General features: G+C 45.5%; 2 protein-coding genes across 2 annotated transcripts; both read right to left on the minus strand.

Moving 5' to 3' along the window:
* Positions 1–6,526: 6,526 nt before the first annotated feature.
* On the minus strand, positions 6,527–17,318 carry LOC144762436 (uncharacterized). Its single transcript, XM_078647617.1, has 4 exons — positions 17,297–17,318; positions 9,156–9,245; positions 8,535–8,669; positions 6,527–6,907 (listed from the first exon to the last, which is right to left on the minus strand). Exons 1-4 carry the CDS (start codon positions 17,316–17,318, stop codon positions 6,828–6,830), a joined length of 327 nt encoding a protein of 108 aa, XP_078503743.1. The 3' UTR covers positions 6,527–6,827.
* Positions 17,319–20,476: 3,158 nt separating this feature from the next.
* Positions 20,477–41,545, minus strand: LOC144762837 (nuclear receptor subfamily 0 group B member 2-like). Its single transcript, XM_078648120.1, has 2 exons — positions 40,700–41,545; positions 20,477–22,107 (listed from the first exon to the last, which is right to left on the minus strand). Exons 1-2 carry the CDS (start codon positions 41,283–41,285, stop codon positions 21,866–21,868), a joined length of 828 nt encoding a protein of 275 aa, XP_078504246.1. The 5' UTR covers positions 41,286–41,545; the 3' UTR covers positions 20,477–21,865.
* Positions 41,546–60,948: the final 19,403 nt, after the last annotated feature.

Genomic DNA, 60,948 nt, shown 5'->3' on the forward strand with positions numbered 1-60,948 from the left:
AAACATTGGCTAGCTGTGTCAGCCACTCAGTTCGAAAAAGAGCGGCAGAAAATTCAAGGAGCCGGCAGAAGTACAACTGAATCAGCAGGCCATTCGGCGTCAAGTTCCACTTCTGAATCTGTGGCCGAAGGGAGTCATTTTCCCTCACAGCCGTTAACGATGCCAGCAACCATATCATCATCCTCACCTGCACCAGGCCCAGCCATAATATTGTCGGAAGCGGATTGGCTAACTCATCAAGGGTTTGCTCGTTCCAGTGCTGCAAAGGCCACAGATGGTATGCAAAGTGGAGCAACCCTGGAGAACCTTGAGTGGATGGTGCAGGCCTATCTGGATGACCCAACAGAGGTCTTTGTTAATCAGAACCCATTGCTGTATTGGTATAGGAAAAGGCCTCTATGGCCACTGATCACCAACCTGGCTCTAAATTATTTGTCTTGCTCACTCGCAAGCGTGTCTTCTGAATGTGTTTTCAGTGCTGCTGGTGCCATTGTAACTTCAAAAGGACCCGCCTCTTGCCCATAAATGTGGAGAGGTTAACACTGATCAAGATGAATCAGCACTTCATACCACCAGATTACAAAATACGTGAATGCACGCAGGAAGAAGAGGACACCGACTTAGGTGACGGAAGTTCTTCTCTGTTAGCTGACCTACTCCCGTCTCAATTCATAGAGTTCGAGGATGAGCTCTACTTCCCTGACACCGAGGCCTGAAAATGACTTCCTTTTTTTCGTCCTTATTCATTTTAATTCCTGTGTGTCTTTCTTTGTTTTGCAACTTTTACCACAACAAAACTCTAATCACCTAATCACAACAAGTCCATCAGCAGCACTGTCTTCATTTTATTTTCCTTATTGATTTGAAGGTGCCGCAGTCTGCATTCCTGAGGTTCACAAGTTCACAACTCAATCATGCTCCTCTATCCTCCTCCTCCAGACTCCCCCTATCCATTTCGCTCAAGGCAGATGGATGGATTACGAAGAATAAATAAACTTTGTCTTCGTAGACGAGTCCCCTCAAGTGGGACTGAAATTACTGACTGACTACATGCTTGCTGATTGCTGACAGAGTTACTTCTGAAAATGACAGGAGAGGCTGCACTGTAGGCCCTCACTTTCCGAAGAAGATGCGGACAAAAAGTAAAACAGGTAATGAACAATGGGAAGAAGATGGCATGCAGTGGACAGCAATGGCTGTCTGGCTCTGATGAAACCAATTGCTGTTTGTTTTTTGTGCATGAAATGAATCATATGTCTTGTCTTAGTTATTATTTAAGCTTTTAAACAGTAATTGTAACTCATGTCTACTACTCTGTTTTTTTTACCTTGTTTAATTCAAATTGTGCTTCAACTTCAGGGGCCACTATGTTGCATTTTCCAATATGCAAAATGTCCTTGGAGTAGACTCACTTGCCAATATACCATGATGATTGATTAAATAATATATCTTTTTTCTTTACAGTCACTCACTGGGATGGATGGATCATCAGCGTGGGTTTACGGAAGAACTATGGCCAATTTGTGAGTGGCAAACAGGTAAACCAGTCTACAACAACTACTACAGCAGAACTACATGTCTGTCTATTCGTGATATGTAGTGGTCGAGGGCGAGGCAGTGTACTGTTTTTGTTATGCCAGGCACAGTCCACTCCACTCCAGACAGCAGTTCATGTAAAATTGGGGCTATGTGGCTTGCTGCATACAATTAGATATGCTTTGTCTGTCTGACAAAGAGCCTAGGTATGCTACATCAGGTTGCTTCACTCAGTGGTGCCTGCCTTGACCGTCTGCATGGCCCTGCCTCAAGCTTGGGCCAAACATCCGTTATGTTTGCGAAATTTGCTGTTTTCCGGTTTTTCGCGAATCTCGCGAAATTACCAAAAATTCGCAAATTCTTGAGCAGAACGGGTTTTTGGGCCGTGCTTGCGGCAGGGCCATGCAGACGGTCAAGGCAGGCACCACTGAGTGAAGCATCCTGATGTAGCATACCTAGGCTCTTTGACACAGACAGACAAAGCATATCTAGGGTTTAGGGTTCAGTGTGATTTACTAGGGTTTTTGGTTTAAGTTGGTAGGGTTCCAGCTGAGTCTAGGGGTCAGGGCCCAATGCAGGCTTGTTCTTAATGATGTTGGCAAGGTTTTAGGGGGGTTTTGGCATTCTTTGGTCCAGAATTGGCAGAATTTTGGCCTTTTTTGGTGTTTTGCGGGCACGTGTGTTTGGGTGAAAAGTGAAAACTAGTCGTAGACCTTCTTCTTCTTCTTCTTCTTCTTCTTTTTCTTCTTCAAAGAGCGCAGTGGTTTGATTTTGTTCTGCCTTGCTGAGGTTCTTGGGAATCGCTGGAACAAGTGTCCAGGTAAGTTTCAAGAGGATCGAAGTAGTGGAAGTGCTCAAAACAGCAATTTTTTGTGAACAGCGCAATTTGCCATGTTTTAGATATACCAGTATTGCATGTTTTTGGGGGGCTGTTTGGGGGTGTTATAGATTTGTGGGGGTGGGGCGGGGGTCTCGGAGCACTGCTGGGAAGGTCTAATATTGGATGCAAGTGGTTTGGAGAAAATCCATGGTGAATAAGTTTTTATTTTTTAGCTCACTTGCGTGTTTTGGGGGGCTGTTTGGGGGGGTTCTAGGTTTTTGGGGGTGGGTTGCGGGGTTTAGGAGCACTGCTGGGAAGGTCTAATTTTGATTACAAGTGGTTTGAAGAAAATCCATGATGGAAAAGGGGGGTTTAGGCCTAGTTGCAGACAGCGTTTTGGCCCAATTTAAACTGAGGCCTAGCAGTATTGCATGTTTTTGGGGGGCTGTTTGGGGGGTACTACATTTTTGGGGCTGTGTCGAGGGGTCTGGGAGCACTGCTGGAAAGGTCTCATTTTGATTGCAAGTGGTTTGAAGAAAATCCATGGTGGAAAAGGGGAGTTAGGGCCTAGCTGCAGAGCGTGTTTGGAGTGATTTTGAGGTAGGCCTCAAATTTTCTGTGACATTTTCCATTTTTGCTTTTGGCCTGTTTGGGGTTGTTCTACTTTTTTGCGGGTGGGTTGAGGGGTCTGGGGGCAATGCTGGGAAGGTCTAATATTGGATGCAAGTGGTTTGGAGAAAATCCATGGTGAAAAAGTTTTTCCTTTTTAGCTCACTTGCGTGTTTTTGAGGGGCTGTTTGGGGGGTTCTAGGTTGTCGGGGATGGGTTGGGGGGTCTGGGAGCACTGCTGGGAAGGTCTAATTTTGATTGCAAGTGGTTTGAAGAAAATCCATGGTGGAAAAGGGGAGTTAAGGCCTAGCTGCAGAGCGCGTTTTGAGTGATTTTGAGGTAGGCCTCAAATTTTCTGTGTGTGACATTTCACATTTTTGCTTTTGGCCTGTTTGGGGGTGTTCTACTTTTTTGCGGTGGGTTGAGGGGTCTGGGGTCATTGCCGGGAAGGTCTAATATCGGATGCAAGTGGTTTGGAGAAAATCCATGGTGAATTATTTTTTTTTTTTAGCTCACTTGAGTGTTTTTGAGGGGCTGTTTAGGGGGGTTCTAGGTTTTTGGGGATGGGTTGGGGGGTCTGGGAGCACTGCTGGGAAGGTCTACTTTTGATTGCAAGTGGTTTGAAGAAAATCCACAGTGGAAAAGGGGAGTTAGGGCCTAGCTGCAGAGCGCGTTTTGTGTGATTTTGAGGTAGGCCTCAAATTTTCTAAGTGTGACATTTTCCATTTTTGCTTTTAGCCTGTTTGGGGGTGTTCTACTTTTTGCGGGTGGGTTGAGGGGTCTGGGGGCAATGCTGGGAAGGTCTAATATCGGATGCAAGTGGTTTGGAGAAAATCCATGGTGAAAAAGTTTTTTCTTTTTAGCTCACTTGCGTGTTTTTGGGGGGCTGTTTGGGGGGTTCTAGGTTTTTGGGACGGGTTGGGGGGACTGGGAGCACTGCTGGGAAGGTCTAATTTTGATTGCAAGTGGTTTGAAGAAAATCCATGTTGGAAAACGGGAGTTAGGGCCTAGCTGCAGAGCGCGTTTGGAGTGATTTTGAGGTAGGCCTCAAATTTTCTGTGTGACATTTTCCATTTTTGCTTTTGGCCTGTTTGGGGGTGTTCTACTTTTTTGCGGGTGGGTTGAGGGGTCTGGGGGCAATGCTGGGAAGGTCTAATATCGGATGCAAGTGGTTTGGAGTAAATCCATGGTGAAAACGTTTTTCCTTTTTAGATCACTTGTGTGTTTTTGGGGGGATGTTTGGGGGGTTCTAGGTTTTTGGGGGTGGGTTGAGGGGTCTGGGAGCACTGCTGGCAAGGTCTAATTTTGATTGCAAGTGGTTTGAAGAAAATCCATGGTGGAAAAGAGGGGTTTGGGCCTAGTTGCATACAGCATTTTGGCCCAATTTAAACTGAGGCCTAGCAGTATTGCATGTTTTTGGGGGGCTGTTTGGGGGGGGTTCTACATTTTTGGGGCTGGGTCGAGGGGTCTGGGAGCACTGCTGGGAAGGTCTAATTTTGATTGCAAGTGGTTTGAAGAAAATCCATAGTGGAAAATGGGGGTTAGGGCCTAGCTGCAGAGCGCGTTTGGAGTGATTTTGAGGTAGGCCTCAAATTTTCTGTGACATTTTCCATTTTTGCTTTTGGCCTGTTTGGGGGTGTTCTACTTTTTTGCGGGCGGGTTGAGGGGTCTGGGGGCACTGCTGAGAATGTCTAATTTTGTTCTAAAATCGCAGTTTACACTTTACACCTAGCTTGAGGGGAAAGATCCGCAAATTTCGCCCACACTTATTTATCCTTGAAAAGGAGACTCAGAGTACGCACTTTCGAAATGATGCTTGTATGTATTGTAATACTGTCGACTCTGAAACTGAAAGTGTTATTTTTGCACTACACAGCGTACCTTATATTTTTTTCTCCGTGGTGTTTTAATATCACTTCCTGCTTGTCCATCAACAATTACAGGCCAGAATTTACCCTGTGCAATGGGGAAAAAAAGGAACTCAGGCTTACCATTAGTGAGCCTCAATTCAGCATCCGCCAGGCAGACAGTGGACAAGGTGTCTTATGGTCCCCAACATTGATTGACGGAGCGTCAGATGGAATGGAGGAGTACCGCGAAAAAGAGGAATGGCTGGATGCCTGCATCTTCCCAAATTCAACAGGACAACTACAACAACATACAGTTACAGTATCCATCTTAATTTCTACTTATCTTTTAAGTAATGTTATTGCTGTGAACTTCTATGAGTGTGACTCTGTGCATTTGTTTGCTCTTTGCTTCAATTCATCCCTCCAGCCATTGTATACTTTTTTCTTTGCTATTTTTTAAACTAATTTAATGTACTAAGTGGTTCTTCTCTCTGAGGGCAGATAGGCAAGTGAAATTGCATAATTACTGCAGCCCTGTACTGTCACATTGTTTCTTCATAGTACATTGTAGAAAGTACTACTTACTTTTCAGTAACCTATCCATTTAGCAAACAACTTTATGCATGCAGTAGTGCATGCACTTCCTTTATGTCCCTTAAAAGATTTATGGATAGCTTCGTATCCAAAGATTTGTTTATCTTCATTTGTTGTTTGTCCATGCTGTGTTTTTTTTTCCTCTCTCCGCAAAACTTTCCCCACAAACCCCATTCCCATCCAAGTTTCAAACCCTAACCCTCTTCCCCCGGGCTGTGTGGTTTTCATTGAGGTGTGAGTAAATTACAACAATAATTCCACACACTTGCTGGGGAGGATAAGGTGCAAGCAACCTCCTCAAATCAATTTTAAGGCAGCTAGATGAATCCTAGGATATTTTAATTCTGGTTAAAAAAACAACAATGAGTATTTTAAAGTAAATTCTGAATTTCAGGCCCACCATCGATTGGATCCATAGTCAACATCAACCTCCTACATGTCAAAAAGACTTGTTGTTACGCTGCTGTGTCACTGTTCTTGTTGTAGCCATAATCATCCATGCAATTCTTTTTTCCCCATACTTATCTTCAGCATTGCTTAGGCTACTGTTCCTTCTAATACTCCTCTCAGGCCACTCAATGTCTCATTTTTTACTTTGTTTTTCATATGCTGCTACTGCTAGTGTGGTACCACTTCTACTAACACCACAACAACGGAATTTTGGTCTGGGTTGGCGTAATCGCCATTTGCCATGCAGCCAGCGCTGTGCCTAGCTCTATTCTCAAACACAGGTAAGATAAGCATTTTGGGGAGGTAGAATAAAGGTTAGGACTCGGAGGAGAGACTGACTGTAGTACTAGTAAAGTACTAGTAGGCCAATTGAATTCACTAACTCTGTTAGTGGCACTTTTGACATTTTTTGGACGTTTTAGATAGTTCATGCTGGTAAGTTTGAGGAAACCAAACGTGCCGTAACCCCCGCCCACCACCCCACAAAATAAGATCAACGCGTACACTATGTTGAAGTATGTAAAATGATATATTTTCCCTAACAAAAATAAACTAATCCCACCCCTCCCTAACCCAAACAATTGTCTATTTCAAATAGTCCACTAGTCCCAAATAGTCCCCAACTCCCAATTCCCACCCCCCCAACAGTCTTTAAAAAAGGGGCAAGGGACACAGTCACTTCTGGCGGTGTCTGGACAGGCGGTCCCGCCGCTCCTTGCGGAGGTCCCGGAGCTGTTTTTCAAGGTCGTCCACCTTTCGCTCCAGGTAGTCCACTCTTAGGCTTAGGCGGCGCATGTGTGCCTTCCAGGCTCTGGGGGGGCCAGCTGCTGGTGTTCTTGCAGCTGAGCGGCGGCGGGGGACTGTCCGAGCACGGCGCCGTGCTGGAGGCTGCTGGCTGGTGGACACAGGGCAGTGCTGGAGGAGGTTGTTGACGCGCCCTCCTCCTGTTCCCGAGCCTACAGCCGGCATTATTCCACCCGAATGGCCTCCAGCTTCCGGGCCCTGGCCCGGACAGCCATCTCCCTTCTGGTGAGCTTTTTGGGAGCATCTATATGAAGAAAGAAAGAAAAATAATGTAACCAATACTCTTTAACAATAACACAAAATAATTCAACAGAAGGTTGTCTCACAGTAACACTATCAATTTGCAAGCACAGTATAACATGTTGGCATGTATCTTTCTGCCGTCTTTGTAGGCCTGTAACAGTGGGAGTTTCAGGAATTCTACTACCAGGCAGCACTATGGACTCAATACATAGTCAGAGAGTCAGAGAGTACACGAGTATTCTTCTTTTTTTCTCTAGTTTTGTGAAAGAAATTACTTGTACATGAACTTGTGGTAGCCGGCATAATGCCAGCTCAGTCAGCTTGCACCCAAGAAAAAGAGACACAAGCCATGATGACGCAGACTTGGATGCATTACTTTAAGCAGTACATGCAGGTGGGGATAGGGAAGCTCTTACTTTTGTATAGGGGTGGCACTGGCCATACTCAGTTACATCAAGGGCTACTGCTCAATGTAATTTATATTTCGCACTGCCCTCCCCGGGCCATCAGTACTACAAAAGGAAAATTAAGATTATTCATTTCTGATCATGTATCCAGCCGATCACATGATCTCTTTGCTTATATGATGGATGACTTTAGGCGCTTTGTTGTGATAGATTGAGTGAACAACAGCAATAGTCCACCCATGATTAACACAGCAGAAAGAAAATTATGAACATAGGGAGTGAGTGTGGTAACCATAATTGCCGGAGGAAGGGACTTGACTTGATATAATTGTCAACTATACAATACATACACAATATATGCTGTGCTTGCAAAGTAAACTACTGTACTGTTACTTTAGGCAAGGGAGAGTTTCTGAACAATCACAACTTGTAGTATTTGGATTTCCTCTGCTTTGCTACTCTGGCACGGACATGCTGTTCGAACAAAGTAACACTCTTCATGCACTGAGCGTCTGCTCTACAGACACCTCTGCTATGTATGAGGAAGAAGAAACCATCCAGGCTTCCAAAGTAAACGTCCATCATTCTTCTTAATGTCTCAACTGTAACAACTTTACTTTTTCTCAACAACCAAATAACACCCTTTTCATTTTATTTGGTAAACCACCGTCTTGACTTGCATTTGAGTTTCACCCAAATGATATATTGCAATGCACACCACACATGAATTTTCTGATTGACCCACACAGGCAGTCATTTTTTCTTTCTCCTCCAACCATGCTTGCTTCAAGCAGCCATGCATCTGATTCCTTCCTATCAGCCACCTCTGCCTGCATTCAAAAACACGTATCATTCTTTAGTCATAAATGTTACGACTCGCTCGTCCTTCCATTGACCCTAAGTTCTTTCCCTTTTCGTTCATCACATCCCTCAAATTCATCTGATATGACTTGGCTTCACGATAAAAGTTTCCCAGCTGATTTGAAATCAAATAGAGGGGGCCATTGCTTACTCGAGAACTACCACCGCTAATGCTATTGCTAAGTCAAGGGTGACTGTCTTCTCCGTGATTGGCTAAAAAAAATTAGTTCTAAATCAGTAACTGTTCTTAACAGTACAGTGTACTTGTAGTAGTGTACTGTCTACTATACTGTACATCATACACTCCTTTGCGAGCCTACTCTAAAATGTCAATAAGTAAGGAGTATAATAATAACTTACCACCGTCCGCCGCTGCTGAGCCATACCCCTCAGCTCCTCTTGGTGGCGCCGCCGCATCCGTCGCTTGAGTGGACCCCTCCGCGCTGCTGGCCCCGGCACTGGTGGTGGCAAGTGCTGTATCTGATGTTGTGACGCCTAGAAAAAACATGTCATATTTTTAGATGCCATACACCACCCCCTACTTCGTCTCGTAATGGAAGAGAAAATGTTAAACAATTTTTAATTATTGGGGCTGAAAAGAAGTCACGGTTTTGGGGAGGGTGTTAACTTATATGCTTAGCCCTAATATGCAACTCTTTTTGGCACAACTGATGAATGCTTGCTCTTTAACGTGCAACATTTTTATAATTACCGACAGAACCAACTACTCCTCATCACCACCAGGAGGACTTGAAGTTCCAACAATGTGAGGGCTACCGAGTCCAGCACAGTTACTTCTGACTGAGGTATGTGGAAAGTAGCACAGAGAGTATTGGTAGAGAAGCAGGATAAGAAAGTAGAAACAGTCTACAAGAAGATCAAAGACTATTTTGTAAAAAATAGAATTAGGAAACAGTTTGGAATGAATAGGAGCTGTAAAAGTTAGGGAAGTATAATTATATTAACAACAGAACAACTTACTGGGGCCAGCAGAAGAGCCTGCAGAGGACCGTTCCTGCCCACTATGTTCCACCGGAGTCTGGGATGTTGCTGCCTTGCCCCTGGGAGGTGCTGATGATCATGAAATAAACACAAACATGGATGATTGTTTTTTGGAAATATTTGATTTCTTTGACCACAATATTAAATGATCTCAGGGAAACAAATTAGCAACAATTGCACTACATGTATTGACCTATCTGATCTGGTCAACTAGGAGGATACTAGTACAGTATTGCTGGATTCGCAGACCGTCTACTTGGAAAGTTATGTAAATCACTAACTAAACCAACAACAAAAAGGTTCTACAACGACTGGCAGCACTCAGCAGCACGCGACTTGACAGACACAGTCCGTCATCATGATTGCAGAGCACTAAAAAATGTCCTACTACTAATAACAAGTCATAATATACTCAACCTATCAATTCATCACTATCTCTTCTTCTTAGTGGCAGCAGGAGTACAAAGGAAGGACTACACTTGAGTCTCTAGTCTCTCTAGCATTACGCAGTTCTGTAAAGTACTACACTCATACATATCCAGGCCAAATGAGCACAAAGTTGCAAACAAGTAAGCATAGTAGCAACGCCACTGAGGAGGCGAGCCCCTGCAATCACAGTAGCTATTTAAACACTATTTTACCTGCAATGTAATCGAATAGGCAGCATTTTTGCTCTTCGGGAAAAACATATATTAGCAATATAACACAGAGCAGAAGAATACAAAGTAGTTATTAAATAGCTACTCACCAAGGCCAGTGATCTCCACACCTAGCAGGTGGTGCAGGTCCTGCTCCGGGTCGAGGGTGTCGGCCCACCGGTGCGTCGCTTGGTCATAGGTGCGCCGGACCCCCGACTCCCTCCGCATGGCCCGGCACACCTTATCCCACTGCTGGCGACGCTCCCGGAGGCCATACCCTTGACCGGGCCTGCCCCCAGCTGCCACGGTCTTAGGGAGGTGGCGCAGAACAAAAAATATAAGAGAGGCCACCTCCACCGCGGTAAAAATCTCCCTGGCCACTACATCCTCCCCCATCAATCGCCCGCATGGGAGCCGGGTACGGGGTGCGGGACCCTTCCCCTTGCTTTTCCTGGCTCCCTTTGCCATGGTTCTGGGCGAAAGAAGAAAAGAATAGGGGAAAAAAAGAAATAGAATAAAAGAGAGAGCTAAACAAAAAAAGTAGTTATTAAAGTAACAAAAAGTTGAAAAAAACACAAAATATAGATCTAGACAAATAGAGAGATAGATAATGAGCAAAAAAGAGCAAAAAAAAGTTCAAAGAAACAAAGGATTGCAAAGATTGAAAGAGGATAGAAAAACCATGCCCAGAACCATAGCAATGAATACAAAACAAGATGGCTGCGCCCATTGAGGACCGCGTGGGTAAGTTTGCGCGATATTTCCCCCACGAGCACGCAAAAACACACGGGAACTCGTAATAGCACGCCGCACACAATACGAGCTTGCCAATAGCGCCCGGAAACGGAAATACACAACGCGCACATGATGGCCGCGCCCATGTACGACCGCATGGATAACTTCGCGGTCGGTGCGCTGCAAGCGGCCCACGAATACGCAAAAAGCCCCGCGAACACGCAAAACAAATCCGCAAATTCGCACGAATTGGTGGATTATGCGGATCGCGAATTCAATTTCGCAAATTTCACCCATACTTAGTTGAAGTCTGATCTCCCTGAGACTTCAGCAGGAGGCAAGCTCTTTTCCAATCCCTTGGAGATCCTTCACAAGTTGAAAGCAATGTACACAAAGTTCCTTTCTCCTTCCTTTGGCAGTAAGGCAACCACTGCAGGCCAATCCCCCAAGCAGCACTTCAGCTTGTGAATAGTCTCTCCTCAGTTTCTTCAGGTTCCTCTCCTCAGTAAAGGTTTCTTCTTGTAGTCCAAAGTGATCTAATTTCATGGGATCAGGGTCCCAATATTTATACCCCAAAATCCTTTGTTCTCTGAGGGGAGAGGGGCCTTTGCCCAGTCCAAACCAGTTGTGAAGCACTCTGTTTACCAGACTTCTCCTTTCCTTTCACAGTGCAGGGCAGGCACATCAGACGCCCCACAGGAGTTGGAGCCAGCATTGTGGGAGGCAAGTACAGCCCTGGAGCACTTCGTTTACAGGACTCCTTCTCTTCTTTCAGTGTGCAGGGCAGAGACATCAGCCGCTCCTCAGGGGGTGGAGCCAGCATTGTGGAAGGCAGGCACAGCCCTATTTCAAGGTTCAGGTGCAACTCCTCCCACCTATCTAGATGCAGATCTCTCTATTGACCACAGGGTGACTCAACCTGTCTCTTGGAATCCCCCAGCCCTGTCACTCACAAAACCAGACAAAGAAATACACAACCTAGCAGAGGCAGGTTTGAATGGTTAGACAAGCAAATACCTACTTTCTAAAATTGGTCCAGGCATACTAAACTTGAAATTCTACCATGTTCTCTGAGACAGTTAGGATTATAAAATGTAATAACTCTAACAGCCCATTCTGGCCTATGGAGAACAGGTAGCCTTGCAATAGTGAAAAACGAAAATAGCTGTAATTCACTATTTGGACATGCCACACACACCAGGGCTTGTCCTACCTTATACTTACAATGCACCCTGCCCTTGGGCCTACCATAGGGGTGACTGATATGAAGAAGAGGGAAGGTTTAGGGACTGGCAAGTGGGTGCACTTGCCCAGTCAGCATGACAGTACCAGACTGCATGCAGGCTCTGCAATGGCAGACCTTAGACACATTTTACAAGGCTGCTTCTGTGGGTGGCACAACCAGTGCTGCAGGCCCACCAGCAGCATTTGGATTTACACGCCCTGGGCACACTCAGTGCACTAGACTAGGGCTGACAAGTAAACCAAATAGCCAAACATGGAACCACTGATAATTTACAATAGGGAACACTTGCACTGTGGCACTGGATAGCAGTGGCACAGTGTCCAAAGCATCTAACACGAGCAAAAACACATGAGGCAACAGCAAAAATGGAAGGGAGACCCACGCCAATGGTGCCAGGTCTAACAATGCTGCTGGCAGGAAGGAAAGTAAATTAAAAAGATGCAGTGCCGATTCTGCATACTTAACGAGCAGGGGGAGGAGGGACGGTTGGGGGTGATGAGGGCGGAGAAGGACATACAGGGAGCAGGGGGAAAAACAAGGCTCAACCTAAATAAGCCCGGGAGTGGTGCGTGTGTGTGCGCAAGGCCTGCTCATTTTCAAGCACTGCACTTGTGCTTGTGGCATGCTCCTGCTCACTACTGCAAGTTGGATCCTGCCACACACACGAGTGTGTGCTTAAAAATTAGCAGAGCGACAGCTAAAGGCCCTCTTGAGCAGCGCATGCGCGCTGCGTAGGCGAGGCCTATAAAAGACCCACACATCCAAGAGTTTCTCATCAATATGCATTTAGATGCCTTCACCCCTATCTGTTATCCTCTTCCTAAATTCATGAGTTTCCCATTGACTCTTGATATGGTCCTTGAAATGACAAGGACCATGTCATGAAAAAAACACAATGAACATGATTCCAGCTTACATTATGAAAGAAATAACATCAGGTTCTTTCTTCCCCATGTACTTCCAGTCCATGATTCCACTCCTCGTCTTATTGTGGAGTTGATCTATAATTTGGGCTTCCTGGCCTATTAGCTATGTTTTGCATAGTGATACCATACATTATAATCTTATTAAAGGTTTTTGTGAGGAGTTTTTTGCAGATTTGTTTCATATGTATATATAATTATCACACATATTTATTGGCAAAACTCTTCTCAGTGGCCTCCCAGGCTTCTAACTGACATCAGTCAAAGCCACTTTTACACGTGGTGGTTCAAGTAATCTATCACCAAAAAATGTTTAGCATATCTCCCTAACCTTCAAAGAACTGGAATGGCTTCTCCCCATTTATCCGAATCCACATGAAATTCTGAATGTATCCTCCATAAAGTCTTCTACTTGAGTAAACCTGATAAGCTTTCTTCTAAACCTATTGGGTTGGGTGGTGCCCCCACTACTAGAAACCCATATCAGCCAAGGTGTAAATCCAAAAGTCTCACAAAGAAAGCACTCCCCAGCAAACTTGCTTTCAATATGGACCAGTGATCTGTTGGAAATATATTTACATTCTAAGGGTTTCATTTGCTTTCATTTGTGTGAGGGGTTTCACTGAATTGCATATGTAGTTCTTTTAATAAGTTGTGATTGGTTTGAGTTAAAAACAAGAAAAATTGTTTGGAGGTATCTAAATTGTGCAGCAATTTGCATATTATGTAGTAAATCTCAAAATGCAAAAATTATGCAAAAACTACTACAAAATAGTCTATTTTCAGTGGTTCTGCTTGCAATGTAGAGCTGCACTTTCTTTCTGATTCTAAACACAATTCAAAAATAGTGCTAGGGGAAAGCGAACAGTGAATCAATTTTTCTTACCAATGTATGTTTCACATTCAGCTACATTGTGCTTTGCATACAGATGGGATATTAAATCCAGCAATCACTCCACATAAAAATAACAAGCAGTTAAACAGCATCAGAGAGAAGGATGGTGTAGACGGGAACACCAGCACCAAAATTAGAATCGCAAATGGGAGCATCAGTATGGGTTAAAAAACATGGCAATCTATATTTTTATGAAAAAAAACAAGGCAATGCACTAGATTCCTTGATATGTAAAAACACATTTTTACAACGCCACCTATTGGTCCAGTATCTTGGTCGATTAGTCATGGGGTTGTCAATACATACTGCACTTTGTAGTGAGAAAAAAGCTAGTAACTTAGATACCAAGAATACCACAAGTCCCCGTGAGGTACAGAGAAGCCGTTATTGCTTCTGTTGAGGTAAAAAATTCTGGGTAGGCATATCTGTACAACTGAAAAACTTAACAAGGCTAATATTAAGGAGGAAACTTATGGAGTCCACTTAATGTTAGAGAGATTTTTTAGGTCTCAGCTACAGACACCTTTTGCTGTCTGCTGCACAGACATATTGTTTCCAACATATATCAAGTGGGCTTTCAGTCAGCCCCTTGCTAATGATTTAATTGCTTTGTTGGCTAGCTTAGTTGTCTTCTCTTGATTTGCTGCCTTTCCTCCCCATTCTTCTATTTGTCCGATCCAGGATGTTAGAAATGGGGTCTCAAGTTGGCAGAGGTAGGTACCTTTGTCAAAAAAGGGACCCTTGCTTCTGGTCAGAGTAAGGGGAATACACTTCTAATATAACCCCAGCTCACCCCCTTGGTAGCTTGGCATGAGCAGACAGGCTTATCTCAGAGATAAGTGTGTAAATCATTTGTGAACACATACAGTAATACAGTGAAAACACTACAAATGGACACCACACCAGTTTAGAACAATACGTAATCTTTATCTAAACCAAAACAAGACCAAACGACAAAACTCCACAATACAGTAATAAAAATATGACTTTCAGATGGTAGAAATAGTTCAGTTCTAACCAAATTGCAGATGCGACACCTTTCACACAAAGTACCTGGGATGCGCCAGGCAGCCAAACAAAACGGGTCGCAGGGAAGGTGATGCGTCGGTTCTTTACACTCAGGGAAGTTGATGAATCGGTCCCTTGCTCAGGGGGAGGTGATGCGTCCGTACCTTACTGTTGTACATGGGGAGGTGATGTGTCGGTTCCTTATCGGAGAGGAGGTGATGTGTCGGTTTCTCACTGCGAGGGGAGGTGATGCATCAGTTTCTTACTGCGTGGGGATGTGATGCGTTGGTTTCTTACTGCGTCCCCCAACGATGTGACAAACTTGGCTCCTCAATGCGATGCGACGATCCGGGACGATGCGTGGATTCTTCCAGCTCCAAGCAGAGAAGAGTCTCTAGAGGTCCAAAACAACAGCAGGCACCTCTTTGCAGGTCAGAACTCCCTGCAAGGAAGTTCAGAGGAGCTGGTGGTGAAAACATTGAGTCCCTGAGACTTCAGAACAGGAGGCAAGCTCAGTTTCAAGCCCTTGGAGATCTTCTCAAGCAGGGGAATACAGCAAACAGAAAAGTTCTTTTCTCCTTTCCTTGGCAGCAAACAGCACAGAGGTGTTATTCCTCTTCAGCTTCTCCGGCTCTTCTCCTTGGCAAAGGTTCCTCTTGATTTCCCAGAAGTGATCTAAAAGTCTGGGGGCTGGGCCCCTCTTTTTATATCCCAAAATCCTTTGTTCTCTGAAGGCAGAGAGTGTCTGTACCCAGCCAAAACCAGTTCTGTGGGGCACTTTGTAAGTGCACAACAACCTCCATTGTCAGTGTGAGCCCTGGCTCCAGACACACCACAGGGGAGCGGAGCCATCATTGTGAAAGGCTCACACAGCCCTATTCAGGTGCAGGTGCTATTCCTCCTACCACTCCAAATGCAGACCAGGCCTATTCAGCCGAGCCCTGACTCATCAGGCTCTCAGGAGCCACTGCTCCTCCCCAGCCCCTGACACTCCAAAGCCAGACATGCAATACACAAACCTAGCAGAGGCATACTGGATGGCTAAGCAAGAAAATACGTACTTTCTAAAAGTTGCATTTTCAAACAGAATGTAAACATCACCCTCACTAAAAGATGCATTTCAACATTCAGAGTTCAGGCATATCAAACTTTATTTTTTCTACCTTGTTCCCAGAGGCAGATATGTTTATAAGCTATTATAAACAAATGCCCCATTCTACCCTATGGGAGCAGGTAGCCTTGCAATGGCGAAAAACGAAATTGGCAGTAATTCACTATCAGGACATGCCACCAGGGCATGTCCTCCCTTTCACATACAATACACCCTGCCCACAGGGGTACCTTGGGCCTACCTTAGGTGCGACTAACATGTAAGAAAAGGGAAGGTTAGGGACTGGCAAGTGGGTGCACTTGCCAAGTTGACATGGCAGTACCAGACTGCACACAGGCTCTGAAATGGCAGGCCAGAGTTACATTTTACAGGCTGATTCTGTGGGTGGCACAATCAGTGCTGCAGGCCACTAGCAGCATTTGATTTACAGGCCCTGGGCACACACTGTGCACGATACTAGGGTCTGACTAGTAAATCAAATATGCCAATCATGGAATCACCAATCCATAAACACAAATTACACAGAGAGCATATGCACTTTAACACTGATCAGTAGTGGCAAAGTTCCCAGAGTAATAAAACCAACAAAAACAGTTTAGAAACAATACAGGAGGAAGGCAAAACAATCTGGGATGACCCCGCATAAAGGACCAAGTCCAACACAGGAGTACTATGGTCTGACAGTGTTCTGTTTGGTTGACGTGCATTCTTCCTCTACTGACTTTGCCTGCATTCAAGGAAGTACTTTTTCATTTTTTTTATGCACTGCATGGGAGTGGCATTTTCCTTCTTTCTCTTCCCTGTTTGCTTCATCCCATTGCACTTCCCCTCTCTGTCAGTATTGATTTCCATCCTGCCCTACCCTGTTCGGCCATTGCTTCTCCTGCAATGCTTTTTTTTAAATTTGATATTTCCATCTTCTCCGTTGCCACCCTTGCTTTTGTCTTTCAGTGGCATAAATACCTCCCCCCATGGAAGTCCACTTTTCTATTGGTCCCCCGCCCCTCTCCTTTGAGTTTGTTTCTAATATTTATTTTTGTGGCGGGCCTGGAAGCTGCAATTTTCTGTCCGGCTTCTCCTTTCTTAAAATGTGCTTTCAGGTAAAAAAATGTCAATTTACTGCTTCTAGGTTGGAACTATGAATGTAAAAACAAAAATGGTTAAATAAGTTTTATTTGAAAGGAAACCCATTCCAAGATTTCCAGGCCTTTGTGCACATCCATTGTTAAGAATGCGTTTGCATGCGGTCCAAACCAATACTGGCAATGCCAAAAGCTTGGCTATTTAAAGCTTGTATTTTATACGTTTGTATATAGAGGAATCTAGAGCCTGAGCTGGGTGGCATTGTGCTTTACAGAGATACTGATCAGCAGTGAAGTGTGACACAGATAAAGAGGTTGAGTAGAATACACACAAGGGATATAAAAGCCAGGTGCAAAACACAGGCCCCTACAGCACAGGGGTCCCCAATCATTCAGGGGCTCGCCACCCCATCAGAGGGCCCAATTCCGCCCAGGACCAAAGAATATATGTGTGAAATAGAAGACTGAGGGGCCCTATTTACATTCTGCAGGAGGCGACGCCATTTTACGCTACACCACTGAGAAAATAATTTGTTTTAGGCGTACTTTTTCTAGTCTAAGAACGTGGCAGTACAAAACAAAAAGATTTACAATTAAACTAACAGCATACAAGTAAGTGATCAAGTGTGGTGATAAGAAAGAATGTGGCCATTTGGACTTAATTTGAACTTATTTAGAGAACTGGTAAGGTGATTGTGGGTTGGGCGAGAGTTCTAAATTTTAAGAGAGTTGTCAGCGAAAGAGCTTTTCTCTTATCTCGCACTTGGGGGCATTTCAGCAAGACAATTATCGCTGCTTTAGCGGCCGTTTTCGGCCGGAAAGCGGCGATAATTGTATGGCCGTATTAGCAAGGACACACTATCGCGTGAATCCTTGCCTCAACGCCCATTCCCTTAACGCCCAGCTTTGCATCTCTAATGAGATGCAAAGTGGGCGTTCCTCCCCAGAATAATGGGAGAAATGTCGCTAAGCGACATTTCTCCTATTATCAAGCCTCACGCTAACTGGCAGAGCGATAAGAAAAGTAGCGCTAACCTCGGTTACCGCTACTTTCCTTACTCCTGCTTTTCATCTGACTTAGCCATGATATCCAATGGAAGGTGGATATCATGGCTAAGTATGCCCTGTCCTATCACCAATGTAGCGCCAAACGTTATGCGATTATTGCTTGAATCCCAGCGATAATTGCACATTTGGCAGCTAACTCGGTTGTTTTTATCGCTCTGGAGATAAAACAAGCGAAAGCCGGCGATAATTATCCTAGCGCTAAGTGCGCTTAGCGATAATTATCAGCGGTTGTTGGTGATATGCCCCTTGGTTATTTCAAGAGAGATGATAGATTTGCTTCTTAATGAGAGTTCCTTTCAGAAATTATCTGCTTGGGTGACAGGTTGTCAAGGATGCCCACTTGTTGTGCCTTATACGTGAAACAGGCTTTATTGTTTGGACTGTGAGCATCAACGGGTAGCCAGTATAAGTAGGCTAAGAGTTGTAAGATGTAGTTACATTTTATAACTCCTAATATCTGCCACGCAGTAAACTGAAGTACAGCTCTGAGGGGTGCAAATTGGTTTGTGGAGCCTGTGAGTAGCATATTCCCATTTTCCATCCTCAAGACGACCATTGCTTGCACTATAGACTTTAATTCTTGTCTGGACAGAAGGTGACTGACATTTCTTATGACTCTGATCAGTGCAGGTTAGAAGAACTCACCCGTTACTTGAGGGAGAGGAATTCATATTGTTGCTTTGCTCTTCAGTTGCGAGGTCTTCTTCCAGAGATGTGGGAGGTCAGACTAAACCGGCTATCTTTACAGTTTATTCTCAAGCATATCTGAATGTTGACTGGGTATGGGTCGAACAGCATTCCATACTTATGCAGCTTACCAAATGCCTCGACATAAAGGTTGAAGATAATCAAAGCTCGGATCGAGCACGAGGTACTCTGACAGATGGGAGTTTGAAACGCTGGAATCTATTTAATGTGCAGAATCTAAACCACTGAAGAATGCCATGAGTTTATGTACGCGGGAGGAGTACAAAAAATACAAAAGATAAAGTAGGCACTTCAAAGAGATGGAAGCTATCATTGCCTATTCTGTGGGGGGCAGTTTCTACAAAAGGCGGGTCTATAACCTAATTGGAAAAAGGTCAAGGTGTTGATGATTGAAGATGCAGTTTTTGAGATGCCTGACAATGTATTTCTCAAGGTTTTTTTTGCATGTTTCTACAGCCTATAATGGGTCTTACAGTTTATTGTGTGTGTCATTCTTTGAATTTTGCTTTTATTTTTTTAATACAAGTATATGAGAGGACATAATATTTCCGCGAGGACTTTGTGAGTTTCACATTCTCCTTTTAGAGGTGGTCCTTAACACCTGAAAATTAGTCAAGGTTCAATGGGCCTGCAGAATTGTCAGTGATACAATTTCTTATTTTCCACGCCCTTTGATGGAAGGCTGCAACTAATTTTGTGGTCCTTATTTCTTGTCTCCCAAAGTTCTTCTTAGATTCAATGCACCATGGACAGGAAAAAGATGTCAGCTACTACTTTTTCCTCTTTCCCAGAACGTTAGCGTTTGTCTACCATGTATTCAGTTTACTATTCTTTTAAGGCACATTTGACTTTTTACTTAACATATCATTTTACATATTCATACTACCTGGATATCATGACCTTAAGGGATACTCTCTGTTTGAATACCTATCTCCAGGACTCTTATAAAACTTCCTGAAATTAACCAAGTAAAAACAGTATCTCTTAAATTCATATACGATGCAGATAATCTCCTTGAAACATAAAACTCTTTTAAAGAGATGAAACAGCATTTTTGTCCTGTTCCGCTTTACCTCCAAAAATAAAATTCAAAGTATGTAAGTGCTACAGAACATTTGTTTTAAAAGCTTGAAACAATCTTTATAACATTGTCATATAAGCAGCGTTGTAGAACAGAACTGACCATTTGTAAAGTCTCTGCTGTTCATTTTGACATTGTGGATCCAATTCCACAAACTTTATGAGCCACTAAGTTCAACGTAGGTGTGTGGAAAACAAATCGACGGGTGTAATTCCTCAGATATGGAAGATGTATACACCTGCACCTGCAACTTCCAGATGAGGAAAACCTGCAAGCATGGTGGATTTGCCATAAGCATACGTTATCGGGTCTGTGCCCGAGAATTATCTAGGGGGTTGGCAATGGGACATGCATGAAACACCCACAAGTTTGTAAATTTACACTCCTTAACAGATACATTTTCTTCCCCCCTACCACTTAGGATACGGTTGTAGATATACTCCACCAAAGTTCTGCAAGGACACACCATCTAAATTCCACAACATTACGTGTCGAGATTTGTCCACATTTGTTTTACATTTTTTGGACAGAAAAAAGCTTGCTTTGTGTATTCGTGCGATTCTGGTGGATTTCCAACCTGCGAGCCATCTGAAAAAGTGAGGACTAAGGAGGAATGCTCCTGGAAATGTCTGCCATACATTCATTCCCACGACTATTCCTATGGATTTTAGTATATCTCCAAACAGACATGTATTTACTTAAGAGGTAGTCGAGAATCTACGATGGGATTTCTGACTTTTTAAAACAAATTTGTGAATGCACAAATTTACAACAATATCCTTCAAAATAGCCAGACAAATAGTACTAAAACGGAAACACATTTTTATTATTTTTATCAGGTCACACAGCAATAAAAAATCAATTTAGAAACCTTAACCTAAACGTTAGAAGTTCAACATTAGAGCAGTGTAAAACTTGAATTGAGATATTTGAAGCTGGAAGGTGAAGTGACATTCCATTTGGCCTTTTCCAATAGCCGGTGAACATTTTGTGCCAGCAGGATTTCGGCATGCTCCAATTAGAGTGGAATAATGTGCCTACAGAAACTCGCTGTGGAATAGCTCTGTGTGATTGATGTTCATGTGAAATGGGTATTGTGGGATGGTTGTGTTGTGTGAGAAGAGAGAAGTGTCTGCTGAGGAGCGATTTCTATGTGAAGCATGTCTGCGAAAAGGAGTGTCACTGACGGGGTCTGTGTAAGTGTGCTTCTGTGTGAGGGGTGCTTTCTGTGTTAGAGACTCAGTGTGGGAGATGTGCACGAGGACAGGTGTCTGCCTGAGCATGCATCGTGAAAGAGGGGTGTTTGTGTCAGAGGGTATCTGTTAGTGGCGGCCTGTCACGAGGAAGAGTTTTATGTATGGAGGGAGAGTGGAGTTATCCGTGAAGTGGTGTTTGCGTGAAGAGGCATGTCATTGCGAGGAGACGTGATTTTGCTGTTGTGTGATTGGGTGAGTGAGAAACGTGTGGGACAAGATGAATACGAGTGAAATGGGCTGCTGGTTAGGGGTGAATTTGAGGGAGGATGACCCTGGGGGATCAATAAATGTTCAGTATTTGCTATGCTACTTACTAAAATCATCTGAGTTGAACTTACAATTGGAAAGGTTTCATATTTGCAAAGCCCTATTTCCCCTCCAAGTCGCCAAAGAAAATAGATGAAAGTATTTCTTGAAAGATTAAATGGAGACATTGCAGCACAGTCACTTCAGGCAGCGGCATGTACTTATAGGGGCCCTGTCTGCATACATTGCTATAGCAATAGAGCCATGTCCATATTGTATTCCATAAATCGCATTGGTGGTGGCCTGATGTCAGGAAGGGTACAGAGGCTTGATAGCCTTACCCTCAAACCATCATTGTCACACACATCAGCAACGAATCCTCGGTGGCCAGCAGCAGGAAGAATACAATCACCAGCATTTTTAGATCTGTCTTGCCAGAGAGCTCCTCATGCCTCAAAACACAAACCAACTCTGACTTTCGAGCAGTATGTATTATTTCCTATGCGTTAGAGTTTTGATTACCACCATCAGCTTAAAAAATAAAATAAATAAGAGCTTTCCTAGATGCAAGAAGCTTAAAGTCTTTGCTTGTTGAGGTCTCAGTCATTTTTGTAGTGGGTCAGCTTTTTCTCCCTCTCCATTGCTAGAACCCAAAAGACCACTCGAAAGTACCACACTGCCCAGTAGCTGCTTCATTGAGGACATAAAGTTTCCAAGAGCACTTCTTCAACGTTAGCGTCCAGCGAGACTGGTTTAAAGAAGAGTTCGGTGATTGTCCCAGCAGAGACGGCTTTCAAGATAGCCAGTGACCCCAGGATCCACGTCAGTCGGAACTGACTGCTGCTGTTAGCCAGTGAGCTGAACTCCATCAGCGTGTACTGGGCTTCTTGCTGCAGGGTCTGGACGAAGCGGGGAAACCGAAGGCCGCTCACCTCTGCAACAACAACAAGCAACCACTTTTAAAACATAAAACATTAATTTTTTTATAGACAAGACATTGCATTACAGAGAGTAAATGGTACAAGTCTATACTCATCCCTGTCCCCGTTAAAGAACGTGTGGATAAGTTAAATGCCTGCCTCTAGCACCTTTTGTCACTTCATGGGCACCAGAATAAATCCTGGTACGCTATCTCAGTAATCCATCCTTTTAGAGCTGTGAACTGAGTACCATTAAGTTGGGTAAAGTAACACCTGTTATTAACAATGCTAACAGACTATATAAACTTTGCTGGAAGTACTATATAAACATTATTATCATGCACCTCTAATACCTATGGGATAAAGTTCTCCTGCCGTACATTCTAACGAATGAGGCAAAAAGACGAGTTCCTTTATAGTTATGTAGCTCCAAGGTGACAGGCAATATCAGTTTGTACAGCTGGGGGTACTTTATTCCTTATAATAAATGGTCATCACCTTTCCTACAAACCACTTAAATCCGTCGTTGTAGCCCCTTCACAGGGATGGATTAAGACCTTTGGAGGCCCTAAGCACTTAAAGAATTTGGTGCCCCCATATATATCTAATTCAAAATACAAACAATGATAAACCAAAAAATAATATTACATTTTTTTAAATGAAACAAAAGTTACAGTAAAATGGAAAATGGTGTTTATTTTGATATATTTCCGCTTTATTGATAAAGTCCATGGTAAATCGGGCAATGGAAAATTTCTGTGGTATCCCTCTTCCCTTGATGCCCTAAACACGTGCTTTTTTTCGCTTAATGGTTAATCCAGCCCTGCCCCTTCATATGAGAGAGAGCATGTTTGCAAACATGAATAATAAAAATCTCTTGTGTAAAATTAAACACCTCGAAAAAGCTGTTAAACATTTGTTGCAAAAAAATGTTTTAATCAATTTAATACAAGCAGCTCGGAATGTGTAGAAGCATACTGAAAGATTATATATTTTCTATAATTACCTAAGGAGAGCATAATTTAAACGTTGCTATAAATATTTCCTTTCTGCTTGTCACAGTACAGCTAGAAATGCAGAGCAGAAAAAAAACACTCTAATCTTTAAACAGCTGCTTTAGTTATTCTATGGGACCTGGCCTGCCTTTACCCTTGGCTGCTGGCTCTGGCAGCAGGTATTGTGATATCAGAACTCGGCTATAATAAATTAATACAGTTGAGCTGCTATATAATTTCTTTATAACAGGTGATTGACTGTGTCACAAGTCACATATTATAAAAAAATTAGAGACAGGTTTGCATACAGGTATTGCAGAATCCCATACATTATATATAGATAATAGATGGTTAACATTGAATTAAGGGGATGTTCTGAGTAAAGCCAAATAGACAACAAGAACAACATTTGAGTTGTCTAGGATGTTACTCAGAACCCAGAGGTGACAAGCACCCCGTAATTCACTTGTTACCCATCTAAAATGTTATACTATGTACCGCCAAAATCATTTGCCCCTGCTTTCAGCTGCTACTCAAGGGCAGTGTAATAGGGTAGATATACATAACATGGCCTCTGTTATCTATCCCTGTCCCAGAGGAGGACAGAAATACCTGCTGTACTTGACCCAAACCCACCACCTTCCCTGTCTTCCTTCCCCCTCTTGCAGTTTGCTACCTGCTTTCAGATAAAGCAGCTAGCAACGCTACGCTGACTGACTCTCAAAGAGACCAGGCAGCCTGGCCCGGAAGGCCTTTATGACATATCAACAGTGGGTAACTAGTTTTGTTATCAATTGTTCCTACATAATACCAATAAGTCATCAGATTTAGAAACAGAAATAAACGCTAGTGGCTCACATAAAATAGTTATAATTCTCAAGACTGCTATTGAAATGCTTTATTTTCACCCACCTCGACTATAATATCATCTATGCTGACCTTCGCAAGAAGTTTATCATCAGGCTACAAAGCAGCCAGAATGTGCGTAAAACATCTGTAAGTGAGGTGACATCAACCCCACCTCAAAGTGCTTACATTAAATGTAGAATTAAATGTAAGGCCTTTGGCACCACTTAATATGCTTTATTGAGCCAAGGGCAAGTATATCTGCAGAAGCAGACTCCTCGCCATGCCCCAGCCAGAAACCTTAGTTCAAGCTCTTATGACCGAACATTCTTTCAAGAGAATGAAACACAGAGGCAAATCACATTGTGTGGAGGTCCTTAGATCGTGGAACTTTCTAATCCCAGACTTGAGATCTCAAACCAATCATGTGCAATTCGGAAATTCTTTGAAAATTTAACTAGTCAAATGTGCTTTCAACTAGATCAAATCAGAGCACAGGGGCTAGAAATAGAGGTGTGAGGGGGTGCAGAAGTTAGGAAGATGAAGGAGAAATCAAGATGCATTTACATTTAGTGTTTATCCTATCACACTTGCTGTGCATTTAAAAATAGAGGTCAAAATGCTGACTCTGTTTTCTGACAAATTACTGCTTATTCTTTTAACCTGGAGATTGTTCTTTAGTTCTGTTTTATAAAGTGAACAATCTGATTACCGTGCTGAGGTACTGAGAGTGGAAGGAAAGGCTGAAGGTAGTCAGTTTTTTTCCTAACACACTACAAAATTCAAATACATGCCAATAAACTGTACACAAATTTCAAAATATAGCAGCAGTTAAGAAAATACAAATTAAGAACATTGTTTATAATTCTAAAGTGTGATGGGACAAGTATTTTAATGGGATATAATCAAATCAAGATACTTTACTTGGTGATATGCAAATGACAGGTATTTGCTGAAACACTATTTTCATAATTTACCACTGTGTGCCATATAGTTTATTCCGTAAAAATGCATCTCAGGGTGAATTTTGTGGCTACTTCAATACAAACAAAATGCTGTTTATAAATGCCAGTGTACTAACAAACCATTTGGGCTTATTTATAAGCTCCTTGCCCCGCCGGTGCCACTTTTTTTGGCTTAATGTTTCCCTGTAAATATAGTTCCATTTAACACAGTTTTCTGTGTTAAAGAGGCGTGCAATGGGTGTTGCTGGGGGTGTTCCCAGCAACATCTATGGCTTTTTGACACTGCCCCAGATTTACAAGAAATTGTAACTCCGAGGCAGCACCAAAAATGTACGTCTCCCCAGGGGAGGCATAAGGAGGGCACAACAAGGAGCAATATCTTTATTTGTGTGCTGAATTCTGCAGCACACATAGAAAGAGGAAATCAACTCTTGAGATTGATTTTGTGCAGGAAGGTATCCCTTCCTGCACAAAATCAATCAGTCCTGCAACGCAGGCACCCTTGCCACATGGCACAAGGGTGCCTGCGTTGGGACGTGGCAGCACATTTTGCGCCTGCGTGGGAGAAAAGGACAGAAATGCGCTGTATCTTGTAGATATGATGCATTCTTGCCCTTTTGTTTTGATGTGGGGCAGTGCATCAAGATTTCTTACTGCCCTACGCCAAAACCTCATAAATGAGGCCCATGTTTTACTAACATATTAGCGACAGTGTATTCCAAAATGCACCATTGGCTATATACTACCCCTTTACTGCTCTCCTTCTGAATGAGCGTGGCACATTTACTATGACTCCAAAACAAACATGAAGGAAAAAAAAAGTCTAAATCCTTCACTCTTCTATCCCTCCACTATCCTTTTTAATCAAAATAACAGACTAACATGTCCACTTCTCAAATTTCATATTTCATTTATACTAATTTACCACTAATCTTTTATGGGTTCCAGAGTAGTGTGGTTCCAGCACCACTGGCTCACAAAATAGGGATTGAAATTGTTGAATGTTCGATTCGGAAACCAACCCTACCGGGTGGGTCTTCTAACCTACCTCTCATTTCATTAAACCATGTCTTTTTTGTCAACATTCTGAAGTCACAAAAGGTAAGACATAGCGGTTTGCAAAACCTTCCAATAAATAAACAAGACTCAGTGTAAAATAGTCATAATTATTTAGTTGGCAGATTTTCTAAGTTATTTATTTTAATGTAATGAACTAATGCTTTGTGTCTGTATATTTTCTACTACTATTGTATGGCCAGAATCCAAGCTTATACCAAGTGCACACAAGTGCCCCCTACTGTAAATTAATGTATTGATTAGTGGTTCCATGATTGGCTTGTTTGGTTTACTTGTCAGAACCTAGTACAGTGCACTGAGTGTGCCCAGGGCGTGTAAATCCAAATGCTGCTGGTGGGCTTGCAGCACTGGGTGTGCCACCCACAGAAGCAGCTTTGTAAAATGTGTCTAAAGGTCTGCCATTGCAGAGCCTGCGTGCAGTCTGGTACTGCCATGCTGACTGGGCAAGTGCACCCACTTGCCAGTCCCTAAACCTTCGCTTTTCTTCATATCAGACACCCCTATGGTAGGCCCAAGAGCAGGGTGCATTGTAAGTATAAGGTAGGACAAGCCCTGATGTGTGTGGCATGTCCTAATAGTGAATTACAGCCATTTTCGTTTTTCACTATTGCAAGACTACCTGTTCTTCATAGGCCAGAATGGGCAGTTAGACTATTACATTCTTAGAATCCTAACTGACTCATAGCACACGGTGGAAATTCGAGTTTAGTATGCCTGAACTCAGAATGATAAATTACATCTTTTAGTGAAGTTGGTTTTAACATTCAGTGTTTGAAAATACCACTTTTAGAAGTAGGTATTTTCTTGTCTAACTATCCAAAGCCTAACTCTGCTAGGTTGTGTATTCCTTGTCTGGAGTTTGAGTGACAGGGCTGGGGGATTTCAAGACACTGAATGAGTCAGCCCAGTGGTGAATAGAGAGATCTGCATCTAGATGGGTGGGAGGAGTTGCCTCTGAACCTTTTATAGGGCTGTGCCTGCCTTCCACAATGCTGGCTCCACTTCCTGGGGTGCGGCTGATGTCTTTGCCCTGCACTGTGAAAGAAGAGAAGGAATGATGTCAACAAAGTGCTCCAGGGCTGTGCTTTCCCTCCACAATGCTGGCTCCACCTCCTGTGGGGCGTCTGATGTTTCTGCCCTGCACTGTGAAAGGAAAGAAGGAGTCTTGTAAACAGAGTGCTTCCGAACTGGTGGGCAAAGGCCCCTCTAACCTCAGAGGACAAAGGATTTAGGGGTATCAATATTGGGACCCTGATCCCAAGAAATTAGATCACTTATGGACTACTAGAAGAAACCTTTATTGAGGGGAGGAACCTGAAGAAACTGAAGAGAGCCTATCCCTAAGCTGAAGTGCTGCTTGGGGGATTGGCCTGCAGTAGTTGCCTGACTGCCAAAGGAAGGAGAAAGGAACTTTGTGTACTTTGCTTTCAACTTGTGAAGGATCTCCAAGGGCTTGGAATAGAGCTTGCCTCCTGCTGAAGCCTCAGGGACAACAGACTTCACCCCCCCCCGCCTCCCCAGAATTCTTTGGAAGTGCCTGCTGCTGTTTTGGGCCTTCTGAGGGACTGCGTGTCGCAAGGAGCTGGAAGCACGACTCAACGAGGAAGAAGCGTGTCGCTGTTGCTGCCGTCGCACTTCTGAACAAGGGTGTCGCCGCTGGAGCTGTCGTATTGCAACGCATCGAGAGAAGCGTCTCGCAATGAAGAGGAAGCATGTCGCCGTCGCTGCTGCTGCCGTCGCACTTCTGAACAAGGGTGTCGCCGCTGGAGCTGTCATATTGCACCGCATCGAGAGAAGTGTCTTGCAACGAGGAAGAAGCGTGTCGCCGTTGCTGTGGCTTCCGTCACATCTCGGAACAAGGGTGTCGCCGCTGTCGCATCGCATCGAGGAAATCGCCTCGCATCCCCAGAGAAGCGCGCCGCCGTTGGAGCTGCTGCCAATGCATTTCTGAACAAGGATGTCGCCGCTGTAGTTGTTGCATCATGCGGAAGCTTCTCGCAGACGTCGGAGAAGAGTGTCGCAGCTGAAGCTGTTGCCGTACCATCGCTGAACAAGGATTTCGCCGCTGCAGCTGATGCATCGAATCAAGACTTCTCGCATCATCGGAGAAGCATGCCGCATCTGGAAGATCTTCATGTCTTTATTTCTTTTCACCGGAACTTTGCCTCATTTCCATTGCTGCAAAATTGCTTGTTGTGGATGTGCAATGCATCGTAAGGTACATTGACGAAAAGTGTTGCATCATAAGATCTGAACTGAACTAAGCTAAAACTACCTTCTTAAATATAGTATTGTGTATTTTTGTTGTTTATGGTCTTGTGGTAAATCTATATATAGAATACTTATTTTTGATATAAACCTTGGGAGGTGTCCAACTGTAGTGTTGTCACTGGGTTACTGTATGTGGTCACAAATGCTTTACACACTGCCTCTGAGATAAGCCTGTCTGCTCGTGCCAAGCTACCAAGGGGGTGAGCAGGGGTTATTTTAGAAGTGTACCCCATTACCCTGACTAGAGGCAAGGGTCCCTATTTGTCACAAGTACCTACCTGTGCCAACTAGAGACCCCCAAATCTAACACCCTGGTTAGAAGATAAATTAGGAACAGAGATGGCTATATCAGGAAGGCAGGAGAAATTTGTTTTTTGAACATGTGGGGGACAGAAATAAGGGGATATTTGCTAATATCAGGAAAGGCAAAGAGCGTCATGCAATTTCTGTCTTCCGGTAATGTGGCAAAGGTTCATATACTGAATGGGATACTGTATTTTATTACTTTAATTTTCTGAATGAAAAAAGAGTACAAGTCATTACATAGATTTTGAGTGGGAACCACAGGTAGAGTTAGTCTGTCAGGATCAGAAAGTTATCTGACAATCTCAAAGATAAGCTAGTTTTATTTTTAGAATTCAGAATTGTATTTGAAAAGAAGATAGATTTCGCCTGTAGAATTATTTTTTAATGTGCTTTTAGTCATTGGGCGAAAACTTTCAGGCAGGTAGGTATTACGCCATTTCTGTTCCACCTGCCGGAGTTCCAGTTTTGCAGCTTTCAACTCCGCTGAAAACTATTTGGACGCTTCATGCCAAGGGATTAGTTTCGTTTTTCAGAGAGGAGCATGAATATTGCTGGCTACCATTAGACAGCCCGATATTACTTCCTCGTAGAACTCCATGTTCTTAGTGGGAGTCGGTTAAGAATGAGTCAGTGTGTTGCAAAACTAACTGAGATCTGTACCTTTCCAGTTTTTGGAGAGAGTACCCGGGCCAGTAGGGGGTTTCAAAAGAGATAAATATTTTAAATGAATTTAATGAGAAGATGGTCGGAACAAATGCAGGGAAACAGTAAAATTAGCTGCCAGTTGCCACGATTTCACGCCGACCGTCATCCAACCGTGAGTGAGTGAGTGAGCGAGAGAGGACTCCGAACTGCTGCGGTTTCGCGGCTCGCTGCTCCCGCTGATTTTTGTTTTCACGGTGAGGGCATCAATGAACCGGTCAGCGGGGCGATTCAGAGCACTCAGCCCCATTCTAGGCCCCCTCACATTGTCCTCACATTACACCTGGTGGCCACAGTTTGCCCTATTCACCCTGTGGACCTTTGGACCTATGGATCCTTGACCCTTTTGTTATCGTCGCATCTTCCCCCGTCCTGCACCGCATTCTTGCTGCAGAGACACTCGGAGCGGACTGGAACCGGACTCTCTCCCTCTCACCAGCGGTCTGAGGGTTGAGGCTATCATTGCGGCTGCAGTGATTGTGGAGCGATGCAAGCGAGCAGTAGGCTGACAGGCGAAACGAAGCAGACGCGGACAAAGGCAAAGGTCGATGTCGCTTTTGCTTGTGAGTACTGGGTGCACTCCCTTTGCTAGCAGGTGGGCTTTTCAACAGCTCTGACCCGCGCTGCTCTACCGGCCGCCTACAATTTGTGCTTTTGCCAGGTCCAGCGGGTAGTCACCGTGCTATGTTTTGTGCTGCTGTTGCCCTCCTCTTAACAAGACACAGGCCCGGTTTGTGGAGTTCTTGGAGTTTTGGAGTTGCTTACAGTCAGGTACCCACTTATGCCAACAATTTTGCACCAGCTAATACCCTCCTCTCAGGAAGCCAAAGCAAAAGAAATAGTGCAAAAGAGTAAAAGCGCAAAAGTACTAAAGTCAGTGATTCCAGTTGCACCAGTGGGCAGAAGGCGAGCGTGGCAGTCATAGTTTGTCTGCTGTCAAGGGTGTGTCCCTGTTTCCTCCTGCAGAAGCAGCCCAGCAAGTCCACGGCTTGCGGGAGGTGAACTCGGGTTTCGGGTCCCTGGTCCCTGAACTCCCTAAGCACCAGGGAAGCTCCTTGAAAGTTTAGCACACCATGACGCACTGACGTAGAGATTATACACAAGCAGAACTCGGAGCAATTACAGGGGGGTGTGGTGTGTTGTGACCAGGGGGCAGAGTGACAAAAGCCGAGCCGAGCCCCAAATGGCCGGGGGGCAGAGTGACAAACGGCCGAGCCTCAAACGGCCCCTCAAACGAGCCTCAAGATCCACGGAACCACACCTGTGGAATCAGCTCCCGCTTGACAGTTTGAAAACAGCCCTGTCCTGCCTTGATTAACCCAGCCCAGCCAAGTCTAGCCTACAAAAAGCATACGTTGACCTGAAGAGTACCGAGAGGGGATTGTGTGTACCCCCTGCGCATTGTTCCCCCGTTGTTCCCAGTAAACCAGTAAACCAGGGAATTAGCAAAATCAGCGATCTGGGGTAGTGACCAATTACCAACATTAACTACCACCGACTACTACTAACATCCAGTATATTTGGTCTCCATTAAAGAAAAAAAAAGAGGCCTTTTTCCAGAGTGCCCACCATGAGATCGGGGAAATCCAGAGACGCGAAACCCGAGGGCAAAACAAAAAAATGCAGAGCCAACGACACAGACACAGACAGGGGGATGGCATCCCCCAACTATCTCTCCCAGCCTGTGACCTAAACGGAAATAGAAACCAAGCCCGTGATCGGCCCAAGGAAACATATCCTAAAAACTTCAACATTTCAAAACAATTCAGAGCAAGGGGAGCTTGGGGAGTCAAGCCCTGCCCCCAGTGCAGCCAAGGATTTCTCAGCAGTTGGCGCAGAAGGCAGCTTAGTAAAAATTTCAGCGGGAACAATAGTAGATGAACCAGTTGTACACTCCACCCACAACATCGGTCTTAAAGCCAGCAAGCGGGCTATAATGACAGATTTTCTAAAAGTCTGTCACAGACTATCCTCAGGAGGCTTTAAGGATCACATGAAATGCGCAGAAGGAGATGACATAGAGGATCTCAATGAAAGCACACCTAAGGAAAGCACACATAGCAATATCAAAAAATATATAATATCCAAAAACAAAGAGTGCAGCAGCTATATCAATATCAACTATGGGATTGGATATCCAGTAAGTTCAGGGAGCATTGATATCACCCCATCCGAACTAGAAGACCGGATCAGCCCATCATCACTCACAGCGTCAGATCCTCCTTCGCAATTGTCACCTCCTCAAGCTCAAGAAGTTCATCACCACCAGCCAGCACTTGTTCTAGTTCATAGGGAGTCTGAGGTAAGCTGGGACTCCCTTCTTCAACAACAACTTTATTCGTAATCACAGCAAAAGGCAAATAGGATCTGAATGCAGCTCTTTGAACAATGACAATTTAATTCAAGAGCATGATCAACAGGATCATGCCTCAGGCCTGTTCACAATGGTCCATTTTCCGTTGTTTATGACAGAACAGCATCCACTGGAACAAGAGGGTCAGGTGGATAAATACAACATCTTTTTCTTGCCATCAGGCTCAAAAATTCCCACAACCTGCCTCTCAAGAGATCCCAAAGAACCCAAACATTTCATAGAAAGCAGGCACCAGCCCCAAGATACTGTTGAGCCAAGTAACTTAAAGTCGAGGGCTACGCCACCCAAAACTTCACAAAGAAACCGACAGCAGAGCGAGCACAAAGAACAAATGGAGCATCTCGACTACTCACCTCATTTAAGTCAAACGCTCCAGGAAGTACCGATGAACCAGCCTACGGCTTCCGTATGGCCCCAACTATTAAACACAATGGACACGATCGGGAAAGCAATGACACATCATGCAGACAAACTTGACATCCAAGTTGAACTGTTAAATTTTGTAGCTATCCATGTGCAAGGGATAGAAGCAAACTTGCATGACCTGAACTCAATGATTAAGAAGGTTCACCAAGACAGGGATACAACTTACCATACGTGCCACTGCCCCCTGATAATCGACAAATTGGCAACAGTTCCCACCCTGATGTCGCAGATATTAACTGCTGTACACAATCTCCTCAAGAGTCCAACAAAACCCCTAAGCAGGCATTGGACGAACAACATGGCCAGCAGAGGAATGGCAGCACTGATGGAGACCTGATAGCAGTTGAGGGACCACCGACTACAATGCCCTCAAGTGTCACCGCTACAAATGACTTAAGGAGACTAGAATACTCGATCAAACAAGCGCACCCTGGAGTACAAGAGGCTGCGTTACTTAATCAATCATTAGAAATGCCTAACAAAGCAAGCCCAAAACAATCCACCCCGTCCGCAAAAGCTAGCCCCAAACAATTCTCTTCATCAATTCCCCTCACTAAGAGGGAAAGAAAACGCCTGAGAAAAGCGAGAAAGAGCAAAACAAAAAATGGAGGGTTGATCGATTTACTCCATCAAGAAATTAAGCCCGAGACAAAAGACAAGGGTCCGCCAGAGAGAGAAAACTCTAAAAGTAACATTGGGCCCAAGACAGGGTCAAAGATGCCCTACAACTCCACCACAAAGGATGACAAAACCACAGCAAGTTCAATTCAATGCATCAGCAATAATCAACAAGTGATAAAAATGTATAGTATATTCTACCCTCAGGCAGGGAAAGAAAAGGTTAAACCACCCTGCCTTGATTCTCAGAAAAACCCTCCAAGACGGGTGGACGTGCTAATATAGAAGAGACTGCAACTAGCAGACAAGTGGATATAGTTGAGAGCAGCACGTGCAAAGGAGGAGAGAAACGGGAGGAATCGATGACTGGAATCAAGGGTGTTTCTGCCTCGGTCCCTAGGGGCACCACAGGCTATAGCTCCCACTACCAACCAAGTCCTGCCCTCATAGATCAAGATCTAATCTGTGCTGCAACTGGTAAATCAAGCTACGGGGCAAAAATCATCGCACAGACTCACTACGCTTAACCACAAGCAATAAAGTAGAGCTTATCCCGCAATACAGTTCAAGGGGACCACATGACATCTTGAACAGGGGATCAATGCTAAAACTATTTGAAGAACTACCTTATATGAGTCACATAAAATCCAGTGACTTAGAAAGTATAGAATTCAAACCAAACCCTGTCCTAACCGGTACAGACTCCACAATTTTAACATGTACCGACTATAGCCTCACAGACCTGATCCTGCAGCATAGGGAAGACTTCTCAAATTGGGGCATAGAACTAAAAAAGGTCGAACCTCCGCGGTACCCTAGCCCATTACAACAACAACAAACACAGAAACATAGCCTTTTAAAAGGCGCAAAAGGCCCGGATCAAACCTGCATCAAGGAAATAGAGGGTAAATCAACTAGACAAATAAGAATTACAATAGCACAAAGAGAAGCAGCGGATCTTGAGGCACCTCCCCAGAACATATTGGAACTTAAGCAGCGTGGAAAAGTATGAACCAGTTCAAGTAAACCATCAAGGAAATAAACGGGCATCAGGATTTGCTCCTGGAATGTTAATGGCATAAGTGCAAAATTAGAAGAAGAAGATTTTGTGGAATTTATCCACCATCATGATATACTTCTTTTTCAAGAAACCTGGCAAGCAAAAAAATCTCCACTAGTAGGTTACAAAGAATATACCATTCCAGCAAAAATAGGAGGCACAGCACGGAAGGGCCAAAGGGGGCTTGTCGACTTATATATCTACGGACCTCTCCTGGGGAGACATAAGCATCAATCTCGACTCCTCATGGATGCAATGTACCAAAGTAGATCTTTCACCTTCAAGGGACCTACTAATATTGAATCTCTACATCCATCCAGCAAGAAAGGAGAAGGACCAAAGAATTTAGCAATTAATAGCAGCAATTAAAACACTGAAAAGCACCTACCCAAGTGCAAAAATAATAATAACAGGGGATTTTAATATGAACTTAATCCAAGGCCTAGAGCGCAACCTACCGAGCTTTATGCAGCCAAGGCAGGGTAACCGAATTAGACAAGACCTTATGGGCAAGAAATGTTCTGCAAAATTAGATGATCTTTTCCTACACACAGTAAAATTAGCTATGGTTAAATTAGAGGACCTGACCTGATCTAAAGTATGACCTTTAGTGTGAGTTGGTCCAACTACATGTTGCTCAAAATTTAAACTGGTTAGTATATCAGTCAGGTCTAAAGACGTTTGAGCACCAATGACCTAATTCGCCCAGTAATTAAAATCACCAAGGAGTAGAATTTTTGCGTGATCAATGACCAGTGTAGATAGAGACACAGCCAAAAGTTGGGAGAAGTTCTGCATAGATCCCAGAGGTCTGTACAAGAGGACAAATAGCAGCAAAGATGTTGGGGGTTCAAGTTTGATCACGATATTGTCCAAGATGGGAATCGATATCGGGGTGAGTCTGTCAAATATAAGGTGTTTTTAACAATTGCCCCAACCACTCCACCTTTTTTCCCCTGTGGCTGACTGGTGTTGAGAAGATACAAATGTTCAGGGAGGGCTGCCAAGATATCTGGCACAGAACCATCCATCAACCAGGTCTCTATCATAAATAGAATATCTGGAAAATCGAATTAAGCAAATGGGAAATCTCCAATTGATGCTTTAACAATGACTGTGTGTTAGGATAGGTAAATTGTAAGAAGGTTGTTGTTCCACTTGAGAGGTTCAGGCAAAGACTTACTAATAGGCACAAGGATAGCATTGTTATCACTAGTGAAATTGGTGGTTAAAATCTGGTTAGGAAACTAAACCATAGGTAAATTATGATTAAGAATGCCCAGATTGTTGAGTTTTAAAAGTGTGGATGACTCTAGTTCATAGCTTTCCAAGAAGAGATTTCTGCGATCCCCAGACGAGTAGACCAGCTTACAGGCATGATGACTGGCCCTTAGCCCCGGTCGGCAGCGGACGGGTGCAGAGAGGCATGCCTTGTTGTGCGCCAGCGGTGCATCGATGCTGCAGCCAATGTTATAAAGGGAAGGAGCTCTTACACATTCCGCCCACCTAACCTTCAATTGGTTCCTCCCCCCCAGCCAATGAAAAGCCCACTCAGGGCGTCTCCAGCCGATGCAATGCTAGTCAACAACAGCGTTTTTCTAGAAAAATTTAAATTTAAGAGCTACCGGTGCGTCCGTGCTGCCACCAGTGTTATAAAAGGCAGGAGCTCTTACAGGCTCCGCCTACCTAATCTTCAATTGGTTCCCCCCAACCAATGAAAAGTGCACTCAGCGTATCCCCAGCCTGTGAAACGCGAGTCAACAGCGTTTTTAAGAACAAGTGCAAGTTATGCAGTTAAAAAGTGCAATTTTGGCAATATAACAGGCATGAAGATGCTTATAGCTACCTAACTAATTTGTTTGCTTATGGCTGGTCCATACCTATAACTGCACAGACTGCTAAAAAAGATGGACTGGAATGCAGCCCAGAGAGATTAGAAGTGGCTGAGATTACTTCAAGCATTCCATCCATCTATATGGGCTGTCAGAGTCTCCCTAACTAGGAGGGTTTTGGCTGATGTGGGTTACAAGCCCATTAAGCCATTGGATTCAAGCCGCACCTCACTGATGAGGTCCAACAAGGCTGAAACTTTCCTAGGGTTCTTTGTATTTCTGTTCTAAGAGGGATGTTTGTGCTTTTATTCTAAGAGGACCCGGCCATTGATTTCAGACTGCACTGTCCCTTGTAAGGCGAGGCCAAGACTGGGTGCCACCCTGTACGTAATGGCGAAATGTGGCATGATCCAAAAATATAAATACTGTATTGTTCTTTTCTGGGGGTTGTTTGAAGGGCTGAACATAGGTGTAGAGACCTTTGGGGGCTGAAAGGTTACCCCCAACCCCCAGATTTCGGAATAGGACAATGTACCAAAAAATATCTCCCAAAGGATTTTGAAGTGGAAACTGAAATTAAACAGGGGCAACAACTCTCTGGAGCCATGCTGCACATTGCTGAAGTCTCCGTGAAGCGTTGGAAGCTGAGAAACAATTTTTGTGGGGAATCAAATACCTCTTTGTTTCAGTGTTTTATTGCGCTTATTGAAGTGTTCAGCTTCTCCTAAAATCATGTCAGTCAAACCAACAGAGTAAGGGAAGGCATGAGATGCTTTTTTACGTTAATGTTACTGCTGTCTTTCTGACTTGAGAAAAAGAACAATTTAAGGAGAGTCTCAACACTCAAATGACTGAAATTAAATAATTAACAAAAATCAAAGAGGTCATGAAGCCCCTTCGGCGTTTGTACCTTAGGTTATTTCTATTCAAAGAGGGGCTTGTGAATTGCAGCATGATTTCTGACAGACATGTTCAATCCCTGTGTTTGAGATTCAGTGTTTGTGGGAACATTTTAAATATAAAAGCACATCTTTAAATCTTATGACTGTGCCCATGCACGAATGTGTGTATAGTGTCAGTTTTTATTGAGGAGTGATAAATGTCATTATGGAACCCCATATGTTAACACTAATTGAGTAACTGAACACAAAGCACTGGCCTTTAGTGTTAAACGGAAGGGAGAACGCTGTAATCCTACAGTCTCCAAACTGCAAAATATGCAGTCCTGATCTCAAATCCCATAATTCTCATTTAACCAAACAGTGGGATCCTTGGCCCATCACTTTATTTTGCTATTGTTTTCCTTAACCATGACACACTGAAGTAATTCAGTAAAAGATATGTGCTCTACAAAAACCCTACTTATACCTGATTAACAGAAAATAATTTTGCTTCACATTTAATAAAAAATAAAGGCTACATAAATAGAGCAAAAGACACACAATTGATGGACGGAATGCAGAACAAATCAAAACATTCACCTCCAGTCGAGAGATCTGGGTTAAATCTATCATTCTTTTGCTCACCATGCCACCCCAGTTTAGACCTGGCCATATGCAAATCAGTCTTGACCCTGTGCCTCATGGGAACAGTCCAGCCCAAACTGCCAAGCCAGGTCCTACCTGGACCCGAAACAAGCATCCTAGGACCGGTTTCGGGGTTTCACCTCTATTCAGCCAGGATAGATTGATTCCAGTGGCACAGTGAGCTATACCTGGGCATACCTAGCGCTCTCAAGGCCAGAAAGCAAAAGACACACAATTGATGGAAGGAATGCAGAACAAATCAAAACATTCACCCCAGTCAAGAAATCTGGGTTAAATCCATCATTCTTTTGCTCACCATGCCACCCCAGTTTAGACCTGGGCATATGCAAATCAGTCTTGACCCTGTGCCTCATGGGAACAGTCCAGCCCGAACTGCCAAGCCAGGTCCTCCCTGGACCAGAAACAAGCCTCCTAGGACCGGTTTTGGGGTTTCACCCCTCTTCAGCCAGGAAAGTTTTATTCCAGTGGCACGGTGAGCACAGGACCCACGTCTGGGCATACCTGGTGCACTCAGGGCGAGAAAGCGAAAGACACACAATTGATGGACGAAATGCAGAACAAATCAAAACATTCACCCCCAGTCAAGAGATTTTGGTTAAATCCATCATTCTTTTGCTCACCATGCCACCCCAGTTTAGACCGGGCCATACGCAAATCAGTCTTGACCCTGTTCCTTGTGGGAACAGTGCAGCCCAAACTGCCAAGCCAGGTCCTCCCTGGACCGGAAACAAGCACCCTGGAACCGGTTTCAGGGCATCACCCTTCATCTTGGCTGAAGGGGGGTGAAACCCCGAAACCGGTCCAGGGATGCTTGCTTCCAGTCCACGGAGGACCTGGCTTGGCAGTTCAAGCTGGACTGTTCCCATGAGGCGCAGGGTCAAGACTGATTTGCATATCGCTGGGTTCAAACTGGAATGGCTTGGTGAGCAAAAAAATGATGGATTTAGACCCAGATCTCTGTACTTGGGTAAATGTATGACATTGTTCTGCATTCTGTCCATCAACTGTTGTTTTTGCATTTGTCACCCCGAGTGGAATGGGTATGCCCAGACGTGGGTCCCGTGCTCTCCATGCCACAGGAATCAAGCTATCCTGGCTGAAGAGGGGTGAAACCCCAAAACCGTTCCTAGGATGCTTGTTTCCAGTACCATTGGTGGACCTGGTTTGGCAGTTCCGGCTGGACACACCACCAGACATTAGTGCACGCCTTCACAAGGCACACACACACCACCAGCCATCAGTGCACACTTTCACCAGGCACACACCACCAGCCGTCAGCGCACGCTTTCACCAGACACAGACACCATCAGTCGTCAGTGCATGCTTTCACCGGGCACAAACATCACCAGCAGTCAGTGTACGCTTCCACCAGGCACACACACCACCAGCCGGCAGTGCACACCTCCACCAGGCACACACACCGCCAGCCATCAGTGCACAATTTCTACAGGCACACACACCACCAGCCATCAGTGCACACATCGATTGTTAACGCATCCACAATTAATTATTGTAGCAATCGCAGTATGGCACACTACTTTTAAATATATTCATCTAAAGCGCAGCATGCCACCATTGCTACAAAAATAGAGAGAGAGAGAGAGAGAGAGAGAGAGAGAGAGAGAGAGAGAGAGAGAGAGAGAGAGAGAGAGAGAGAGAGAAAAGAGAGAGACTGGTTTTAACAATTTTTCCAGGCTACAATTACTCCCTAGTACGGCGTGCTTTTCAAGGCTTAACTCATGGTTTGGATCTTAGAGCCAAGCTAGACTCAGGTTCCGCTCTCCCCAAGACTGTCCCCCGGATATATTGTGTCCCGTGTGAGCCTTTTTGTGGTGGGCGAAAAGAGCTGCCGGTCATAGTGAGCATGGACCAGAACACCAAAGCCCTGTCTCGATAGGCAACAAGTGGAAGTGCTGTTGACATTTTAGCAAAGCGGCCAATGACTGAATGGGCATAGAATCCGGCGCACCCTCTGACCCACCTGAGTAGGTGCCATTCACGCTGAAAAGCAGTTGAGTGGAGTGTGCGCTGCTGTTCGGTACTCCAGTCCACACTTGTTTATCGTGAATTCCTCACAACCAGTTCGTTTTATGTTTTTTCTACACCGTGCAAAGCCCGATCTGGGGCATCAAAGCGCTGCAAATTGTTGGAAAGACAATTGTAAAAGGAGAATAGTAATGGATTTCCCGAATAACGCACTGGGATGCACTGACTGGTTATATAAAATTGATGCATTGTGCAAAATCGATCTGCGATGGAGGGAAAGGGATCTGGGCAAACCCGCGTTGGAGCTAAGTAGAAACAACATGAATGTAAAAGTGCAATTCGATTTCGGGCGAAGATCAGATCGGATACCTACACGAAATATCCGACTGCCAGGAATTTCAGACTGCGCCCCATTCAAGATGGATTTTGGTTGGTTAATCAAATAAATGTCACCAATTCTCCCAACAGCGCTGCGAAATGATGATCTGTCATGCGAAAGCATTACAAAAAGTATAATTGAGAACAGAGACTCGCAGCTAGTGAAGAACAACACACTGTCGAGAAACATATGTTGATGAGCACAGAGACAAATGAGCAACAGAGATTGATACTGTCCCAAGAGAAAGCCCAATCAATGCAATTTAAAAGTGGCATTTAGGAGGACGTAGAAAACGTGTTTTCATGTTAATATCTTTGTCTATGTTGCTGCGCCTTCCGTATTTTGGTCTTTTGGTACTCGGCCCGTTATACAAGATTTGTTGGGCCGAGTCTGGGACATTTCGACTACAATTTATAGTGTGTTCGGTATGGTAAAGGACAACGCGGTCCATTCTCTATTTGAGGATTCATGTTCTTGTGTTGTACTGAAAATATTTAAAGTGCGAATCATAAACTTATCTTGGCGATTACTCATTTTGTGATTGGTTGACCGAGTCATTCGTAGCAATATAGCACATTAATGTACACACACCAACGCCATGATGCAACTAGACGAAGGACAGCAGTGGGGTTGTCATGAGCAATCAATGTATCTGCTATACAGCGCAGCGATTACTCGGGTGTACTTTATTTTATGCGCTTAGTGCTAGTGTTAGTTTATACTTTTCGGCATTATCAAAAAGCTTAAACAATCACCCCTTACAATCTTAGGCGTGCAGCTTAAAAGCATTCTACATATGTGACTGTATTTTTAACACAACTGAATAATACCCAATTTATCATCCTCCGAAGGCTGAAGGGCGGAATAGGGATGAAACACCTGTGCTGTTGCGGTTGTGCTATAATACCAGCAGCAGGCGCTTAGCCCCATGTGCAATTGCACAGCTCATTTAAAGCAATATTTTTTCAGCATAGATTTAGGCATCATACGCGCTCCACTGTGATATCTACAGTCACATTGCAACATAAGCGTACATTATAGATATAAGACCCTTCTCGTGTTGTGCCAATGTATACATTGTATATGAATCCTATCGTGTGTGTTTATGATGCGAACAAACCCTCTACAGATGCATAAGCGAGTTCTACATTTCCTCTATAACTATTTGCTCAGGTTTGCACCTGCGTTGCTTTGTGCTACACATATATTCGGTGGCTCCTACCTGCATTAAAGAGAACAATGCCCTTAAGGTATGCATATTCTTTTGCGCAGATGTCCAAGCTCCACAACTTGCCCATAAAACTCTTCATCCTTTGAACTTCTGCGAACGGTGCACCAAGAGGGTCAATCTTCCGTACGTCATCCTCAGAGTCAGATTGGTTCATGAGGATCTGTTTCAGCAAACTGGGTGCCGAAATGTCTGTCGTGTCAAAATCCACCTTCTCCTGAGCCAGTCCCAGGACAAAGAGAGGGGCCCAGCACTGCTGCACCAAGAGCCGCTGGTCCCCCGGTGGCAGCTGGTAGAAAGAGGGCAGGTTCTGGATGAAGGCCGCGGTCTTCAGAAGCACCTCCGAGGCCCTCTTGCAGGTGAGCTCCGGGGACTTGAGGACCACTTGGCGGTTCTCGTGACAGGGGCAGCCCTCCCGGGTCGGAGATCTGTGCTGTTGCTGGTGGTAGCGGAGGGAAGGAGGCCGCCATCTTCCTTCTGACCTTTGCTCCGCGCTGAGGATACCGAGCAAGATGCTCTCAGGAGGAGCGGCGTTGCACTGACATTTGCCGACGCTTGCATGCCTCCCATCGCAAGCCATGTCGCTCGTCGAGCTGCCTGCGCCGTCTGAGCCCCAGCCGGCGCGCAGCACCTGCCTCCCTGCGCAGCGTGTGCGTGCCTCCAGGCCCCGGGCCTGTCCTTGCCAAACCGGTAGGCGCCCTGCGCTTTTTATTACACGCTCCAAGTTGAACGGCAGCCCGTGACCCTGTGCAGCGAAATCGCCTTGAACTTTATTTGCTCCGGAGTGTTTTCATTCATAACCAAACAAGTCGGGGCCCGCGCGAATCAGCGGCGGTATCTGCAGCCTGTGATTATCTGAATGGAAAGGGCTTGTGACTGTCGCCCGCGCGCGCCTGGCGGAACAAAGGGCCCAGGGGGGATGTGAAGGTTTTACTATTTGACATCATTGAAATGCTGCAGCTATCTGGGCTCCGAGCGACCAAGGACTCTCTTCTGAGCCTGCCAACAGCCCTCGGTTTACAATTGCGAGTAATGTATCATATTTAGCCTGGCCTTGAGAGAAAAGTCAACAGAAAAATATGTTAATTGCCGAAGCAGCAAACCCCTTGTGATTTCTTTTTTGTTAAAGATAGATGACCTTGTTTATTAGCAAGCATGCCCAGGGACGTCCAGGTTGAAAGTCAAATTTGAAACTGTTGTGTGCTCGTGAACATCTTGTACCTCGGGTTGTTTTACGATAAACTGTACAATTTAAGAGGCCGAGAAGAATTGCATGTTCATATTTTCGTTAACCCTGACGATTACCTCGGATTTATTTCATCTAGTGCCTCCTTACAGCCACCCCGCGAACACTATCTGCAGAGAGTGAGGGTGCTAGGAAGTCGAGGGGCGGGCCCCTTGTCTGGGCGACGTTCTCTCTAGTCTAGGCCATAACCCCCTCAATTCATGCCAGCCAGTGTCATATGCTGCCAGGGGCCTTGATAGTCCCAATATGAAGTAAATAAAGTGGGTAAGGTGGCTACATTTTTGATGCCAGTTTTTGATGAAATTTGGATATAGATAGCCCTGTCATGCACTTTTGACATTGAGAAATGTACGTTGAAATGGCTGTATCATTCCCCTCTTCACGTTATTGATTCATTGAGAATGCCAGCAGTTCAAGCTTTTAACAAGTGCATCTGGGCAAGCGGAGAAGGCAACATGAGGGGAGGCATGTTGACTTTGTTAAAATAAAGTGCTACGCAAACAAATGATGGACGGAATGCTGAATAAATCATGCATTCACCCCAGTAAAGAGAATTGGGTTAAATCCATCGTTCTTTTGCTCACTATGCCACCCCAGTTTATGGTTTAAATCTTTAAATTTGAAATAAATGTCAATCATTTGTTCCAGTATAGAAGGGCAATGCCACCAACTATGCCACATAGAGCCCCAGTGGAATTGAATGATAGACAAAATTACAGAAAACAACCAATACAACTAGAGAAGAAAAGAACAAAGCCCCCCACCCTAACCCAGAAACTGCCACCCCAGTTTAGAACCAGCTATATGCAAATCAGTCTTGACCCTGTGCCTCATGGGAACAGTCCTGACCGAACTGCCAAGCCAGGTCCTCCCTGGATCAGAAACAAGCATCCTGGGGCCGGTTTCTGGGTATCACCCTTCATCAGCCAGGCTACCTTGAATCCAGTGGCACAGTGAGCAAGGGACCCATGTCTAGGCATACCCATTCCACTTAGGATGAAAAGTGCTGCGCAAACAAATGATGGACGGAATGCTGACAATGCAAACATTCACCCCCAGTCAAGAGATCTGGGTTAAATCCATTGTTCTTTTGCTCACCATGCCACCCCAGTTTAGACCCAGCCATTTGCAAATCAGTCTTGACCCTGTGCCTGATGGGAAAAGTCGGGTCCAGGGAAGACATGACTTGGCAGTTCGGGCTGGACTGTTCCCATGAGGCACAGGGCCAAGACTGTTTTTCATATAGCTGTGTCTGAACTAGGGTGGCGAAGTGAGCTAAAGAACAATGATGGATTCAACCCAGATCTGTGACCGGGGTTGAGTATCTGAAAAGTTTCAGCTCTCCGTCCATCATCTCCTTGTGCTTGCGTTGTTAAAATAGAAGCACACTATATGATGTTTGTTAGAATTGAGGGTCTCTGGTTGGCACAGGTAGGTACTTGTGACAAGCAGGGACCCTCTCCTCTAGTCAGGGCAAGGGTTTACTCTCTCAAAATAACCCCTGCTCACCCTCTAGGCGGCGTGGTGCGAGCAGTCAAGGCTTATTTCAGAGGCGATGTAAGTTAAGCAGATGTGACCACATACAGTAACCCAGTGACAACACTAGAAATGGACACCACACAGGTTTTATATAAAAAATAAGTATACTTTATATAGAGTTATCACAAGACCAATAAACGACAAAAAGAATCCACAGTACTATCAAATTTCAAGAGTTCCGGTTTAAAAAGCTTAGTTCAAGGTTCTGTGTGAGTCAGTAGCCTTGTCCGGCTACAGCGTTGCTGAAAAGGACACAGTGTCTAACAAATCCAGCGGACCGCGGCAGTCCGGGCCCACTCAAATGTCGACAGACTCAGTCACAGTACCTTTTCATTGAGGCGGCCGGCACGGATGTGCTAGCCGGTTCCGGTGTTCGTCGCGGTGTAGAAAAAGAAAGCGTTGCAGGTCACGGTGTCCTTCCAGTCGCAGTGCAGGCTACGGCTCGTTGACGGCGTCGGTGAGCTCAGAGCTTGCGTTGTTCGAGGCGGACGTTGCTTGTTGCGGTGCTTCCAGCATAACGGTGCGGCAACAGAGCCGGAGTTCGGAAACTGGCGTCGATCAGTCCGGACAGCGGTGCGAGTCGGGCGGTGCGTCGCGAAGCGTGCGAGGCGGTGCCCAACTCCGGTGCGGTGATAGGACTCGAAGTCAGCAGCAGTGACACGTCGGTCAGACCAGTTCGAGTTGGTGTAGCGAGGCGTTACACGTTGCGGTGCCCTTCCAGTCACGGTGCAGGCTACGGCACGTTGGCGGCGTCGAGACGGAGACGGTGAGCGCAGAGCTTGCGTTGTTCGAGGCGGACGGTGCTCAATGCAGTGCCTACAGGACACCAGGCCGGTCGTGAGAGTCGGTCACAGCTCCCTGCCTCTGTAGCCACTGGAACAGCAGCAATTCACAAAGGCTGGTGAAGTCCACTGGTCCTGGGACTTCGGTCAGGGGGCAAGCTCTCTTCCGAGCCCTTGGAGATCTTTGCACAAGTTGAAAATTAAAGGTAAAGTCCACAAAGTCCTTTCTCCTCTCTTTGGCAGTCAGGCAAGCACTGCAGGCCAATCCCCAAAGCAGCACTTCAGCTTGGGAATAGTCTCTCCTCAGTTTCTTCAGGTTCCTTCTCCTCAGCAGATGTTTCGTCTTGTCAGTTCCAGGAGTGATCTAATTTCATGGGCTCAGGGTCCCAATACTTATACCCCAAAATCCTTTGTTCTCTGAGGGGAGAGGGGCCTGTGCCCATTTCTAGCCAGTTCTGAAGCACTCTGTTTACCAGACTTCTCCTTCCCTTTCACAGCTCAGGGCAGGCACATCAGACGCCCCACAGGAGGTGGAGCTAGCATTGTGGAAGGCAAGTACAGTCCAGGAGCACTTTGTTGACAGTATTCCTTCTCTTCTTTCAGTGTGCAGGGCAGAGACATCAGACACACCACAGGGGGTGGAGCCAGCATTGTAGAGGGAAGGCCCAGCCCTATTCAGGTCCCAGGTGCAACTCCTCCCTCCCATCTTGGATGCAGATCTCCCTATTCACCACCGGGCAGCCCCAGCCTGTCTCGTGGAATTCCCCAGTCCTGTCACACACAAACCCAGACAAGGAATACACAACCTAGCAGAGGCGGGCTCAAATGGTTAGGCAAGCAAATACCTACTTTCTAAAAGTGGTATTTTTAAACACAGAATATTAAAATAAACTTTACTAAAGGATGTATTTTATTACTCTGAGTCCAGGCATAGTAAACTCGAATTTCTACCATGTTCCCTGAGTCTGCTAGGATTATAAACATGTAACAATCCAGCAGCCCATTCTATCCTATGGAGAACAGGTAGCCTTGCAATGGTGAAAAACAAAAATGGCTGTAATTCACTATTAGGACATGCCACACACATCAGGGCTTGTCCTACCTTATACTTACAATGCACCCTGCCCTTGGGCCTATCATAGGGGTGACCAATATGAAGAAAAGGGAAGGTTCAGGGACTGGCGAGTGGGTGCACTTGCCCAGCCAGCATGACAGTACCAGACTGCACGCAGGCTCTGCAATGGCAGACCTTACACACATTTTACAAGGCTGCTACTGTGGGTGACACAACCAGTGCTGCAAGCCCACTAGCAGCATTTGGATTTACATGCCCCGAGCACACTCAGTGCACTGTACTAGGGTCTGACAAGTAAACCAAATATCCAATCATGGAACCACTAATCAATACATCAATTTACAGTAGGGAGCACTTGCACTGTGGCACTGGACAGCAGTGGCACAGTGCCCAAAGCATCTAACACCAGAAAAACACACGAGGCAACAGCAAAAATGGAAGGGAGACCCACGCCAATGGTGCCAGGTCTAACAATGTTAAATTGTTATATGTATTGCAAAATATAGGTGAAGTTCCATGCATACATATAGTTTGAGTGTTAACTTTGTAAAGCTTGTTAGGGGGGATTAGAGTTTTGTACCTCAAAAGTTGATTTTATGTTATGTATAGTAAGGTATTTATATATAAGTCTATAAAGAATGTGAATTCCTTAATTTTAAATAGAAACAGTATTTGGAGGTTGCTATAAAAAATATGGATGCAAGCTGGAATACTAGAAAAAGAGGTAGTTGACAAGCAGCATTAGTCGATACTTGTTTGTCTGTGCAACCAAAATAACACACTGCTGCATATGATGTACCTGAGCATGTGGAATAACACACTGCTGCGTATTATGTACCTGTGATTGGGGAATGACACGCTGCTGCGTATGATGTACCCTTACAAGTGGAATGACATTGCTGAGTATGATGCACCTGTGCATAGAGAATGACACACTGCTGCGTATGATGTACCTGTACACGGGGAATGACATTGCTATGTATGATTTACCTGTGCAATGGGGAATGGCACACTGCTGCGTATGATGAACCTATGCATAGGGAATGAAACTGCTGCGTTTGATGCACATGTGCACGGAAACAACACTGCTGCGTATGATGCACCTGTGCATGAGGAATGACACACTGCTGCGAATGTTGTACCTGTGCTTGGGAAATAACACACTGCTGCCTATGATGATGTTGTCCTTGTGGAATGACACACTGCTGCGTATGATGTACCTGTACTTGGAGAATGACACACTGCTGCGCATGATGTACCTGTACTTGGAGAATGACACACAGCTGCGTATGATGTACCTGTACACGGGAAATCACATTGCTATGTATGATTTACCTGTGCTTTGGGGAATGACACACTGCAGCGTATGATGTACCTGCACATGTGGAATGACACACTGCTGCGTACGATGTACCTGTGCATGAGGAATATGACACTGCTGCGTATGATGTACCTGTGCTTGGAGAATGACATACTGCTGCATATGATGCACCTGTGCATGTGGAATGACACACTGCTGTGTATGATGTACCTGTACATGCAGAATGACACACTGCTGCGTAGGATGTATCTGTGCATGAGGAATGACACTGCTGCGTATGATGTACCTGTGCTTGGAGAATGTTAGACCTGGTACCATTGGCGTGGGTCTCCCTTCCATTTTGTTGCTGTTGCCTCATGTGTTTTTGCTGGTGTTAGCTGCTCAGAGCACTGTGCCACTGCCAATCCGTGCCACAGTGCAAGTGCTCTCTGTATAAACTGTATATTGATTGAATTCCATGATTGGATTATTTGGTTTACTGTCAGACCCCAGTAAAGTGCACCAGGAGTGCCCAGGGCTTGTAAATCCAAATGCTGCTAGTGGGCTTGCAGCACTGGTTGTGCCACCCACAGAAGCTGCCTTGTAAAATATGTCTAAGGTCTGCCATTGCAGGACCTGCGTGCAGTCTGGTACTGTCATGCTGACTGGGCAAGTGCACCTACTTGCCAGTCCCTAAACCTTCCCGTAACTTCATATTAGTCACCCCTATGGTAGGCCCACGGTCAGGGTGCATTGTAAGTATAAGGTAGAACAAGCCCTGATGTGTGTGGCATGTCCGAATAGTGAATTACAGCCATTTTCGTTTTTCACTATTGCAAGGCTACCTGTTCTCATAGGCCAGAATGTGCTGTTAGTATTGTTACATTCTATGCTCCTAACAGACTCAGGAAACATGGTAGAAATTCGAGTTTAGTATGCCTGAACTCAGAATAATAAAATACATCTTTTAGTAAAGTTTATTTTAATATTCTGTGTTTGCAAATACCAATTTTAGAAAGTTTGTATTTGCTTGCCTAACCTTTTCAGCCCGCCTCTGCTAGGATGTGTATCTGCTGTCTGGTTTCTGTGAGTGACAGGGCTGGGGAATTCCAGGAGACCGGCTGGGGCAGCCAGGTGGTGAATAGGAAGATTACATCCAGATGGGTGGGATGAGTGCACCTGGACTCTGAATAGGGCTGTGCTCTGCCACCACACTGCTGGCTCCACCTCCTGTGGGGCGTCTGATGTCTCTGCCCTGCACACTGAAAAGACAAGCCAGAGTCATATCAACAAAGTGCTCAAGAACTGGACTGAACTAGGCAAAGGCCCCCTGGCCTCAAAGAACAAAATAATTGTGGTATAAATATTGGGGCCCTGCTCCCAAGAATTTAGATCCTGCTGAAACAAGAAGAACCTCTGCCCGACGAGAAGGAACTGGGAAAGCTGTAAGGAGGAGTACTGTCCTTGACCTATTTGACCCCCACCGGCTTCAAAAGAGCTGCTGGAAATTGCCAAATTCCCCGTGCCGCTGGAGCCGCGATCTAAGTGCGCCTCGAAGATCCGAAAGCTGTGAAGCCCCGTGCCAGTTGCCGTCCGAACCGCGTGACTCCGCTCCCTCTACGAGCCGTAGCTCGCACCGTAAGGATAAGGGCCGCACTGTACACTGCTTCACCCTCCCCCTTTGAGCCGCACTGCTCGCCATAACCTGCCGCTGGCGGTTGAGTTCCGAGCGCCCCGCAAGGCTCAGTACGGCTCGTACGCTTGAAGGGTACCGGCCGCCTTGCACCGCGCCGCTGGAGGACTAAAAGTTACCCCTGCTCTTGAAGGTACGACTCTCACGCCGCACTGTACGTGGACGCCGGAAAGCCAGGACCGTACGCCTCGCTCCCTGTGGCCCCCACTCTTCCCCTCACACAAGACACCTACAACGAGCCTGGGCTCGCACAAAAGAGGGGCCGACAATGCTCCTGGTTCGACTCCAATTCTACAACGCATCGTCCGTGTCGGACGCTATGATCCAAGGTAACTGTATGCCTCGCACTAAGGTTGTGTGCGCACCGGACCGGAGAGTCCGCTGCGCCTATTTGACTCTTCCTAAGGACGTTTCATCCCCGGGAGAGCCTCACAGACAGCACAAAGTGTACAGAACTTAAAACTACGCATTTTTAACCAAGAACTGCATTGCTAATAGTATGGTGGCCTATTTCTTAATTTATTTGGTCTTGTGCTAAGCCTTTACATAAAATATACCTATTTTTGATATAAGTCTAGTGTGGTGTCCATCTGTGGTGTTGTCACTGAGTTACTGTATGTGTTCACAAATGCTTAACCTATAACGCTTTGAGATAAGCCCTGTCTGCTCGCGCCACACTACCTAGAGAGTGAGCAGGGGTTATTTTAGAGCGTAATCCCCTTGTCCTGAGTAGAGGAAAGAGTCCACGCTTGTCGCAAGTACTTACCTGTGCCAACCAGAGACCCCCAAATCTAACATTGGTGATCAGCGGTGAGGATCCTGAATTTGCATATCTGATTCATGTACAGTGATTGGTGAACACCACGTAGTGAGTTCAGATCATAACGCAGCCACATACATTTTTGATTCTTATTTTGCTGAGAGATCTCCTTTTTAACCTCTTGGACGCTCATGACGAGCTCAGCTCATCATGAGCCATGGTGCTCCGGTGCTCATGACGAGCTCAGCTCGTTATGACCGCGCCCGTTAGATGGAACGCTCGCACGCTGGGCTGATTCCCCAGCTGTGCTGAACGTTCCATTGGAACTGGCGCGGTCATGACAAGCTCACCTCGTCATGAGCACTGGAGCGCCGTGGCTCATGATGAGCTGACCTCGTCATGAGCATGGGGACGCTGTACGCGCCCCCTCGCCCCCCAGCACAGCGGGGGAATCACTCCAGCTGCGAAGGGGTTAAAGAAAAGTCAAGCCTGGCCCAAACTCTTTAGAAAAAGCAGCATCCATAGTCTCTGGTGGAAGTGAAATTGACTGGGAAGAAGAGAGACTTGAGAGCTACACCGTGGAACAGCTGAAAGGCTTCTGCAAAAAGTTTGGCAGAATGTAGAGTCTGGATGTAGAGTCAAGTCCCACTACCAAAAGGCGCTGAGGGCCTGGATTGAGTCAAGGGCACCTGGGAATGGAGTGGAAGTTGAACCAGCAGAAAGCGTCACTGGGTTTGGCAGAGTCCTGTCGCCAGAGGAGTTGGCAGACAGGAAGGAAACCCGAGCACATGAAATGGAGATGGCAAAACTTAAATTGAATGGGAAACTGGAGCTGGAAAGCAAAAAGCTGGCTCTGGAAGAGAGAAGAATCCAAATGGAGAATGAAATGAAATTGAGGGAGATGGAGCTGAAAGCTAAAAGTATGGAGCTTACTCCCTCTGGTGGCAGCGCATCGCCAGTGCAGGTAGAATCAAGGGTGTACATCCCAAAGGAAGTGGTGAAAGGATTTTTTAAGAATGATGACGGTAGTGCCATGTCTTCCCACTGGGTCCCTGAGAGAGATTGGGGAGCGGGGTTGTGGGGACGGTTCCTGAGTGAGGGGCGGGACACACTGCTAGATTTGCCCTCAGAGGTTCATAATTCTTACCCACACATGAAGGATGCTTTGATGACCAGGTATGGGTTAACTCCTGAATTGTATAGACAGAGGTTCAGGGGTTGTGCAAAGATTCCTAACAGTACGTATGTTGAAATTGCCAAATTCCACTTGCCGCTGGAGCCGCGATCTAAGTGCGCCTCGAAGACCTGACCGCTGTGAAGCCCCGTGCCAGTTGCTGCCCCGAACCGTGTGACTCCGCTCCCTCTACGAGCCGTAGCTCGCACCGTAAGGATAAGGGCCGCACCGCACACTGCCTCACCTTCCCCCTTTGAGCCGCACTGCTCGCTGTACACCTGCCGCTGGCGGTCGAGTTCCGAGCGCCCCGCAAGGCTCAGTACAGCTCATACGCTTGAAGGGTACCGGCCGCATTGCACCGTGCCGCCCGAGGACTAAAAGGCACCCCCGCTCTTGAAGGTGGAGAATGACACGCTGCTATGTATGATGTATCTGTGCATAGGGAGTGACACAGTATTGCCTATGATGTACCTGATTCAGAAAAGGGGGTGGTGATGAACAGAGTGCCTGAATTAAGCAGACCACTCTTACCCAGTCCAAAGATCAGGGCTTGATCCATCACCGTTTTTTAGCTCACTGCACCATCCCAGCTCAGAACTTGGCTATATGCAAATTAGTCTGTTCCTGTCCCAGTGCATGATGGGAACAGGGCAAACCAAACTACCAAGCCAATTCTTATACTGGGAAGGAAACAAGCTTCCGGGGACCGGTTTCTGCCATTTCAGGCGTCGTCGGCCCGGCTTGCTTGAATCCTGATGGTGCAATGAGCAAGGGACTCACATCTGAGTATACCCTTCCACGCTTATGGTGGACAAAATGATTCAGAAAAGGGGGTGGTGATGAACAGAGTGCCTGAATTAAGCAGACCACTCTTACCCAGTCCAAAGATCAGGGCTTGATCCATCACCGTTTTTTAGCTCACTGCACCATCCCAGCTCAGAACTTGGCTATATGCAAATTAGTCTGTTCCTGTCCCAGTGCATGATGGGAACAGGGCAAACCAAACTACCAAGCCAATTCTTATACTGGGAAGGAAACAAGCTTCCGGGGACCGGTTTCTGCCATTTCAGGCGTCGTCGGCCCGGCTTGCTTGAATCCTGATGGTGCAATGAGCAAGGGATGGGGCAGTGAGCTAAATAACGGTGATGGATCAAGCCCTGATCTTTGGACTGGGTAAGAGTGGTCTGCTTAATTCAGACACTCTGTTCATCACCACCCCCTTTTCTGAATCATTTTGTCCACCATAAGCGTGGAAGGGTATACTCAGACATGAGTCCCTTGCTCACTGCTCCATCAGGATTCAAGCAAGCCGGGCCGACGACGCCTGGAATGGCAGAAACCATTCCCCGGAAGCTTGTCTCCTTTCTGGTGAAGAATTGGCTTGGTAGTTTGGTCTGCCCTGTTCCCATGATGCACTGGGCCAGGGACAGACTAATTTGCATATAGCCAGGTTCTGAGCTGGGATGGGGCAGTGAGCTAAATAACGGTGATGGATCAAGCCCTGATCTTTGGACTGGGTAAGAGTGGTCTGCTTAATTCAGACACTCTGTTCATCACCACCCCCTTTTCTGAATCATTTTGTCCACCATAAGCGTGGAAGGGTATACTCAGACATGAGTCCCTTGCTCACTGCTCCATCAGGATTCAAGCAATCCGGGCCGACGATGCCTGGAATGGCAGAAACCGGTCCCCGGAAGCTTGTCTCCTTTCTGGTGAAGAATTGGCTTGGTAGTTTGGTCTGCCCTGTTCCCATGCTGCACTGGGCCAGGGACAGACTAATTTGCATATAGCCAGGTTCTGAGCTGGGATGGGGCAGTGAGCTAAATAACGGTGATGGATCAAGCCCTGATCTTTGGACTGGGTAAGAGTGGTCTGCTTAATTCAGACACTCTGTTCATCACCACCCCCTTTTCTGAATCATTTTGTCCACCATAAGCGTGGAAGGGTATACTCAGACATGAGTCCCTTGCTCACTGCTCCATCAGGATTCAAGCAAGCCGGGCCGACGACGCCTGGAATGGCAGAAACCGGTCCCCGGAAGCTTGTCTCCTTTCTGGTGAAGAATTGGCTTGGTAGTTTGGTCCGCCCTGTTCCCATGATGCACTGGGCCAGGGACAGACTAATTTGCATATAGCCAGGTTCTGAGCTGGGATGGGGCAGTGAGCTAAATAACGGTGATGGATCAAGCCCTGATCTTTGGACTGGGTAAGAGTGGTCTGCTTAATTCAGACTCTCTGTTCATCACCACCCCCTTTTCTGAATCATTTTGTCCACCATAAGCGTGGAAGGGTATACTCAGACATGAGTCCCTTGCTCACTGCTCCATCAGGATTCAAGCAAGCCGGGCCGACGACGCCTGGAATGGCAGAAACCGGTCCCCGGAAGCTTGTCTCCTTTCTGGTGAAGAATTGGCTTGGTAGTTTGGTCTGCCCTGTTCCCATGATGCACTGGGCCAGGGACAGACTAATTTGCATATAGCCAGGTTCTGAGCTGGGATGGGGCAGTGAGCTAAATAACGGTGATGGATCAAGCCCTGATCTTTGGACTGGGTAAGAGTGGTCTGCTTAATTCAGACACTCTGTTCATCACCACCCCCTTTTCTGAATCATTTTGTCCACCATAAGCGTGGAAGGGTATACTCAGACATGAGTCCCTTGCTCACTGCTCCATCAGGATTCAAGCAAGCCGGGCCGACGACGCCTGGAATGGCAGAAACCGGTCCCCGGAAGCTTGTCTCCTTTCTGGTGAAGAATTGGCTTGGTAGTTTGGTCCGCCCTGTTCCCATGATGCACTGGGCCAGGGACAGACTAATTTGCATATAGCCAGGTTCTGAGCTGGGATGGGGCAGTGAGCTAAATAACGGTGATGGATCAAGCCCTGATCTTTGGACTGGGTAAGAGTGGTCTGCTTAATTCAGACACTCTGTTCATCACCACCCCCTTTTCTGAATTATGATGTACCTGTGCATGAGGAATGAAACACTGCTGCGTATGATGTACCTGTACATGCAGAATGACACACTGCTGCGTACGATGTACCTGTGCATGGGGTATGACACACTGCTTTGTATAATGTACCTGTGCCGGGGAATGACGCGTTGCCGCGTATGATGTACCTGTGCACGGGGAATGACGCACAGCTGCGTATGCTGTAACTATGCATGGGGAATGACACTCTGCTGTGTATGATGTAGCTGTGCATGCGGAATGACACACTGCTGTGTATGATGTACCTGTGTTGGGGGAATAACACACTGCTGCGTATGATGTACCCTGTGCATGGGGAACAACACTGATGCGTATGTTGTACCTGTGCATGAGGAATGACACACTGCTGCAAATGATGTGCCTGTGTTTGGGAAAAAACACGCTGCTGCCTATGGTGATGTTGTCCTTGTGGAATGACACACTGCTGCGTATGATGTACCTGTACAAGGGGAATGACAGTGCTGAGTATGAATTACCTGTGCATTGGGGAATGGCACACTGCTGCGTATGATGTACCTATGCATAGGGAATGACACTGCTGCGTATGATGCACCTGTGCACGGAAACAACATTGCTGCGTATGATGCACCTGTGTATGAGGAATGACACACTGCTGCGTACGATGTACATGTGCATGGGGAAGGACACACTGCTGCGTATGATGTTCCTGCACATGTGGAATGACACACTGCTGCATACGATGTACCTGTGCATAAGAAATGACACTGCTGTGTATGATGTACCTGTGCTTGGAGAATGACATACTGCTGCATATGATGTACCTGTGCATGTGGAATGAACACTGCTGCGTATTATGTACCTGTACATGCATAATGACACACTGCTGCGTACGATGTATGTGTGCATGAGTAAGACACTGCTGCGTATGATGTACCTGTGCTTGGAGAATGACACGCTGCTATGTATGATGTATCTGTGCAAAGGTAATGACACACTATTGCGTATGATGTACCTGTGCATGAGGAATGAAACACTGCTGCGTATGATGTACCTGTACATGCAGAATAACACACTGCTGCGTACGATGTACCTGTGCACGGGGAATGACACCCTGCTGTGTATAATGTACCTGTGCCGGGGAATGACGTGCTGCTGCGTATGATGTACCTGTGCACGGTGAATGATGCACTGCTGCGTATGCTGTACCTATTCATGAGGAATGGCACTCTGCTGTGTATGATGTAGCTGAGCATGCGGAATGACACACTGCTGCGTATGCTGTAGCTGCGTATGGGGAATGACACACGGCTGTGTATGCTGTTCCTGTGCATGGGGAATTACACACAGCTGTGTATGCTGTTTCTGTGCATGGGGAATTACACACAGCTGTGTATGATGGAGCTGTACATGGGGAATGACACTGCTGCGTATGATGTACCTGTGCTTGGGGAATTACACACTGCTGCGTATGAAGTATCTGTGCATGAGGAATGACACTTCAACGTATGATGTACCTGTGCACAGAGAATGACACACTGCTGTGTATGTTGTACCTGTGCACGGTGAATGACACACTGCTGGGTATGATGAACCTGTGCTTGGGGAATAACACGCTGCTGCATATGATGTACCCTGTGCATGAGGAACAACACTGATGCGTATGATGTACCTGTGCAGGGGAATGACACACTGCTGTGTATGATGTAGCTGTGCATGGGTAATGATACATTGCTGCGTATGATGTACCTGTGCACAAGGAATGAGACACTGCTGCAAATGCTGTAGGTGTGCACGAGGAATGACACACTGCTGCGAATGATGTACCTGTGCTTGGGAAATAACACGCTGCTGCCTATGATGATGTTGTCCTTGTGGAATGACACACTGCTGCGTATGATGTACCTGTACTTGGAGAATGACACACTGCTGCGTATGATGTATCTGTACAAGGGGAATGACATTGCTATGTATGATTTACCTGTGCAAAGGGAATGACACTGCTGCGTATGATGCACCTGTGCATGAGGAATGACACACTGCTGCGTACGATGTACATGTGCATAGGGAAGGACACACTGCTGCGTATGATGTTCCTGCACATGTGGAATGACACACTGTTGCGTACGATGTACCTGTGCATGAGGAATGACACTGCTGCGTATGATGTACATGTGCTTGGAGAATGACATACTGCTGCATATGATGTACCTGTGCATGTGGAATGACACACTGCTACGTATGATGTACCTGTACATGCAGAACGACACACTGCTGCGTACGATGTACCTGTGCATGAGGAATGACACTGCTGAATATGATGTACCTGTGCTTGTAGAATGACACACTGCTACATATGATGTATCTGTGCATAGAGAATGACACACTATTGCGTATGATGTACCTGTACATGCAGAATGACACACTGCTGCGTACGATGTACCTGTACATGCAGAATGACACACTGCTGCGTACGATGTAGCTGTACATGAGGAATGACACACTGCTGCGTATGATGTACCTGTACATGCAAAATGAGACACTGCTGCGTGAAATGTACCTGTGCATGAGGAATGACACTGCTGCATATGATGTACCTGTGCTTGGAGAATGACACACTGCTGCGAATGATGTAGCCGTGCATGGGGAATGACACACTGCTGTGTATGATGCACCTGTGCATGGGGAATAACACACTGCTGCGTATGATGTAGCTGTGCATGGGGAATGACACACTGCTGCATATGATGTAACTGTGCATGGGGAATGACACACTGCTACGTATGATGTACCTGTGCAGGGGGAAGGACATACTGCTCCGTATGATCTACTTGTGAATGGGGAATGTGACTGCGGTGTATGATACACCTGTGCTTGGGAAATGAGACACTGCTGTGCATGATGTACCTGTGCATGGAAAATGACACACTGCTGCGTATGATGTACCTGTGCATGGAAAATGACACACTGTTGTGTATGATGCACCTGTGCTTGGGATATGACACACTGCTGCATATGATGTACATGTGCTTGGGAAATGACACACTGCTGCGCATGATGTTTCTGCACACGCGGAATGACAAACTCTGTGTATGATGTACCTGTGCATAGGGAATGATACACTGCTGCGTATGATGCACCTGTACTTGGGAAATGACACACTGCTGTGTATGATGCACCTGTGCTTGGGAAATGACACACTGCTGCATATGATGTACCTGTGCATGGGAATGACACACTGCTGCGAATCATGTACCTGTGCATGGGAAATGACACTGCTGTGTATGATGTACCTGTGCATGGGAAATGACACACTGCTGCGTATGATGTACCTGCACATGGGAAATGACACTGCTGCATATGATGCAGCTGGGCACAGGGAATGACACTACTGCATATTATGTACCTGTGCATGAGGAATGACACACCACTGCTTATGATGTACCCTGTGCATTGGGAATGACACATTGCAGTGTATGATGCACCAGCACATGCGGAATGACACACTTCTGCGTACCATGTACCGTGCATGAAAAAATGACACACTGCTGTGTATGATGCACCTGTGCATGGGGAATGACACACTGCTACGTATGATGTAGGTGTGCATGGAGAATGACACCCTGCTGCATATGATGTACCTGTGCATGGGGAATGACACACTGCTACGTATGATGTACCTGTGCATGGGGAAGGACATACTGCTCCGTATGACGTACTTGTGCATGGGGAATGTGACTGCTGCGTATGATACACCTGCGCTTGGGAAATGAGACACTGCAGCGAATGATGTACCTGTGCATGGAAAATGACACACTGCTGTGTATGATGTACCTGTGCATGAAAAATGACACACTGCTGTGTATAATGCACCTGTGCTTGAGAAATGACACACTGCTGCGTATGATGTACATGTGCTTGAGGAATGACACACTGCTGCGCATGATGTGCTGCACACGCGGAATGACAAACTCTGTGTATGATGTACCTGTGCATAGGGAATGACACACTGCTGCGTATGATGCACCTGTGCTTGGGAAATGACACACTGCTGCGTATGATGCACCTGTGCTTGGGAAATGACACACTGCTGCATATGATGTACCTGTGCATGGGAATTACACACTGCTGCGAATCATGTACCTGTGCATGGGAAATGACACTGCTGTGTATGATGTACCTGTGCATGGGAAATGACACTGCTGTGTATGACGTACCTGCACATGGGAATGACACTGCTGCATATGATGCAGTGGGGCACAGGGAATGAAACTACTGCATATTATGTACCTGTGCATGGGGAATGACACACCACTGCTTATGATGTACCCTGTGCATTGGGAATGACACATTGCAGTGTATGATGCACCAGCACATGCGGAATGACACACTTCTGCGTACGATGTACCGTGCATGAAAAAATTACACACTGCTGCGTATGATGTACATGTGCTTGGGGAATGACACACTGCTGCGTATGATGATCCTGCACACGCGGAATGACAAACTCTGTGTATGATGTACCTGTGCATGGAGAATGACACACTGCTGCGTATGATGCACCTGTGATTGGGAAATGACACACTGCTGCGTATGATGCACCTGTTGGGAAGTGACACACTGCTGCATATGATGTACCTGTGCTTGGGAATGACACGCTGCTGCGAATCATGTACCTGTGCATGGGAAATGACACTGCTGCGTATAATGTACCTGTGCATGGGAAATTACGCACTGCTGCGTATGATGTACCTGTGCATAGGAAAAGACACTGCTGCATATGATGCAGCTGGGCACAGGGAATGACACTACTGCATAGTATGTACCTGTGCATCGGGAATGTCACACCACTACTCATGATGTACCCTGTGCATTGGGAATGACACATTGCAGTGTATGATGCACCTGCACATGCGGAATGACACATTGCTGCTCTATGATGTACCTGTACATGCGGAATGACACACTGCTGTGTATGATGCACCTACACATGTGGAATAGCACACTGCTGCATATGATGTACCCATGCATGTGGAATGACACACTGCTGAGTATGATGTACCTGTGCATGAGAAATGACACACTGCTGCGTATGATGTAGCTGTGCATGGGAAATGACACACTGCAGCGTATGATGTAGCTGTGCATGGAGACTGACACTGCTATGTATGATGTACCTGCACATGCGGAATGACACACTTGTGCGTATGATGTACCTGTACATGCGGAATGACACACTGCTGGGTATGATGTACCTTGTGCAAGGGGAATGACACTGCTGCGTATGATGTACCCTGTGCATCAGAATGACACTGCTGTGTATGATGTTGAAAGTAAGGAGGTGCACCAAGAAAACTAATCCAGCCCCATACGTTGTGTAAAGAGAATCTTTATTCCAAATTCATTTACAATAAGTTTAATCCAGCCAACATGTTTTGTTCGTCAGGGCTGTAATAAATCACATAAAACACATAAATATTCAACAAACAGTACCACACATTATTTATCACATTTAAAAATACACTTGTTATCTCAAACCAAAGAATAGTAAAAAGAAAGCACCCAGGACATACACAAAAATTAAATTTAAAAAAGGAGGACTTTTATGCCACATTACTAAAGACACAAGATATGAACATTTATAAAACATAAATTCATAAAGCAAAACAAATGCAAAACTTTTTTGATGCCCGTATTAGATTAGGAAGAATTCACGCTTAATCTCATGTTACTGTTTAAAGGTTATCAAATCAACTGAGGATTCCTCTTCTGAACCACGTAAATATGAATCTCATATGTGAAAAATAGGAATGTTAAAATAAATATATCTGAAGGTCAAGCAAAGACAGTGCCCAGAAAGAAAGAGAAAGAAGCAGAAAGGAAAGGGCGAATGAACACAAGATAAAGCGAGTGAGAGTAGAGTCCGTAAGAGCTCTGTCCAAAAAAAGTGTGTGTAACAGAATTAAGTTGTATTCCCGAAAAATTAAAGCATGGCAGTTGACTGAAATGTCAATGAAAAATCTAACCTTTGTATTTAAGTAGGCTAATAGGCCTTAAATATACTCAATATTCCAGCAACAAAAGTTAGTATAGATTGGGATTTCCAATCCCAATAACTCCCACCTAGTAAAAAAACACAATTGGATACACTTAAATATAACGCAGGTCAAAATCCTTATTGTGTATGTCCCAAAGTAATGAGACACCCCCAGAAAGACACAAATAAGGGTTCAGGACATTACAATGTTGAGAAATTGGCCGTAGTTTTCAGTCATACATAAAGTCGACCGAGTCAACCACAGTCAATATCACACTAGGGCCAAGCTACTTACTCGCACAGATCAGAACACATTATTGTAATCACAAATTGCAGTGTTTAGAAACCAAATGTGAACGCGCAAGAGTCAATCATAACCATTACCTTAGGAGAAACCACGAAATCCAAATTAGAAAGGCCAATATATCCACAGGAATTCTCCAAATGGGAAAAATGAATCCATCTAAAACACAAATGGTGCACTAAATAGCATTCCCTAAATATGGACCGCTATGGCCCAAACAACCTTAAAAGAGGCCCCACTACTCCACATGCGCCGACAAAGATTTAAATAAGAATACGGGTACTCAAGTTTACAAAACAAATCAGACCTTTTCCGTACCTACCATGATAAGTGTCCTTTCTCGTCTAACTGCTTTTCACGCTCAAAAGACGCCCCCATTGTATGGCATTTAAATACCTGTTAGATCTGGGGGTCTCTAGTTGGCAAGGGTATTCACCTTTGTCCAAATAGGGATCCTTACTTCTAAGTCAGGATAAGGAGATTACACTCCTTAATAACCCCTGCTCCCCCCCTTGGTAGCTTGGCACGAGCAGACAGGCTTATCTCAGAGGCAGTGTGTTAAGCATTTGTGTAGACAGTAATACCGTGATAACACTACAGATGGACACAACACAGGTTTTATAAAAAATAAGTATTCTTTATATAGACTTAAACACAAGACCACAAATGACAAAAATCCACAATACTACACTTAAGATTACTTAAAAGATGATTAAAGTTGCTTAGTTCAAGTTGTTGGTAAATGCAACAAAGTTCTCAACAAAGTACCTTGATGCGTAACGCAAAGTGAACAAAAGGCTCGCAAAAGGGGAGATGAGTCGGTTCCATGACCGGGGGAACGGTTGCGTCCTTCCTCAATGCTTGCGCAGAGTAGGGAACTCGTCGTGAGCCGTACCGATGCGGAGGTGATGCATAGATTCTCAGCTTGCGGGCCCGTTGCGGTGCACAAGATGGTGCCTTGATGCGATGATCCAGTTGCGATGCGAGAAGATGGGGCCCTTGATGCAGCGATGCGATGATGATGCGAGGACGCCCTGGTAGCCTTTCGACGACTCTGTACTTTGGAGCCGCGACAAGCCCTGCGACACGCTTCTCCGGTGATGCAACAGCAGGCAGCTTCGATGAACACACGCTTCCAGGGAGATGCGACGAAGGCTCGCTTCTCCGGCGTTGCGATGATTTCAGCTGCGGCAGCGACACGCTTCTTCTCGATGCGTCGTGCTTCCAGCTCCCAGCGGCATGCAAGTGACTGGAGTCAGAATTCCCAGCAAGGAAATTCAGGAGGGATCTGGAGGTGAAGTCTTTTGTCCCTGAGACTTCAGCAGGAGGCAAGCACAGTTCAAGCCCTTGGAGAATATTGTGTAGATGAAAGTCCTTACAAAGTTCCT

Source organism: Lissotriton helveticus, chromosome 6 (assembly GCF_964261635.1).
Source record: "Lissotriton helveticus chromosome 6, aLisHel1.1, whole genome shotgun sequence".
Classification (NCBI taxonomy): Eukaryota; Metazoa; Chordata; class Amphibia; order Caudata; family Salamandridae; genus Lissotriton; species Lissotriton helveticus.

Excerpts from the sequence above, each read along its gene's own strand:
- LOC144762436 (XM_078647617.1), bottom strand. The coding sequence starts at position 17,318 with ATGGCGTCGCCTCCTGCAGAAT. Across the intron at positions 9,246-17,296 it reads GGCGTCGCCTCCTGCAGAAT|CACCTCCCAGGGGCAAGGCA; the intron begins GTAAATAGGGCC and ends CATGATCATCAG. Across the intron at positions 8,670-9,155 it reads AGGCTCTTCTGCTGGCCCCA|GCGTCACAACATCAGATACA; the intron begins GTAAGTTGTTCT and ends TGTTTTTTCTAG.
- LOC144762837 (XM_078648120.1), bottom strand. The coding sequence starts at position 41,285 with ATGGCTTGCGATGGGAGGCATGCAAGCGTCGGCAAATGTCAGTGCAAC. Across the intron at positions 22,108-40,699 it reads CATTGTTCTCTTTAATGCAG|AGGTGAGCGGCCTTCGGTTT; the intron begins GTAGGAGCCACC and ends TTGTTGTTGCAG.